The sequence below is a fragment of the Panthera leo genome, chromosome D1 (assembly GCF_018350215.1).
Source record: "Panthera leo isolate Ple1 chromosome D1, P.leo_Ple1_pat1.1, whole genome shotgun sequence".
Taxonomy (NCBI): Eukaryota; Metazoa; Chordata; class Mammalia; order Carnivora; family Felidae; genus Panthera; species Panthera leo.
Genome location: NC_056688.1, coordinates 101,667,539 through 101,728,486, shown reverse-complemented (window position 1 = coordinate 101,728,486; position 60,948 = coordinate 101,667,539). Strand labels below are relative to the sequence as shown.

Below are 60,948 nucleotides of genomic sequence, written 5' to 3'. Positions count from 1 at the left end.
CTAACTTATCTCCCTGCTTCTGTATGTATCCTCCTGCAAGCTATTCCCCACACAGGAGCCAGAGGAGCATGCTAAAACAAGTCAGATCTTGTCTCCCTCTCTCTGCTCAAGACCCTCCAATGGGTCCTAAGCCAAGCTCCTTACCACATGCTCCAGGGCTACAAGGCTGACCCTATCACCTCTTTAACCCCAGCACCAAACACCCCATGTCCCTCACTCCATTCCAGCCATCCTGGCCTCTTGCAACTTTTCCAAAATGCCAAACTTGCCTCTGCCCCTGGATCCTTACCCTGGCTGTATTCTCTCTGCCTACAATTCTCCCAGATATTGGTCGTCCTCACTCCCTCACTTCTTCCAGGTCTTTACTCAAATGTTGGCTTCTCACTGAGGCTTGTCCTGTATACCTCACCTAAAATTCACCCTCATATACACACATTCCCTTACTCCTGTCCTCACCTTTTATTTTCCTCCTTCAGAGGAGGAAAATTACTATAATTTACTATGTATATTTGTTTTGAATTAAACTTTGAGCTTGATGAAGACAGAGATGCTTGCCTGTTTCCCTTATTACCATCTATCTGGAGCCTAGAACAGTATTTAGTGCACAGTAACTTTGAAGGAATGAATGAATGAATGAATATGGAACCTGAGTTTCCAGTAACTTTAGTAATTTCTCCCAATTACAAATGTGACAACTAGTAAGTGTCACAGCTAGAACGCAAGCCTCTTCTCAGGACGCCCATGTTTTCAAGATGGTGACCTTCCCAAACCAGGATAGAAAACTCTCCATCCCTGTTTGGAAGAGGCTGCCCAAGATTCCCATTCTCCCTGAATTCTCGTAAAATATTTATAATCCTATGAAATAAGTTTTCCCGGTGCTCCTGCTAGGACTTATTATTCATTTAATTAATGTCGATCCAAACAGACAGAAGAAGAGTTGCTGCCCTATGAATAAAGAAGCACATAACCAGCTCCCTAAGTTCCAAGTTGCAATTAGCAATTCCAGGGAGCAAAGTGACTTTATATACACCAAGACAGCCATTACCAACTCTGCTATAAGTACTACACCCACAGAGAAGACCAGGCCTTATCTCAATTCACAAGGCCACCACGAAACGAAAATCCATTCGTGGAAATTGAACTTGATATAGCTCTCCCCTTCAGGGCACCATTATCTAGAAATTCAGTGTCCTGACTGGCCTGGGAATTTTATATTAAGCTGATAGAATTTCCACATTTGCTGAGCGCTAAACTGTATGCAAGGCAGTCTATTCTGTTGAGAGACGGGTATAAGATAAAAATAAGAAAATAATACCATTTTGAAATGTATTATGTGTTGAACTAAGAGCTTGATAATCAGTATATCATTTAATCCTTGCAGCAACTCTGCAACATGGTATAATGTCCATGTTATGACTAGGAGCTAAGTCAGCTCATCTTCCTACAGGCCATAGACAAATACCACAGTGGAAATTCCAATCCAAGTCCCTCTGACTCCATGTGTCCTTACCTAGTATGCCAGACCAGCTTTAGCTAAGATGGTTAAGAAGTTAAGAGGGGGTAAAATTCAGACTCACCCCTTGTTCCCAGAAGCTGAGATTTCCAACAGAAAAACATCTACTTCTGATTTTTTGTGTGTGCTGGTCACTGTAATGATACCTGTCAGGGAAAACATGTATCCTCTATGTATAAGACATTTGAATTATGTTTGAATTATAGGAAAGGTTAAAAGACTGATATGAGGTAAAGGCAATCCCAAGGGGAAGAGACCTAACCTGAAAAAAGAGAAAATCTTGAATCGACTAAAGCAACGATCTTCATATGTACAAGATCGAAGGTACATACACATCCCCACTCTGCAAAAGAGATCAATAATTGTACCCTAACAGGAGGACCCTCAAACTAAACTCCCACACATGCCATCTGTTTGGAATTGTTAAAGGAATAAGGAGAGCATCAGCCCCTAAAGTTCTCTCCCTTTGACCTGAAGGCGTCCATCTTTTTATCTTAAGATCTGAACTTCCAGATAGGCAATGGGTTAACAACTTGCATCTAAAAGCTAAAAGCCCCTAGGAAAATTACAATCTATAAATCACACCTCACTCTGTATTGATTTACTCCCTTGGCTTCCTTCTGACCCAGCTGAGAGCTAGCATCTGATGCACAGAGTATTGATGGGGAGGAAGGAGGGGGAAGGAAGAGGAAGAAGTAATTGTAGAACCTGAAATAGACCCCAAAGGGGCAGGTCTGAGTGAAGTCCTGAGGCTGAGATGTCTGTGAGAGCTTAGACACAGGAAAGGATGAGACCAATGCTAGGAAGAAGGAATCATTACAAGGCACCGAAACCCAATTCAAACCGGCCTAAGCAAATTAGGGAATCGACTGGAGCATGTCTCGGGTCTAAACTGTGAAGTAGCTAAATGTGCAGGCTTTGCCACCACTTTGTCTGAGGTAAGATCTCTGCTCAAACCCTTACTCACCATAGGACCTTGAGCGTGTTACCTAACTTCTCTGGGCCTTACTTCGCTCATGTGGGTGAGGCCACGATGATAAATTCATGCCTACTTCATTGATTCGTTGTGGGGATTGGGTAAATCAACACATGTGTTATGGGTTGAATTATGCCGCCCAAAAAAGATACATTGAACGGCTCACCCTCAGTACCTGAGAATGTGACCTTATTTGGAAACAGGATCTTCGCAAATGTAATCGGTTAAGATGAGGTCATACCGGAGTAGAGTGGGTGGGCCCTTTATCCAATGTGACTGCTATCCTTCTAGAAGGGGAGAAGGGACGCGGGGACACAGACACAGGAGGAGAGCACCATGGGTTCTTGGAGGCAGGATGTGCCACAGCTGTCAGACAAGGAACACCTGGAGCTACCAGAACCTGTAAGAGGCAAGGAAGGAATCTCTCCTTCAGTCACAGGTCGCGTATCAGTCTGGTTGGGCTGCCGGAGTCAAATACCGTGGACTGGGCAGCTAGAACAACAGAAATTCGTTTTCTGGCAGATTGCGGGCTGGAAGTTCCAGATCAAGGTCCAGCAGGGTCAGTTTCTGGTGCGAGTTCTCTTCCTGGCTTGCAGGGGGCCAACTTCTCACGTGGCAGAGAGAGAGCTAGAGAGTTCTCTTGTGTCTCTTCTTATAAGGACAGTAATACTATCAAACCAATGGCCAACTCTATGATCTTATTTACCCATAACTACTTCCCTATATGCCCTTTCTCCTGAGGGTTAAAGATTCAACATATAAATTGGGGGGCCTAATTCAGCCTGTAGCCAAGAGCATGGCCCTGCCAACACCTTGAATCTGACTCTTCAGCCTCCAGAACTATGAGACAACACATTTGTGTTGTTTTCAACTGCCCAGTTCATAGCGCTGTGTTATGGCAGCCTGAGAAAATGTTGACAACTCGTGAAATGGTGACACCAGTGCCTGGTACCTAGTATCTAAGACATGTCAGCTGTTACTATTACAACTCAGATGCTATTCAATCCAGGTCCTTAACCAATGTCATCAGGATCTTCTTTCTCTTCATCTCTCAGCTTTGCTTTCCTCTGGACTCAGCCTCAAGAGCCCTCGTGTGGATTCACCCTCCTGGGCTCCCTGAGAACTCCAGTCTTCTGTGCCACCAGCCTAGGGGCTTGGCAAAGAGACACGCCTCTTCTGAGTCATTCTGGCAAAAGTCCTGGGACGGAATCTATTCGCCTGGAGGCGGTCACATGCCCATCCCTGAGCCAATCACGGTAGCCAGAGGGTGCGGTGCTTTGGCCAGACTTACCCACCCTGCAGCCATGGCTGGAGTCATATCCCCTTGAACCGCGTGGACCCAGAATGGAGACAGTGGTTTGGAAATGGAAACTCAGGCTGCTACTGCCAGAAGGGGTACCGGGATGTGGAGGAGGAAGAAACGACGGATAATCATCACGTGGGATTGATTTCAGCAACCTCAAGTTTATCAATATCCCTGAAGTTTTCATTCTGTTCGTGGTGCTATACTAGTAAGAATTACTGGCGATGAACCACGGAAACAAGGGTTCATTAACTTAAACAGAAATGAATTTTCTGGGGTCTCTGCTAGTTCAGAAAGCTGGAGAATCAGCCTTGCACCCGAGTGAGCAATGCTAACCCCGGCCAAGGGCTTCCCTGTGTTCTGCCAGACAGAGGCCAAGGAGCTTGGATGTCTTGTCCCTCTTCTGGCTTCTGTGCAAGAGGTGGGACCCTTCCAGCGACCCCCTTAGGATTCCCTCCACCAACCGAACGAGTACACCGTCTGGATGTTGAGCCGACAAAGAGAAAGGTTCACTAGTTTCCTGCTCAATGGCAGCACGGGAGGGGTCATGACTCAAACAGGGCCCTCGAGTCTTCCAGAACCCGCGATCCAGGTGGGGAGGGACTGCTTCAGAACCAACCCACACCCAAGTCAGAGGGCAGGGCCAAGCCCACCCAGCGAGATACTTTGCGGGAACCAGAGAAAGTTCCACTGGAGAAGTGGCAGCGAGGCAACCAGGGGGATTTCGACGGGAGCCCAAGTGCAGGAGTCGGGGTAGAAAAAGAGGATTCGGGAAGAAGCAACGGCAGGAGTAAAGACCTGGACAAAAGTAAAACCAGGCAAATGGAACAGGGGAGCCTTTCCTGGTTCAGGAAATTTGTTTTGTAGCAGCATCTCAGTGCCTCAAAGATGATCTTTCAAAACAGCTGTTCCCCAACAACTACTTAGGGCTTGAAATAAAGGAAAACATTCCCACGCCAATTCCGCACTCAAAATAGAAGCTGAAGAGACACAGAAATCCGAGGCCACTATGACAGCCTGAGTCGAAGCTTTTTATGGAACAAAGCGCTCCGTGGGCCCCGAAGGCCTCCCTCCTCCTCCTCACAACACTGTGAGGTTGTTCCCCTGAGCGCCCACTGTCACTTGTTCCCCTGAGCGCCCACTGTCACTTGTTCCCCTGAGCGCCTTCCGTCAAGGCGGCCTGGAGGGAGCAAGGGCGAGCAGCCGTCTGGGGCCAGTGCCAGCCTCCAGTTCCTCTGCACCCCTGCCAGCGTGCTCTTCCCAGGAAGGATGCGGTCCCCAAATAATGAAAGTCGTCTCCGGCTTTTACTGAGCGCTTGCCAGGGCTAGAGCTGTGCCGAGAGCCTCGCTCAGGTGACAGCCTCTTTGGTAGGTGCTGCTCTCATCCCCATTTTACAGAGAAGGAAACTGAGGCGGAGAGCTATGGAGTCATGTGCCCACAGTCACTTGGAGAGACCTGTCATCCTGCCTCTCACACCACACGGGAGAATGCTAACTGAAATCTCCGCAGCATGGGACACTTGTCAAAGGCTGAGGGAGGGGAGGGGCCCGGGAGGGGGAGGGGCGAGCTGAAGGTTGAATACTTGCAAGGTGCCAGATTCTGGGCTGAGTACTCTACACAGTGTAGAAAATACAAGCAAAACCTATGTAGTCGATATACTACAATGGGAATGATTTAATGCCACGGAACCGTGCATTTATATATGGTTAAAATGGTACATTCTATGTTATATATATTTTACCACAACAAAAACATCTATCCGGTAATATTATGTGGCAGGCTGTGCTCTGCCCGGGAGCCAGCGGCCCTGGGAGGCAGGCGGCATTTCCCATCCCCAGGGGACAATGAACAAGTGGAAATTCCCAGAGGTTCCCAGAAGAACGGAGGAGGCCCCTTGGTCAGGGTCCCCCAGCTGGGGCCCGCTTGCAGTTCTATTCTAGTCTGCTGTAGATAGTGGTATTAGCAGTGATATTGCGAGTTCTGTTAGTGTTAGTTAGTATCATTCATTACTGATAGCATTATTAGAAGTGATATTAGTCCTAATGCTCTCAGTACTCACTACAGTGCCCCCCCTTAACCGCTGCCTGGCTTCCCATGGTTTCAGTTATCCGTGGTCAGCTGCGATCGTGCAATAGATGATCCCTCTGACACATCATCCAAAGGTCAGTAGTACCTAATGCTGGGTCAGAACGTCTACACCAGTCATCTCCCTTCATCTCATCACGTAGGCATTTTATCATCCAATATCATCGCAAGAAGAAGGATGAGTACTGTAAAAGGAAGATATTTTTAGAGACCCTATTCTCATAGCAATATGCAGATGTTATTTTAATTGTGTTATTTTATTATTTGATTATTGTTCATCTCTTACTGTGCCTTGTTTACAAATCAAACCTTATCATACACGAGTATGTGCAGGAAAAACAGAGTATATATAGGATGAAGTATTATCTGAGGTCTCAGGCATCCAGTGGAGATCCTAGAATGTATCCCCTACTGATAAGGGGGGGACTGCTGCGCTTAGCATAGATTTGGAAGCAGCCAGTGTGGTTTTGAGTCACAACTGTACCATCTATTAGCTGTGTGATCATGGGCAAGTTAGTTGACTTCTCTGTGCCTGCTTGCTCATTCTTAAAAGAGGGGTAATAAGAGTGCCTCTTTCACAGGATCGTCATGTGGACTGAAATGAGATAGCTGGCCAAAAGTGCTTACAGCAGTGCCTGTAAAATAGCAGGTATGAGGCGAGTCCGGAAGATGGCGGCGTAGGAGGACGCGGGGCTCACAGCGCGTCCTGCCGATCACTTAGATTCCACCTACACCTGCCTAAAGAACCCAGAAAACCGCCAGAGGATTAGCAGAAGGGAGTCTCCGGAGTCAAGCGCAGACTAGAGGCCCACGGTAGAGGGTAGGAAGGGCGGTGAGGCGGTGCGTGCTCCACGGACTGGCGGGAGGGAGCCGGGGCGGAGGGGCGGCTCGCCGGCCAAGCAGAGCCCCCGAGTCTGGCTGGCAAAAGCGGAGGGGCCGGACAGACTGTGTTCCGACAGCAAGCGCAACTTAGCGTCTGGGAGGTCATAAGTTAACAGCTCTGCTCAGAAAGCGGGAAGGCTGGAGGACAAAGGGAGGGAGAGCTGCTGAGCCCCCTGACGGCAGAGCTCAGCTTGGCGGGGAACAAAGGCACCAGCGCCATCTCCCCCGCCCATCCCCCAGCCAAAATCCCAAAGGGAACCAGTTCCTGCCAGGGAACTTGCTCGCTCCGCGCAAACACCCAACTCTGTGCTTCTGCGGAGCCAAACCTCCGGCAGCGGATCTGACTCCCTCCCGCTGCCACAGGGCTCCTCCTGAAGTGGATCACCTAAGGAGAAGCGAGCTAAGCCTGCCCCTCCAGCCCCCGTGCACCTTGCCTACCCACCCCAGCTAATACGCCAGATCCCCAGCAACATGAGCCTGGCAGTGTGCAAGTAGCCCAGACGGGACACGCCTCCCCACAGTGAATCCCGCCCCTACGAGAGGGGAAGAGAAGGCACACACCAGTCTGACTGTGGCCCCAGCAGTGGGCTGGGGGCAGACATCGGGTCGGACTGCGGCCCCGCCCACTAACTCCAGTTATACACCACAGCACAGGGGAAGTGCACTGCAGGTCCTCACCACGCCAGGGACTCTCCAAAATGACCAAACGGAAGAATTCCCCTCAGAAGAATCTCCAGGAAATAACAACAGCTAATGAACTGATCAAAAAGGATTTAAATAATATAACAGAAAGTGAATTTAGAATAATAGTCATAAAATTAATCGCTGGGCTTGAAAACAGTATACAGGACAGCAGAGAATCTCTTGCCACAAAGATCGAGGGACTAAGGAACAGTCACGAGGAGTTGAAAAACGCTTTAAACGAATTGCAAAACAAAATGGAATCCACGATGGCTCGGCTTGAAGAGGCAGAGGAGAGAATAGGTGAACTAGAAGATAAAGTTATGGAGAAAGAGGAAGCTGAAAGAAAGAGAGATAAAAAAATCCAGGAGTATGAGGGGAAAATTAGAGAACTAAGTGATACACTAAAAAAAAATAATATACGCATAATTGGTATCCCAGAGGAGGAAGAGAGAGGGAAGGGTGCTGAAGGGGTACTTGAACAAATTATAGCTGAGAACTTCCCTGAACTGGGGAAGGAAAAAGGCATTGAAATCCAAGAGGCACAGAGAACTCCCTTCAGACGTAACTTGAATCGATCTTCTGCACGACATATCATAGTGAAACTGGCAAAATACAAGGATAAAGAGAAAATTCTGAAAGCAGCAAGGGATAAACGTGCCCTCACATATAAAGGGAGACCTATAAGACTCGTGACTGATCTCTCCTTTGAAACTTGGCAGGCCAGAAAGGCTTGGCACGATATCTATAGTGTGCTAAACAGCAAAAATATGCAGCCGAGAATCCTTTATCCAGCAAGTCTGTCATTTAGAATAGAAGGAGAGATAAAGGTCTTCCCAAACAAACAAAAACTGAAGGAATTTGTCACCACAAAACCAGCCCTACAAGAGATCCTAAGGGGGATCCTGTGAGACAAAGTACCAGAGACATCACTACAAGCATAAAACATACAGACATCACAATGACTCTAAACCCATATCTTTCTATAACACTGAATGTAAATGGATTAAATGCGCCAACTAAAAGACATAGGGTATCAGAATGGATAAAAAAACAAGACCCATCTATTTGCTGTCTACAAGAGACTCATTTTAGATCTGAGGACACCTTTAGATTGAGAGTGAGGGGATGGAGAACTATTTATCATGCTCCTGGAAGCCAAAAGAAAGCTGGAGTAGCCATACTTATATCAGACAAACTAGACTTTAAATTAAAGGCTGTAACAAGAGATGAAGAAGGGCATTATATAATAATCACAGGGTCTATCCACCAGGAAGAGCTAACTATTATAAATGTCTATGCGCCAAATACCCGAGCCCCCAGATATATAAAACAATTACTCATAAACATAAGCAACCTTATTGATAAGAATGTGGTCATTGCAGGGGACTTTAACACCCCACTTACAGAAATGGATAGATCATCTAGACACACAGTCAATAAAGAAACAAGGGCCCTGAATGATACATTGGATCAGATGGACTTGACAGATATATTTAGAACTCTGCATCCCAAAGCAACAGAATATACTTTCTTCTCGAGTGCACATGGAACATTCTCCAAGATAGATCATATACTGGGTCACAAAACAGCCCTTCATAAGTTTACAAGAATTGAAATTATACCATGCATACTTTCAGACCACAATGCTATGAAGCTTGAAATCAACCACAGGAAAAAGTCTGGAAAACCTCCAAAAGCATGGAGGTTAAAGAACACCCTACTAACGAATGAGTGGGTCAACCAGGCAATTAGAGAAGAAATTAAAACATATATGGAAACAAACGAAAATGAAAATACAACAATCCAAACGCTTTGGGATGCAGCGAAGGCAGTCCTGAGAGGAAAATACATTGCAATCCAGGCCTATCTCAAGAAACAAGAAAAATCCCAAATACAAAATCTAACAGCACACCTAAAGGAAATAGAAGCAGAACAGCAAAGGCAGCCTAAACCCAGCAGAAGAAGAGAAATAATAAAGATCAGAGCAGAAATAAACAATATAGAATCTAAAAAAACTGTAGAGCAGATCAACGAAACCAAGAGTTGGTTTTTTGAAAAAATAAACAAAATTGACAAACCTCTAGCCAGGCTTCTCAAAAAGAAAAGGGAGATGACCCAAATAGATAAAATCATGAATGAAAATGGAATGATTACAACCAATCCCTCAGAGATACAAACAATTATCAGGGAATACTATGAAAAATTATATGCCAGCAAATTGGACAACCTGGAAGAAATGGACAAATTTCTAAACACCCACACTCTTCCAAAACTCAATCAGGAGGAAATAGAAAGCTTGAACAGACCCATAACCAGCGAAGAAATTGAATCGGTTATCAAAAATCTCCCAACAAATAAGAGTCCAGGACCAGATGGCTTCCCAGGGGAGTTCTACCAGACATTTAAAGCAGAGATAATACCTATCCTTCTCAAGCTATTCCAAGAAATAGAAAGGGAAGGAAAACTTCCAGACTCATTCTATGAAGCCAGTATTACTTTGATTCCTAAACCAGACAGAGACCCAGTAAAAAAAGAGAACTACAGGCCAATATCCCTGATGAATATGGATGCAAAAATTCTTAATAAGATACTAGCAAATCGAATTCAACAGCATATAAAAAGAATTATTCACCATGATCAAGTGGGATTCATTCCTGGGATGCAGGGCTGGTTCAACATTCGCAAATCGATCAACGTGATACATCACATTAACAAAAAAAAAGAGAAGAACCATATGATCCTGTCAATCGATGCAGAAAAGGCCTTTGACAAAATCCAGCACCCTTTCTTAATAAAAACCCTTGAGAAAGTCGGGATAGAAGGAACATACTTAAAGATCATAAAGGCCATTTATGAAAAGCCCACAGCTAACATCATCCTCAACGGGGAAAAACTGAGAGCTTTTTCCCTGAGATCAGGAACACGACAGGGATGTCCACTGTCACCGCTGCTGTTCAATATAGTGCTGGAAGTTCTAGCATCAGCAATCAGACAACAAAAGGAAATCAAAGGCATCAAAATTGGCAAAGATGAAGTCAAGCTTTCGCTTTTTGCAGATGACATGATATTATACATGGAAAATCCGATAGACTCCACCAAAAGTCTGCTAGAACTGATATATGAATTCAGCAAAGTTGCAGGATACAAAATCAATGTGCAGAAATCAGTTGCATTCTTATACACTAACAATGAAGCAACAGAAAGACAAATGAAGAAACTGATCCCATTCACAATTGCACCAAGAAGCATAAAATACCTAGGAATAAATCTAACCAAAGATGTAAAAGATCTGTATGCTGAAAACTATAGAAAGCTTATGCAGGTAATTGAAGAAGATATAAAGAAATGGAAAGACATTCCCTGCTCATGGATTGGAAGAATAAATATTGTCAAAATGTCAATACTACCCAAAGCTATCTACACATTCAATGCAATCCCAAGCAAAATTGCACCAGCATTCTTCTCGAAACTAGAACAAGCAATCCTAAAATTCATATGGAACCACAAAAGGCCCCGAATAGCCAAAGTCATTTTGAAGAAGAAGACCAAAGCAGGAGGCATCACAATCCCAGACTTTAGCCTCTACTACAAAGCTGTCATCATCAAGACAGCATGGTATTGGCATAAAAACAGACACATAGACCAATGGAATAGAATAGAAACCCCAGAACTAGACCCACAAACGTATGGCCAACTCATCTTTGACAAAGCAGGAAAGAACATCCAATGGAAAAAAGACAGTCTCTTTAACAAATGGTGCTGGGGGAACTGGACAGCAACATGCAGAAGGTTGAAACTAGACCACTTTCTCACACCATTCACAAAAATAAACTCAAAATGGATAAAGGACCTGAATGTGAGACAGGAAACCATCAAAACCTTAGAGGAGAAAGCAGGAAAAGACCTCTCTGACCTCAGCCGTAGCAATCTCTTACTCGGCACATCCCCAAAGGCAAGGGAATTAAAAGCAAAAGTGAATTACTGGGACCTTATGAAGATAAAAAGCTTCTGCACAGCAAAGGAAACAACCAACAAAACTAAAAGGCAACCAACGGAATGGGAAAAGATATTTGCAAATGACACATCGGACAAAGGGCTAGTATCCAAAATCTATAAAGAGCTCATCAAACTCCACACCCGAAAAACAAATAACCCAGTGAAGAAATGGGCAGAAAACATGAATAGACACTTCTCTAAAGAAGACATCCGGATGGCCAACAGGCACATGAAAAGATGTTCAACGTCGCTCCTTATCAGGGAAATACAAATCAAAACCACACTCAGATACCACCTCACGCCAGTCAGAGTGGCCAAAATGAAGAAATCAGGAGACTATAGATGCTGGAGAGGATGTGGAGAAACAGGAACCCTCTTGCACTGTTGGTGGGAATGCAAATTGGTGCAGCCGCTCTGGAAAGCAGTGTGGAGGTTCCTCAGAAAATTAAAAATAGACCTACCCTATGACCCAGCAATAGCACTGCTAGGAATTTATCCAAGGGATACAGGAGTACTGATGCATAGGGGCACCTGTACCCCAATGTTTATAGCGGCACTCTCAACAATAGCCAAATTATGGAAAGAGCCTAAATGTCCATCAACTGATGAATGGATAAAGAAATTGTGGTTTATATACACAATGGAATACTACGCGGCAATGAGAAAAAATGAAATATGGCCTTTTGTAGCAACATGGATGGAACTGGAGAGTGTGATGCTAAGTGAAATAAGCCATACAGAGAAAGACAGATACCATATGGTTTCACTCTTATGTGGATCCTGAGAAACATAACAGAAACCCATGGGGGAGGGGAAGGAAAAAAAAAAAAAAGAGGTTAGAGTGGGAGAGAGCCAAAGCATTAGAGACTGTTAAAAACTGAGAACAAACTGAGGGTTGATGGGGGGTGGGAGGGAGGGCAGGGTGGGAGGGAGGGCAGGGTGGGTGATGGGTATTGAGGAGGGCACCTTTTGGGATGAGCACTGGGTGTTGTATGGAAACCAATTTGACAGTAAATTTCATATATTAAAAAAAAAAAAAATAGCAGGTATGAAATAAAATATGATTGCTACTAGTAAGTTCTGCCGGAGGGAAATTATCGCAAGGGGCTGTGCAACTGGCCTGAGGCCACATAACTAATGAAAGAGGAGAGTCTCACGCCTTTTCTGGCCACAGTGGAAGAAGGAGGATGTTCACGGGGACAACATGGTACTTCTTGCAGCCATCAGAGGACCATGACAGAGGGATTTCTGGAAGAGATCTTAGATCAATGAAGGAAGGCTCAGATATCTTGCTGAGTAAGGAGCTCTCTGATAAATCTATAAACTTTAAAGCTATATAGACAGTCTGTCCACAAAATGCATACACGGGAAAGACGAAAACCTACAGCCAAGTTCCCAGGATTCTCAGATCCCTGAAGTTCACCCCCCATCCAGGGGAGCCCTGTGATAAGAACTCCTACCCTGGATGACCCAGCCCAAACCCCACATCCAGTTTGATTTAGAAAGAAATCTACCAGACAGGGTAGGGCAGCAGTTCTCACTTCTGTTTGTGATTCATTAAGTCCCTTGTGCCATACAAGAATGTAACTTTGTAACAGCCTTCCCCAGAGATTGGGATTCAGGGAGACACCCTATTCTGAGAAGCAGGGGTTTATAGGACTCGCCCAAGGTCACTCAGGTAAAATGAGATCAGTGCGGGACTGGCCCTGAGAAATGACCCCACCTAAGGGGTCCTGACCCCATCCCATGGTCTCTCCACCTTCACACAGCCTAAAGATACTTTCAAATGAATTAAACTTTGAAAACTTTTCAAAACAGCTCTGCAAAGAAAAAAATTCTGCAGCGGAAAAGAAAACTAGAAGGGAATCCACCAAGATCTTAGTAGTGGGAGCTCTGAGAAAACGGGATGTAACCTTTTTGTTCCCTTTTACTTACTTTTAAATATTCTTCCAACTTTTGTACAGTAAATATGTATTCCATATGAGATCTTTGAAAGTAAATCTTCATTCAATATGTATATGTTCATATTTTGGTTTCCTGGGCAAATATTTCATTTAGAATATTAAGCCACTTAATTTATATTTATCCTTGCTTTTTACTTTTAAAAAATGAGGGATGGGTTGGGGAACTGAAATGAATTTACTTGAAAGTGAAGCATAACAAAGGTGGGATGGAAAACTCTAGGATTTGATTAGCAACTCCGTGAAGAAGTGCAGACGCAGACCTACAAGTTTTAGACTTCTGTATTGAACTTGAAGAGAAAAAGAAATTAATAGTGCAGCCTTGGATGATTTAATAAAGCATGTGTTTTCAGATCTTTGGTGCTTTTATAAGAGTGCCATTAGGAAGAAGAAGGTCAGGAAGACAGAAAAATGCCTGCATCCTGGGAGTGTGATAACAAAAGAATAATGAGCGAGCCCTACATCTGTCTAGCACTTACCAGTCCTCAAAGACCATTTGTAATAATTAGCAATTGGAAAGAACCCAAATGGCCAACAATAGGGGAATGGCTAAATAAACAGTGGTCGATTAACTCAGATGGAATACTTCATAAAGAGAGACAATGGTGAACTCCCAGACTCCGCTGATTCTGGAAATGTCTGTGTGACCTCATGCTACCTAAGAAAAAAATGAAGCACAAAGTGGTGCCTTGGGACTCCAACAAGGCATTTTCAAAACCAATCACATTAGCTTCTCAGGCAAGATGGAGAAATGAGGGCTTCATTGTTGGAGAAAAGAACAAATGTCCGATTCCAGCTCCATCAGAAACTGGCTGAGTAGCCAGAGAGAGCTTAAAGGCGATCCCCTATTTGTGTAGATAATGCATTTCTGTCTCTAAAATATTTCAAAAGCCTGCGTTGGGAAATTAACTTGCATGTCATGAAGAGGATTGTCTTCTCCAAAATGAAAAAAATATGTAAAATCTCAAATACATCTTGCCTTCTTGAGACAATCTTTCTGGCTTTTTTTTCCAGCAATTCATATCATCTTTAATCCCACTCTTCTTTCCAGCTGAACCTGATAGCTGAAGGCTGAAGGTGAAAGTTCACTATTTTTGGCATCCCCAACCAATTTCATTTTAGTGTCAGTATGCATTGAGTACTAAATACTAAATTTATCGGGACGCCTTGGTGGCTCAGTCGGTTAAGCGTCCGACTTCAGCTCAGGTCACGATTTCACCGTCCGTGAGTTCGAGCCCCACGTGGGGCTCGGTGCTGACAGCTCAGAGCCTGGAGCCTGCTTCGGATTCTGTGTCTTCCTCTCTCTCTGCCCCTCCCCACTCACACTCTGTCTCTATCAAAATATGACTAAAGGTTAAAAAAATTAAATGCTAAGTTTAATATCAACAGCATTAGAACCTAATTTTTTCAGGTTCCACACAAACCAGCAAACCATGTCAGGCATGAGGGTCTTGGCCTTGTTCTATCTGGCATTTTTGTCTCTGAGATTCAGTGAAGAACAAATTCAAATAATGCAAGATCTTTTAGTACAATGCCTGACGCATAATTTGTCCTCAGTAGATGGTTACTAAATTTTATTTTGGATGATAGTTTGAAGATTAATGGCAAATAATGGTGCAGACAGAATACTATCTTAAAAATAGAACAGTGTTAGCCTAGAAGAAGGTCCCTGCTAACACACACCAGGGCTCCTGGCTTTGCTCACCGTAAGATTTTTATCCCTGCATCAAGCGGTGATGTAAAGGTCAGACCATCAAATCTGTGAATGGCGAAAAGCCAAGAAGGGGAGCAAATATCTTGGATGATGGGACAAAAATCTAGACTAATTTTGCCAAGTTCTAAGGTATGGTTTATACATACCAAGGTGAAAGTTGATGATGGCAATGGAAGACCTTTCACTTACATTCAAAAAGACTAATTGCCCAAAAACAGGTTGGAGAAAAGAGAACTTACTCTGGTACGTGCAGAAAGGGTTTAGGGACTCTGACTAGCAGGAAGTCCGTTGTGAGTTACAATCTGACTCCACAGAGAGCTAATATGTACCTAGAGTGAGGGGCAAGGATGCTTTGAGAGTTTTGAGTTTAATTCTCTTAAACTTACTTTAAAAAGGAAATCAACAGAATAGGATTGTGTTTGGAAGAAAGTGACCAAGATAACCAATGACAGAGCTCATGGCTATATCATTTGCAGAATACTTGAAGTTTGTGGTAAAAAGAAAAAAATCTCGTGGGGGATATAATAACCTACTTCAAATACTACCAACTATGGAAGAAGAATTCACATTTACTCTATGGTCCATCGGGGTAGGATCAAAGATGAAGTGAAATGGCTCAATAGATCAGAACTTTCCAGAAATGAATCACATAGGCAGATAGTAAGTTTGCCTGCAATAGTGGTCTTTGAATGTAGACAGGAGAATCGCCAGCTGGAAAAGAAGTAGGAATTCCAGAAGGACACGGTGAGGGGAGGCAGGTGCCTTTAAAAAAATAACTTCTGGGGCACCTGAGTGGCTCATTCGTTTAAGCATCCAGTTTCAGCCCAGGTCACGATCTCATGGTTCATGAGTTCGAGCCCTGCATTGGGCTCTCTGCTGACAGCTCAGAGCCTGGAGCCTGCTTTGGATTCTGTGTCTCCCTCTCTCTCTGCCACACTCCCCACTTGCACTCTATCTCTCTCTCAAAAATAAATAAACATTAAAAAAATAAATCTTGTTCTAATCTTGTGTCTAATGATGATTTGAATTTAAGTATGTGGAAATAAGTGTGTGTGTGTGTGTGTGTGTGTGTGTGTGTAAGGCTAAAACTGGAAGCAAATATAGAAAGATAAGAACAATTGACAGTTTAATGTGCATTAGGTTCCTGTTTCATTTATCCGTGCTCCATTCTTACGCCTTAAAAGAACTGTGTGTGTCTGCGTGTGTGTGATATGTGTGTGTGTCTGCGTGTGTGCAAATAATAACCTAGACCAAAGAAAATATAAATTAGAGAAGGTCAGTTCGAGAGCAAAAAACAAAGAACTACATTAGGATGCAGGTCACTTAGGTTCTTTGCAGTCACTAAGTAAATAATGAATTTGGCACTGAGCTTCCTGGTTGCCAAAGCAAAAAGGGGAAATGGAATCAGTCACGTGATTCTCAATGTTCACGAGAAGAAAACGTATCAGATCTTCAGGGCAAACAAAACTTCTCCCGGCAGTAAGCCCTGAAGGAAAAAGCTCCTGAGGGGGCACTGATTAATGTCAAATGCGGTATCCTTAACAAAATCCCTTCAGCAAACAGACTAATGTGAGCTTTAGTGCTGTTTTTGTCTGTTCCTAGAAGACCAGGAGTATGACTTAAGGGTACAATGCAGTAGAAACAATTCTCTGTGCACTTGGAAAACATAGTTTGAAGTTTTTTTTTACGATCGAGATAACCTAAAAATTAGCAGTATCTAAAATGTATTTAATATACAGGATGGATGGGACGTGTGGGTAGCTCAGGTGGTTAAGCATCAGACTCATGATCTCAGCTCAGGTCTTGATCTCAGGGTCATGAGTTCAAGCCCTGTGCTGGACATGAAGCCTACTAAAAAATGATAGATGACTAGCTTTCAGGCAGTCCTTTATATGCATTACTTCTCTAAACCATTTAGAAGTTTGAACTTATTCTTTGATAAGGGGCTAATCCTCTTTAAGTTTATAAGCAACCCCCCCTTTTTAAAAATTATTTTCCTTTAATGCACAGCATATTACACAGGGCCCCTGTCTTCTGCTGGGGATGTTTACTGTCTCCATACTCTCACCTACAGCAGGAGACATCATGGAACAGGGACGAGAAAAAACAAATGAGGGAAATGGAACCAAATGAAAGTAGTAGGAAAGGGAGGGAAGTTTCTACCACAAATGTATTTATTTTTTAATTTTTTTAAGGTCTATTTTTGAGAGAGAAACAGAGAGTGAGCAGGGGAGGGGCAGAGAGAGAGGAAGACACAGAATCTGAAGCAGGCTCCAGGCTCTGAGCTGTCAGCACAGAGCCCGATGCAGGGCTCGAACCCACAGACCGCAAGATCATGACCTGAGCTGAAGTCGGCAGCTTAACCAACTGAGCGACCCAGACGCCCCTACAACAAACAAATTGATTGAGATTTGCGCTTAGGATGAGAGGGTTTCCTCTGGGAAGTACCTCTAATCTATGAATCCAGTCCTTTGAATCTTGCAACAGACCCCTGACAAGCAGAAATCTTAGGAAAGTCCTCAGTCCTTGCTCATTTCCTGGGACTGGCGCTTAACCCCATGGCCACCTGGTCTGTGCCTCCTGTACCAGTTTCTTATCCACACAGGATGCTCAAGCCAGCTTCTCTTCCCCACCCAGGCCCTTGTCTGTGTCTGTCCACCTGTTCTCTCCACCTGGAACAGCCTTTTCCAAAAGACCTCTCCTCTGTTCCATTCCTGATCTAACTCATATGTCACCAACACCATGAGGACTTTCCTGACCCGTCTCAAGCCAGAAATCACGTCGTTTCTCTCTCTTTCTCTCTCCCTCCCTCCGTCTCTCTCTCCAGTGCTTCCCAGAACACTCTCTGCCCCCCTCTTCCACTTGCCACCATCCGCCTTGCGTGGCAGTCGTTTGTATGTCTGCACAGAAAGCTGTCTTCATGCGTCCATAGCAGGCACTGACTGCATGTGGGCCTCGCTCACGATAGCTACTCAGTGCACGTTTGAAAAAGGAGGTTAAGTTCTGTCTGAGGAATGGCCGGGGACGTTCCTGTTTGCCGTCCAAGAGGTAAACTTAAAAACAAAACAAATCACAAAAGGCAAAGTACAGAATACTATAATGGTGCCACATCATTCACTGAGGAGGGAAAAAATGAAATTTTGTACACATACATACAATCGCACATAAATAGAAAAGTTCCGGAAGAATAGAGGTCCTATACGGCCTATACGTCCATGGGGTCAGGTAGCGAAGCAACGTAACAGGGCAGTTCCTGTTAGGAATTCCAGGAGGAAAGGAGAGAGAAAAAGGGTCCGAAAAAATATTCGTGGAAATAGTGTGCAAACTCCCCAGGGCATGTCAAAAGGAGAAGCACAAAGGTACTCACACCTAAACACATCGTACTCAAATGACCAAACGCCAGAGACAGAGAAAGTCTTGAAATCAACAGAAGTGATTTACCTCATCACTTACAAAGGAAAAACAATTTGATTAATGACGGGTTTCCCATCAGGAACAATGGAGGCCAAAAGGTAGCGGAAAGACATATTCAAGATACTAAAAGAAAAGAACAACAAACCTGTGACCAGTAATTATGTAATCCTGTAAACAGCTTCCATTATTGAAGGAGAAATAAAGACATTTCCAGAAAAATAAAGACTGAGAGAACTCATTGCTAGCAGATCCTTCTTACAAGAAATATTAAAGGTTGTCCTTTGGGTGAAAAGAAAGGACACCATACTGTGAATTAGCATCTGCAAATAATAATAATAATAATAATAATAATAATAATAAAACAAAGAGCATGAAAAACTGTAACTATGTGGACAAATATAAAAAAATAGTCTACATATATTTTTCTCTTTTATTTTAATTTCTTTAAAAGGCATAAAATTATGTAAATAAATAATTACGTTAACAACTAATAATGAATCCAACACTGAGATGTTGGATTGTAACACATCTAAATGTCATATATATGACGATTATAGCACAAAGAAGGAGAAGTATAGGGAGTTACATGGAAGAAAATGTATTACATTTTACCCAAATTAAGTTAGTATTAATCTTGAATTAGCCACTAAGAAAGTAACTTTAAAAACATAGCTAAAAAAAATCAACCAACAACTTCCAGTTAGGAAACAGATTATTGACAGGCCAGTAAAACAGCAAAATACAACTATCTGCTAGCTATAAGATGCCTTTGAAATACAGGCACATATTGTTTTAGAAGAGAAGGATGAAAAAGAGACACAATGAGGACACTAATACAACAAAATCTTCTGAGATGATATTAATATCATAAGACATAAATCAGAGTATTACCAGTTTTCCCACAGGGTGGTAAGAGCCCAGCATTAAAGGCAGTGATATCTGCGTCCAGCCCTGCCAAGCTTCAGACATTGGGCAAACGGGTGATAGTAAGAGCTTCAGCAAAGCAAACACTCTATGTGAATCATCTCTTATCCGTGCCAAGCCCTATAAGAATATTATTATTATTATTATTATCCCCCCTTTTTCTACCGTATAACAGCCTGGTACACAATAGATACAAAATTCACTATAGTGACAGTAATATTCTTATTATTGTAATTATATTCTTAATATTGTAATTAATTATAATAATTAATCAGATAGCGATAAGTAGAATGCAAAGTAGAACATCACAGGGGCGCGTGGGTGGCTCAGTCGGGTGAGCGTCCGACTTCCGCTCAGGTCATGATCTCCTGGTTTGTGAGTTGGAGCCCCGTGTCGGGTTCTGTGCTGGCAGCTCGGATCCTGGTGCCTGCTTGGGATTCTATGTCTCTCCATCTCTCGGCCCCTCCCCTGCTCATGCTCTGTCTCTCTGTCTCTCAACAATAAATAAACGTTAAAAAAAATTAAAAAAAATAACTTTAAAGTAGAACAATATAATAGAATGGTTGGGTGAGTATCATTCAGATTGAGGAAATCATACTTAAGCTAAACTTGAAATTATAATTAAAGATATGAAGATCAGAAGAATACTATTGTGGGTAGAGGTTGCAGTGCAAAGACCCTGGGGCAGGAACAAGTTTAGTATATTAAGAGAAGGTCACTGTGGCTGAAGATGTGGTATGAGCACCAGGGGGACTAGCATGATATGTGATTGGAGAGGTTAAGTGTGCAAAGCTCTGTAAACCAGAATAAGAGGTTATGTATTATTCTACGTGATAGGAGATGTTTGAAGGGTTTCATGTCAGTTAGTGATATAAAGTGATGTACATTTAAAAAAATTTTTTTAATGTTTATTTATTTTTGAGAGAGATAGAGAGAGTGCAGGCAGGGGAGGGGAAGAGAGAGAGAAGGAGACACAGAATCTGAAGCAGGCTGCAGGGTCTGAGCTGTCAGCACAGAGCCCGATACAGGGCTCAAACTCTCGAACGATGAGATCATGACCTGAGCTGAAGTCTGGCGCTTACCTGACTGAGCCACCCAGGCACCCCATGATGCACATTTTTAAATAACATTGTCGTCTCAGAGAGGAGAACAGAGTGCAGGGAAGCATGAACAGATGCAAGGAGATCATTTGGGACTCATTGCAGCAGTCCAGGAAAGAGGAGGGCAGGGTTGGTGAAGGGAAGTGGACAAATTTGAATGGATTTGGAGGTAGAGCTCATTTGGTGATGGGCTGGATTAGGATGGGGGAAGGGAGGGAGAGGAATCAAGGATGAGACTCAAGTTTGCAGCTTGAACAACTGGGTGGATGGCAGTGTTGTCTACCAAGAAGAGGAAGACGGGAATAACAGAACCGCTCAGGGTAATGACAGAGAGGCGGGGTGGAGGGGTGGAATCAGGGGTCCTACTTTAGCTATGGTGCATTTGAGAGACCTAGCAGGCTTCTTTAACTATTTACATCCAGGCAACAATATAAGCATGAGCAAGACAGCGTTCCCATCTTCCAGGAATTCACAAACCTACTGGGGAGAAGAATGGATACATTAGAATTAAGAGAACTGCAGGTGCTTTTTGGAAAAGATAACATGAAAGCCTGGGGGAAAGAGGGATAGGACCTACCAGGGCCACAGGGCACGGACATGTGGGGAGGTCCTACAGAGTAACAAGTTCTGAGTTCAAATTGTAAGCATGGATGAACTTGAACAAGCAGACTGGAGTGTGGATAGACTGCAGCAGAGGGAGGGAACTTACATTTGAGTTTTTCTAGAAGTGAACCGCGCTCTGGGAAGGCTGAGCAAACAGGTGCTATTAGGGTTTAGTGTGTGTTAGGGGAGGATGATGGAAGACCCTGGAAGAGTAGGTTGGAACTGAATCAGGAAAGATTTGGAAGGAAGACTGGAGCCATGGCTTTCTCCTGGGGCCTTGACTGGATGGGGAGATAGAGAGACTTTTAAGCAGAAAAGTGACCTGCTTAGAGATATGCATTAAGGCCACACTGGTGATGGTGTTTGAAAAGTGAGGGTGATGATGGATGGCAGAGATGGGGACGGGCAGGAAGAAACAGAGCAGGAGCCCAGTTCCAAGACTATCTTATAGTTCAGGCGATGGTACTACATAGGAGGCCATCAAGGTCAGGCCACTGAGGATTCCTACAGATCCAGCCACAAAGAAAAACGTAAACTGTATTAAGAAGGTGTCTGTGCATGCAAGAGAAAGCCGAGGGGGAATATCACAGAGAAAATGATTGATGATACTTGGACCACAGAAGGGCAAGCAAAAAGTCAATGTCATATGGGTCATGCTGCTTAGAAGAGCCATGACATAAGGCCCTGTAACCAGCGGCACACAGACCTGTTGGGACATAATGAGTGCCTACAACACGGGCTTACCGATGGCCAAATACCGGTCATATGCCATGGGAGCCAGGAGGAAACATTCAGCTACTACAAAAAGACCAAAGAGCCACAGCTGTGCAGCAGAAGCTGTGAAAAAGACGCCTTTTTTTCCTCTGCGAAGGTATCACAGAGCATCTTGGGGGCAATGGGGGAAGAGGAACAAATATCCACAAAGGACAAGCAGCTGAGAAAAAAGTAAGTAGGGGTGTAGTCTAGGATCAATGCGTATGAGAGTGAGTATCCCCAAGTTACCCCTCAGTGTGATGAAATAGGCAGAAGGATGACAAAGAAGACAAATCGGCTGATGAAGAGGGTTTGTGAGACCCAATAGAAGAAATTCAGCCTCTTCACAAGAATATATATATATATATATATATATATATATATTCATAAAATTATGTTGTATGCCTTGGACATACAATGTGATATGTCAGTTGTATACCAACAAAATGATAAAAAAGTGAATTATTCAGGAAGTATGTAGCCGTAGCACTCTTTAATACTACCTTCGTATTTGGAGTAGATGATTTACAAAGGCCTTTCACATCCACGATCCTCTCTGCTCATATAGTAGCTTACTGAGATTTTGTCACTATAATTCTATGATTGCGCATGTGAAATGCAGAATGCATTGCAATTCTTTATTAAAGAGCATCAGTTATGCTATTGTGATTTATTGGTTTTTGTGTCATAGGCAGGGTGTGAATTCTATTCGTATGGTTGTTCAGCCTGGCGCACATGAGGCATCAGTGCCCATGAGCTCGTAACTTGGGTCACACTTTTATTTTCTTCGGGTACAATATTCTTTCAACTATACTTCTGTGTTTCATTTTCTGGACTGTAGCAACAAATCTAAGAAATGACGGGATAAACCATGTTTTGGTGCAACTCTGAGACTCACTGAGAACCACACTCTGTCTTTCTTTGAAGGGTTTCTTTGAAATGCATTTATTTTAGTCCCCTGACTTTGAAAGATGTCAGTCGTTTCTAAGGCCCTAAAATATTTTGGCTTGTCTTGCTTGCTTTTCACTATGCTTTAGCCCAGTTTTTGTGTCTGTGTTGGGTAATGACGTGGTCAAAATGCTATTTAATAAAGAGGAAATGGGAGTCAAAGAACACTACAGTCAATAATTAAGCAATTTTTTACATATGTCTCTTATGCATCTGCATTTTACTGGGTACTATTCACCTTGACAGAGGCAAAGTCCACCTGGAGATTACAGGCTAGTATAGTGGCAAGAAAAGCAAAAAGATTAAAAAACATTTCCAGGGCGCCTGGGTGGCTCAGTCGGTTGAGCGTCCGACTTCGGCTCAGGTCATGATCTCGCGGTTCGTGGGTTCGAGCCCCACATTGGGCTCTGTGATGACAGCTCGGAGCCTGGAACCTGCTTTGGATTCTGTGTACCCACCTCTCTCTGCCCCTCCCCCACTCATGCTCTGTCTCGCTCTGTCTCTCAAAAATAAATAAATGTTTAAAAAAAATTAAAAACAAAAATAAATAAAAGACGTTTCCATATCCATCCATGATGATTTCTGTGGCAAAGGTAAGGAAAGAATTAAGAGAGGGTATAAAGGAGCATATTTTAGCAAGGGTAGTAAAAGAAAGCCTCTTTAAATAGAATAGAGGTTGGGAAAGATGAAAAAATTTGTTTTTATACATGGCTTTCCATGGAGTCTAGAGGTCACTCTTTGGATCATAAAAGGAGAAAGGGCCCCACACAGTAGTAACAGAGGCTTCTGGGTATTCTAGCACACAAGGAGAGTTTGCAAGCTCATTGATCCTGACCCTCAGGATACCTTTTTCATTCCTTTATATGATGTAGGATTTGGGAATGTAATGCTTTTTCGTGGAGAAGTGATCTATTTATTTTTTAAAGTTTCCTTATTTTGAGAGATAGACAGTGTTTGAGTGCGAACAGGGGAGGCACAGAGAGAGAGGGAGAGACAGAATCCCAAGCAGACTCCCTGCTGTCACTGTGGAGACCATCGCAGGGCTCAGTCTCAGAAATGCTGAGGTCATGATCTGAGTGGAAATCAAGAGTCAGATGCTTAACCGACTGAGCCACGCAGGCGCCTTGGGAAAAGTGATTTATTATAGGCTTTGAGTGCCGACAAAAGTGATCACTTTGGAGAATAGATTAAAATAGGTATCTTTCACCAGGGGACTCTTTGCTGCATAGATTTGTAAGATCTTCCGGGCACTTTATGCTGGATTGATGATGGTCTATTTCCTAGTCACCCCAGACCTTCCTGTGCCATGAAAGCAGGACCATACAAAAATCTGAGCAGATTGTCATGGTACCTCATGGTAGTACAATCTGATTGCTTTTGGGGGGGGGGGAGGGGAGAGCACACCGCTCAGGCCACAGTCCCCTTCAGTGGTGTGTGCACCGTCCAGAAACTTCCTCCATGGAACTTCTTCAGTCATTCTTGGGGTCTTATGTGGCTGTTCCATTTTCCATTTCCTCATCCTAGGGCAGTGTTGCAGGTCAGTCTTTACTTCCTTTGAGTCTCTGCTCAAATGTCGTGTCATCAAACAGGCCATCAGGACCTCTTTACCTAAAATAATTCTCTGCTCCTCCCATATCTCAACCGCTTACCTTTTCTGCATTATTATTTTTCAAGGTACTTAAAAGCACCTGAATATTATTTACCTACTTGTTTGCTTATTGTGTGTTTCTCCCTGTAGACGATGATATTCATGAGAGAAGGATGCTCATGGCCATCACTTTATGCCTGACGCCCCAGCCTGGCACATAGTAGGTGCTCAGTGTATGGTTGTTGATCGAATGACAAATATATGGTCAATACTATATTCTTTTATTCAGTGAATATTATATGTTGACAGACATAGGTTCAGCGATCAACTCTGGTTGTGTTTCTTTCCACGGATTATGGCTTATATGCAAATGACAAAATGCATCAGAATTGAATAGCACACACATGCACATAAATAAATGTATGACTTTACATGGAGCATGCATGCAATAGTAATAAGAATAAGAATAAGAACTTATTCTATTTATATTTACAGTAGTACCTGATATCATTTTAGAGGTATAATATCTCAATTACAGATAGAAGTCTTGGAAGCATTATAACTGACTTCCCACAGCAAGTTATAGGTGTACAACGTCAACTTAAACTATTTCTCTTGGCTATTGAGTTGTAAGGAGAATGACACAATGCCAGATAAACGGCTGGAGGACATTCACGTCAACCATGGTCCCCTGAGTAGACCTACGGTCTCTGCTACCAGGACACCCAAGAGCTGTCCAGGTTTTTGTCCAGGTGATGTTCGGATCTACCTCATATACTTCTGGTGAATTTTCCAAGTCTCTTGCTTGCAGCTGAAACTCTGATATATTATTTAATTTTTCTTCGACAACAAAGTATGCAATAGTTATTATTCTTTTCTGTAATAATTTCTTCAATCAAATCTAAGCTTAGCATGAGTGATTTAGCATACCTCAGGAGAAGGGGAATAGATTAAATTGGTGTTTTATTTCTATTTAAATATTAGTTGAGGCACTCAGTCATGCTTAAATGATTCTGTTTTGAGAACCAGCATAATTCCACTTGTGGAATAGTCCTGATAACAAATATCATTGATTGAACTTCCACAGTGTAAGAGGATGCATACTATGTGCTTTCCAGAATTGTCACCTCTGATGTCTCTGTTATTATAGATATGCACTCAAGTAAAATACGGCTGTTTCCATTATTTTAAAGATGAACTTGCTCTGGTAGTCAGTTTCTACTGCTGCATAACAAATGGCCACAAAGCTGGTAAGTCCTAACCACACAAATGTACTGCCTCTCATTTTCCCTGGGCCTCGTTTCCGGGTCCATAGTGGTCTGATTCTCGGATCAGCGTCTCACAAAGCTGAAATAAACATGTTGGCAGGGCCTGGCTCCTTTCTGGAGGCTGTGGGGAGGACTTGTTTCCAAGCTTACTGATGTGTTTGAGAAAATTCAGTCCTTGTGGTTGTAGGACTGTGGTGCCTGGTTCCCCAGGGGCTGTCGGCCAGGAGCCTCTCTCATCTCCTTAGGACTGCCTGCCTTCCTTCTGCGGTCCCTCCAGCTTCAGACCAGCAGTGACTCATCTAGCCCTTCCCACATTTCCAGCCTCTCTGACTCTTCTGCTCTCAGCTGGAGAAAGCTTGGGACCCACCGGCTCATCTAGGGTCATGTCTCTTTGAAGGCTAACTGTGTCTCATAGTGTAACATAATCATATGAGTGGTATTTCATCATATGCAGAGACTCCAGGGATCAGGGCAAAGATTATGGATCTTTAGAGGATCATTTTGGAAATTCTGCCACCCACAACGATATTCTCACAATAAAAGCCTATCCCGAAGAACGGTATTCTGCAAGGGGAAGAACTGACATTGAAGCTTGTCCTTGTTGATTTGTGGTGTGTGTGTGTGTGTATGTATTTTTTCCCCTGGGCCCTCCGTTGTGTTTTTTTTTTGTTTTGTTTTTACGCTAATATAATTTGAAAGCACACATTAGTACAGAATATTCTTTAATAATAAGACTCTTTGATACATTTGCTGAGGATCCATGCTATGTGTTTTGCAAATATTTCATTGAATACAGTTTCCATTTGTGGTATGAGTTACTTGCTTCATCTTATAGCTGGAGAATTGGAGGCTTCAGGGAGCCTGAACCACACGCTTCAGATCAAGGCATCTTCTAAATGATGCAGGTACTGCTGGACCGCATTCTGAGTCCCCCAAGCTCCGGTCTTGTCACACAGTCAGAGGAAGGCCATTATTGGCACAAGGCTTACCATTCTTTATCCCCCTCAGTATTTCTCTGGGTTCGCGTTTGCTTATTCCAGACAAAAATAACAACAGCATGATGTAGAGAGTTATTATTTAGGAAGACAATCCTGGTAAGTTCTGTAAAATGATATAACTAAAAATAATTTGATGTAAAACCGCCAAAGGCAATCGCTTGTGCTTCTCCATGCAGTGCACTTTGGGAAAACAGTGTTTGCATTGATTCCGAGGAACACCTGGCATTAATTTTCATGTGTTTTCATTTTGAAATCAGTATTTCAAATTACTCTTTGAGTAAATTAGCTTGACTACAAGGTTCTTCCGGTGGAAAGAGCATCCTCCTTTTCTCAACAACTCAGAAAATAGAGGTATATGCTTAGTAGGACTTTTGATGATGTCAGTTCAAGCCATTAAGATATGACCCTTGACCCATTAGAGTGTTTATTAGTGAAGGGGAATCACGCATGAACAAAGAACGATATATGGTGGCATTTCTTTCTTTTTTCTTTAAATTCAAGTTAGATAGCATATAGTTTTGTCTTGGCTTCAGGAGTAGAACCCAGTGATTCATCTCTTACATATGACACGAAGTGACAGAAGAGAGGCAAAAGATACTGTTAACATTCAAAAAGAGTGAGTGTTTTTGTCTGAAACGGATCAAGGAAGGCTTCCTGGATGAGGTTATAATTAAGCAATACCTTGCAGAACAGATGGGATTTTGACTTCCAGTATTTCGGTATGTGAGAAGGGAAAGTCAGGAGGGTTGTAAGGAAGTGGGTGCCTGTGGGTCTGTGTGGGAACCGTAAATCAGTGAGTCTGTTGGAATCTTATAACGCTCCTATAATGAGAAAGGAAGCTGTCAATGTAGGTCCTGCAACACTGAAGAAGCTATGTTAAAGTGAATCCAGACTTAAATCATGCTGAGATATTGCTGTGACTCTGAAGTTTATATGGAAATGCAAAGGGCCCAGAATATCTCATTTAATCTTGAAAAAAACAAGCCACGGGCGCCTGGGTGGCTCAGTCGGTTAAGCGTCCGACTTCAACTCAGGTCAAGATCTCGCCGTCCGTGAGTTCAAGCCCCGCGTCGGGCTCTGGGCTGATGGCTCAGAGACTGAAGCCTGCTTCTGATTCTGTGTCTCCCTCTCTCTCTGCTCTTCCCCCGTTCATGCTCTGTCTCTCTCTGTCTCAAAATTAAATAAACATTAAAAAAAAAAAAGAAAAAAACAAGCCAGGTGGAAGGTCTCCCTCTACTTAACAAAACTATAGTAATTAAGGCAGGATCAAGAATAGACTAATGGCCCAGTGGAACAGAGTGGAGTGTCCAAGTATATTAATGAATGCATGCTAATACCTTTATTGTTAAAGAATATACAGACCCAATATATGGATGCTTCGTTTATGACAAGGGTGACACAGTAAAGTATTGGGGAAAGAAAAGATTGAGAAAAAATGGCGTTTAATCCATTGGCTGTCCAGATGGGAAGAAAAGTGGAATTTTACCCCCATCTCACAACACACATTAAGATTAATTACAGAATATTTGGAGATTGAAATGTGAAAGGCAAAGAATTAGGGGATCTAGAAGATATTGGAGAATATCTTCATGATGTGTAGTAGAAAATTAAAAAAAAAGTAGACTGCAAAAATGCTAAACATGAAGAAAAATATTGATTTCCTGAACTATATTAAAATGAGGACTTAGGTTTTACTCTTAAGAGCATAAACCTGGAAGCCACAGCAAGGGCAATTGTTATTTATAAGACATATAGGTGACATATCTGAAGAACATGAATAACTATATAACTTGTTTTTAAGTTTATTTAATTTTGAGAGATAGAGACAGAGCATGAGGAGGGGAGGGGCAGAGAGAGAGGGAGACACAGAACCCGAAGCAGGCTCCAGGCTCCGAGCTGTCAGCACAGAGCCGGAAGCCGTGCTCGAACCCACAGACCGTGAGATCATGACCTGAGCTGAAGTTGGACGCTTAACCGACTGAGCCACCCAGCGCCCCTCTTTATTCATTTTCAACTTTATTTATTTTGAGAGAGAGAGCAAGTGAGGGAGGGGCAGAGAGAGAAAGGAAGAGAGAGAGAGAGAGCATGAGCAGAGGAGGGGAAGAGAGGGAGCCACAGGATCCGAAGCAGGCTCCAGGCTCTGAGCTGTCAGCACAGAGCCCCACGCGGGGCTCAGACTCATGAACTGTGACATCGTGACCTGAGCTGAAGGTGGATGCTTAACCGACTGAGCCACCCAGGTGCCCCAATAACTATTGTAATTTTTAAAGAAAGACAATCCAGTGATGAAATGCAGGCAAGACATTTCAAAAGCCAGTTCATAAAAGTGGTTATGGAAATGGCTTGGAAAGCTTGCAGAATTGTTGCATCTCTCTAGAAATGACAGCTAAAGGCACAATGAGATACCATTATACACACACCATCATAAAATGGCTAATAGCCACTTTCATACACTGCTAATGGAAGTGTAAGCAGTGGGTTTTGGAAGACTTCTTCGATGATCGGTCCTCAGGAACATATACGCGCCCAATAACAAAGAAATTTCCCTCCCAGGTATATCCCCAAGAGAAATGCATGCTCATGAACACCAAAACACATGGCATTCATTGGATGCCCATTGGAGAAAAAAAAAATCACAAAGCTAAAAACTGGGAAAAATTCAAATGTCCAACAACAAAGCAATTGATAAATCATTTGTGGAATACTAACAGAATGGAATGCGGGCATCCATAAATACATGAACTAGAGATTTATTCAACAAAAGATGAATTTCACAAATATCAAATGGATGGGGAGGTTCTATTTCCTGACTTGGGTGGTGGCTTGCATGCCTGAGCTCACATTGCAATAATTCAGTGAGCAGTACGCATAAGGTTTTTGCACTTTTCTGTGTGTTATTCATCAATATAAGTTGAAAAAATGTAGTATCAGGCTTGCATTTTTCGGTGAAATCGATCTCAATTTCTCATTGCATATGGTGGAGGTACTGCACACATTATGATTCTCAGTGAGTTCCCTATGAGTATCAGGAAAGGAAGATGGAATATCACAGTGCCAAGTAAGCTATCCTGGGGGCTGATCTTCAACGGTAAAAATCTCTAGCTGAACAGTTGCAGAAATTCCGTGGTGCTTCTTATGGGGGAAAACTCAGCAGTTGTGACAACACCGTACTGAAGTTTACTCATTAAATGTTCGTTGTTGTTGTTGTTGTTGTTGTTGAAGAAGGAGGTAAGAAATTAAGACTTGACTCAAGTCAAGCACAGAGAGCAAATAAGGGGATCCCAGTGGATTTTTTAGAGCTTAAGGATAGTAATAACATTTTAATTTAATTCCCTCTTAACAAAATTCCCAAGGTATGGTATGTATTGGGACATAAGTTTTTCCAGAACAACAACAACAACAAAATGAGGTAACTAATTCTGGAAACTTCCAACCAAGTGAAAAGACAATGTGCTTTGGAGTGGAATCTTACCAGTTCCTTGGGAAGGAAACTTAAGAATAAAGCCAAGTGATTCCAAGAAAGTCTGCCCTCTTCTCTGTGTGGAGGCGCAGATGAAGGTGGGAAGAAAGAACACAGGCTGAAAAAGAGTACAATTTATGCTCCGTTTTAATTTCAATCCTCGGAAGAAGAAAGGAGCTCCTTGGAATGTAAGTTTAAAGCATTCTTAAAAATCCATCTCTGTCCCTCCGTTTACTCTTCAAGAAGCTCAAAATAAAAAGACTGATGGGAAAACGAAAAGGACTGACATCTAAGATGTGTTTCTTCGGTACATAGAAAAATCCCACTTTCAGACCATAACTGGTTAGAATGTTGCAGCAAACCTAACATGCAATAATGTGAAATTTGCTAAGATGCATGAAGAGATTATAGTCAAGTGAAATCCCTCTTCAGATTCACTGGCTGCCCAGAACAGGGAGAGAGAGGCAGGGCCACCCTCTCTAGGTGTGGTGCCATCTGTGTGGAATGCTGCCGTGCGTTATAAGCATCACGCTCCAAGCAGGGGGTACAAATGGGAGCACAGGTGCAGATGTTTGAGAGCGCTTGTACTTGAGCAAACCTGGACTCTTTACAGGATTTCCTGGGACCTCCTTACTCTCCTTGTAATCAACAGCTCTTTCACTGATAAATTTGCATACGCGTTTTGTCCGATTCTGTAGCCCTCAAACAACACGTAGGACTGGGTTGAGACTTTGAGACATCCGAGTTTCCCTCTTGGAAGAGTGACATCTTTGAAAGGGTGGATACTCTGTATTCAGATAGGGCAGTGTCTTAATCACAGATAACTCTTTGGAGATACCAGGTCCTGCCCTTCAGGTATCACCTTCTACATTTGGCAGCCTTGATTGTTTGCTCTTTACATTTTTTTTTTAATTTTTATTTATTTTTGAGAAGGAGAGACACAGAGTTTGAGGAGGGGAGGGAATTCCAAGCAGGCTTCAGGCTCTGAGCTGTCAGCACAGAGCCCGAGGAGGGGCTTGAACTCACGAACTGTGAGATCATAACCTGAGCTGCAGTTGGATGCCTAACTGCCTAACTGAATGACCAACTGAGCCACCCAGGCGCCCCTGATTGTTTGCTCTTTAAAATGGAGATAGCAAAATGTTTCTTACCCAAGCTTGGGTGGAAGTCAAATTGGCTGTCATTTGCAGAGCACCTGGGGCCGAATCTGATAAGTCTTGCATACTCTGAAAATGCTTGTCCCTTGTCCCCTCTCCATTGTCACCTTAAAGGTGTCGTCCCACTCAGCCAATCACGGATTTAGAACCGCAGGGTGGAAATTGATTGTATCTTTGCCACCATCTTTGTGGTCCTGGGTCAGACATCTTGGAGCCTCAGTTTTCTTATTTATAAAGGGTGAGGTTGGGGCTAGAGTTCTCTCCGCTTCTCAGAATTTCAGAAATCTCGAACTTCAAATGCATGGCCTGTATTTTTGTTACTCACTTTCTCCCACCTAGGCTTTGTATATTTCTTGCCTGTTTTTCTCCCAATCGGTTGTAGCTATTTTTTTTTTTTCTTCTCTCTTTTTCTTTTTAAATGTTGAAATACTTTAAGGAATTGCTTTAGATTACTTTTTTTTGGGGGGGGGTTTGCTTTAGATTATTATTTATTTATTTATATCGAGGGGGGAGAGGCAGAGAGAGAAGAAGAAAGAGAATCCAAAGAAAGGTCCACTCTGAGCCCCAAAGCAGGGTTCAATCCCATGAACCATGAGATCATGACCTGAGCCAATCAGGAGTTGCATAGTTAACCGGATGAGCCACAGAGGCGCCCCTAGATTGTTTTTAATTACAAAAGTAATGCAAGTGTATTGCCTCCTTGTAATAAAATATTAAACTTGCAGATAAATCTAGGGACCCCTTTGATTTCCTACCTACATACCAGTTCACTGTTCCTCTCTTTTCAGAGGTAATGAGTACTCCTTTGCTGCATTGTCTTTCCAGACTCTTTTGCTTTTTCAATCTTTTCAAGTTTATTTATTTTTCTTGAGAGAGAGAGAGAGAGAGTAGGAGGCTCAGAGAGAGAAGGAGTTTTGCACTGGCAGTGGGGCTCAATCCCACAACCATGAGATCATGACCTGAGCCAAAATCAAGAGCTGGACCCTCCACCAACTAACCCACCCAGGCACCCCTTATATATTTATTTAATTTTAATTTTGATTTATTTTTTTTTTTTAGAGAGGGAGAGAGCATATGCCCTTGAGAAAGGGAGGGGCAGAGGAGAAGGAGGAGGAGAGAGAGAGAGAGAGAGAGAGAGAGAGAGAGAGAAAATCCCAAGCAGGCTCTATGCCCACCTCCCCTCTGGTAATCTATTATTTAATTTTTAAATGTCTGTACAATATTCCCCAGAATGAAATACCAAAGTTTATTTACTGTTATGCTTTTTGGAGAATATTTATGTGGATTCCGTTTTTTTATCATTTGAAGCAATAGTAAAGTGGACATCATTGTTTTTCCATTCTGTGTGTCTTCAGGGTAGATAAAAGTAATGGAATTTCTGAATCATCAGGTAATCACTTTTCAAAAAAAAAAAAATTCAAGAGATAGTAAAAAATTGCCTTCTGGAGGCCCCACCCCTGCAACAGCCAGTGATCTCCAGTGATCACCAGTTTCTCTCCCTGCTTTCTCAGTATATTTTCTCACTTCTTAATATCTTGTCAACTTGAAGGGTGAAATAGTATATGTTTATTGTTTCAATTTGGTTTCTGTGATTACTGGGGATATTAAAGGGATATTAAACATCTTTTCATGTTTATTGGGACTGGGAGTGTCCTCTCTGTATCTTTTGCCAATGACTACAATGAATACTTGCTATCTTAGTGGATACTTTGTGGTAGTTCTTTGTATGATCTGACTTTAGTCTTCTGTAACATATGTTTCAGTAGTTCTCCAGTCTGTATGTCTTAATTTTACCTAGAGTGTATGTTGGCATTTGTTTACTTAAAATTATTATGCTATAAAGCTTTCAACCTTTTCTTCAGGTGATTTTCATGTTCTGTTTAAGAAGTCCATCCCTACAACAAATCATAATGCTATTCTTTAGTGTTTTACTGCTGTGTTTTTTTTTTTATTTTTTTTAACGTTTATTTATTTTTGAGACAGAGAGAGACAGAGCATGAACAGGGGAGGGGCAGAGAGAGAGGGAGACACAGAATGTGAAGCAGGCTCCAGGCTCCGAGCTGTCAGCACAGAGCCCGACGCGGGGCTCGAACCCATGGACCGTGAGATCATGACCTGAGCCGAAGTCGGACGCTTAACCGATTGAGCCACCCAGGCGCCCCGACTGTTGTATGTTTATAATAGAATTTTTCTTTTTAGTTTAATGATGTGGGTGGAATTTGAATATGATCTATTTTTTGAAATGGCCATCCAAATATTGTAATTAATCTTTACTTTCCTGATTGAAAGAAAGTGTTTATTCATACTAAATTGGCATATACGTCTTGGTCTGCCTACGGTTTTTCTGTCTCCTGCCTATTTTAGTAATCATACCTTACTGGTTAAGCATGATGGCTTTATTTATGTGTTGATATCTGGAATAGCACATCCCGTTTCTTTGATTTTCTTTTTTGAAATGTCCTTTGCTCCTTTGAACATTTTTCTCCTCCATGAATTTAAACATCTGATTTTTTTCATTACAAAATTATATTTTAATTTAACTTTTCCAATTGGTTGGAACTGCATGAAATTTACCAAATAACCTGGCAGGTGTCCTAGCCTCATCAGCCTTAAACAGCCAGGATCAGGTTAGTAGTCTGATCCAACCAGCTTTTGACCCACTGCAATGAGGGAGACCAGAACCATGGATGTCTCATTAAACACACAAACAAAAAAAAAACTAGAGCTATTATAGGATTTTGAGAAGTGGGGAGTTTTGGTGAAATTTCAATCAAGGAAAATTGCGATGAGCTCAAAGCAAAGCAAGGCTGTGTGGAAAGGGGCCAACATCACAGCATCAGAACAGTCTGACCCACAAAGGTAGCACAGGGTCCTGTTTCCATGGAAACTACAAAGGTAAACTAGGTGTAGAGTGTTGTATCCAGACATCCCTCATGTGGAGTTTTGTACTCGTGTTGGGGACTGGGACTGCTTTGCTCTGTCAGACTGACTTAGATATTCCAGACCAGAGTGGGGTGTTTCGTCTTGCTGATGTGATTTCAGACAAAAATTGTAGACAGTCTGTTTTTTCAGAAAGTAAAGTTTATCATTGAGCAGTAAAGTATTTGTCACTACCTCCCCACCCCCCCACCCACCCAAATGTTGTTAGGACACTTTCCAGCTGCAGCATATCTGTGGGAGAAATATCATTTTCTGTTCCCTTCATAGTTGATGTATTTGTGTGTGCTATTCTAACCTGAAGAATGGCCACTCAGAGTCTTACCGTCCCTGTTAAAGCTAATTTTTACTATCTCAGGAGGAAATGAATCTTAATAAACACATAAAAATACAGTAAATGTGTTTTTTTGACTGATCTAGGCAGTTCTTCCCTTGTACAGTAAAGTTAAATAATTTATATTTTTCTTCATATGGATCTTGAATGGTTTTTGTTAGGCTTATTTACAGTTATTTTATCAATTTGTATTGATGAATATAAGTTTTTCCATTATAATTCATAGGTAATTATTATTGACATTTTTTACACCAATCTTCTGCTACTTTGAATTCTTTCATTTTTTTTCTAAAAAAATTATCTTATTGGTTGACTATTTTACACTTTCTATGTGGATGACTATTTTGCTTGCAAATAGTGACAGTATTTTCTTATCTCTGTTTTCTAGAATTCTTACACCTTCTTTCTTTTTTTATAGTTTAGTATTTTGGATGTACCCTTCACTACACTGTTAAATAGCACACATTGTGAAAATACAGAGTTTCTGGTTATAGTATTAATATTCCCAGTGCTTACCTTACACACATATATTCTCTGGAAGCTAGAGGAAGATCCTTTTTACCAAGTCAAGTAATTCCTTTTTTTTCCAGTTTGGAAAGTTTTTCTTTGTTTTCTTTTTTTTTTCTTTTCTTTCATTTTCTTTCCTTTTTTTCCTTTCCTTTCCTTTCTTTTCCTTTCCTTTCCTTTCCTTTTCTTTTCTTTCCTTTTCTTTCATTTGCTTTCTTTTCTTTTCCTTTCCTTTCTCTTCTTTTCTTTCTCCTTACTTCCTCCCTCCCATCCTTCCATCCTTCCTCCTTCCTCTTTCTTTCTTTCTTTCTTTCTTTCTTTCTTTCTTTCTTCTCTTTCTTTCTTCTCTCTCTTTCTTTCTTGCCACATTTTATCAGCTTCTTTAAAGAATTCTTTTGAAATAATTATAATGCATTGTCTTTTAATATGTAAGTGTGGTGAGTAATTTTACAGATTTTCTAATGGTGACCCAATTCTTAGTTCTAATTTTTTCTTTAAAACGTTTAAACCATATTGCTGTTAAGAGTAAGAACCTTACTATATTTGCTTGGTAGCTTTTAGTTTAGTCTCTTTTTTATACCAATGCTCCCAAATTGGACCTGTAGTTTCTCTTCTTGTGTATAATGTTATGCTTTTAAATAATTTAAAGGTGTATGCATTATTAACGTTCTGTTTTTCTCACTCTAGAGAACAACACAACCAATGGCTGATGGGAACGATACAAGAATCACAGAATTTATTTTCATAGGTTTGAAGTATCATCCTCGGATGCAAGTCTTCCTTTTCTTGCTATTTCTACTTTTTTACCTTGTTACCATCACAGGAAACTTGGGTATGATTATTCTCATCCAGATAGATCCCCGCCTTCACACGCCCATGTACTTTTTTCTCAGTCACCTGTCTTTTGTGGACATCTGCTTTTCATCAGTAGTGGGTCCCAAGATGCTCACTGACTTCTTCACTGAGAGGAAGGCCATCTCCTTCCTGGGCTGTGCCTTGCAGCAATGGTTCTTTGGGTTCTTTGTGGCCATTGAGTGCCTTCTCCTGGCGTCCATGGCTTATGACCGCTATGTGGCCATCTGTAACCCATTATTGTATTCTGTCGCCATGTCACAGAGATTCTGCGTACAGTTGGTAGTTGGACCCTATACTATTGGCTTCCTGAGCACCATGACTCACACAACAGCTGCTTTCCGACTTCCCTTTTGTCGCTCCAACATTATCAATCATTTCTTTTGTGACATGTCCCCCCTTCTTTCTCTGGTATGTGCTGACACCCGGATCAATAAACTGTTGGTTTTCATTGTGGCTGGAGCTGTACTGGTTGTCAGTAGCTTGACCATTATAATCTCCTATTTTTACATCCTTACTGCCATCCTGAGGATCCGCTCTGGCGATGGGAGGCGCAAAGCCTTTTCCACCTGCTCCTCCCATCTCACCACAGTGTCCATCTTATACGGGACCCTCTTCTTTATCTATGTGCGGCCAGGTGCAATCTTTTCTCTGGACATCAATAAAGTGGTGTCGGTCTTCTACACAGCAGTGATCCCCATGTTGAATCCTCTCATCTACAGCTTGAGAAATAAAGAAGTGAAAGCTGCCATGTGCAGAACGATCGTCAGGGGGAAGTTTTGCATAAGAAGTTAAATTCCTGTCTGGAATACAAAATAGATAAAGGGCAAAGCTTCTAGACATGGTTAGTCTACCTGGTCATCATCCAAAGATGCTAAACAAACATGCAGACTTTGGAGTATGGCATCCTTGAAACGTTCAATATGACTTTTATTTTAAAAACTGTTTTTAAAGCTCCATTTCAATCGTGTGCCTGTGGATGATAAGAATCTCCAGTCACTCAGAGTCAGAGTAATTCTGCTTCCTCAAACATTTTCATCATTAAGAATAGGATAAAAATCTAGTAAGTGTTGGAATCATCTAGCTATTAATAGTGTGGCACTAGTTAAACCAATATACATGTCCAGGCCAGGTGAGATTCATTGGAATGATATGCATGCTCCCTATCTCTAAATACAGAATTGAAAATAGCAAACAGGGCAGGTTACCTAGGTACAAATGATTTCTTTAACTAAAGGGACTCCTCCTATCATATTCCTTTAAATATCTTTTATGCCTATTTTTGTATTCTTGTCTTCTAAGAATACAACGTCATGATCACTGCAGAAAAGAAACCCAAATATGGACAAGTGAAAGGTGAACAACATTGACAGCACAATTCTTGCACACTTATTCATCCACCAAATGACAAATGATAAGAGAGATGCCTCTTTACATATTTGATTTTGATGTTCCAACTACTACTTTAATACTTGATATTTAGTTATTTCTATTTCTTTCAGACAAAAATAAATAGGCACTGTTTATTCTAGAAATTATAAATAAAATGCAAACATGTGAATGAGAGAACAAGAAAATTCTAAAAAAGTCAGAGGCAATAGGTGTTGAGAAGTCAGAGCTAAACTGAAATTCAGAAAATATATATCCTATTTTCATGTTAGTCTTTTTTGGTTGTTCCAATTAAAAAAAATATGACAGAATGAAGTTTAAAAAGATTTTAACACCTTTCTGTGCCTCAGAAAACATTTGAGCAATTCAAGAAGTATTATAATTATTTCAGGGAAGAGGTATTATTAATTATTATGATTTTTAAAAAGTGCCCTTTTGGTGCAAGCTAGAGTTTGCAGGTATTTGAGCCCTGATGGCTGAGCATGAACTAAAAAAATAAAATTTATCTCTAGACCGTAGAAGACAGAGGGGGAAAAAGCAAAATGAATCATGACTCAGTAAGGATACAGAGAGAACTAGAGTGTAAATTTAATCCCAAGTCTGTGCCCTAATAAATTTCATGATGGAGTATGCTGGATAAACTAATCCTTTCTTTGGCAGTATTGATGGAATGTTTGTGTCACAACCATCCCTTCCCGGGATTAGGAACCTGCGTTGAATATTGCAATTATTCTTGTTTTAAATTTATTTTTATGTTTATATATCTTTTTAATTCTCCAGTTAGCACACAGTGTAGCCTTGGCTTCAGGAGTAGAACCCAGTGATGACACCCACTGTTCATCCCAAAGAGTGCCCTTCTTAATGCCCATCACCCCTTTAACCCATCCTCCACCCTCCTACCCTCATCAACCCGCAGTTTATTCTCTGTTTTTAAGAGTCTCTTATGGTTTGCCTCCCTCTCGGTTTTTATCTTATTTTTCCTTCCCTTCCTCTATGTTCGTCTATTTTGTTTCTTAAATCCCACATATGAGTGAAGTCATACCTTTATCTTTCTCTGACTGACTGACTTCACTTAGCATAGTACACTCTAGTTCCATCCATGTAGTTGCAAATGGCGAGATTTCATTATTTTTGATCACCGAGTAGTATTCCATTGTGTGTGTGTGTGTGTGTGTGTGTGTGTGTATGTGTATATATATATATATATATATATATATATATATATACCACCTCTTTTTTATCTATTCATCTGTTGATGGACATTTGGGCTCTTTCCATACTTTGGCTATTGTTGATAGCCCTGTTATAAACATTGGGGTGCATGTGCCCCTTCAAGTCAGCATTTTTGTATCATTTAGATAGATTCCTAGCAGTGCAATTGAATTGCTGGGTCATAGGATAGTTCCATTTTTAATTTTTTGAGGAACCACCACACTATAGTTCTATGCACTAAGTGCATAGCCCTTAGCAATGAGGTCATAGAGTGGTTTGTGTTCAGAGGGAGTGAGCAGGTTATGGAGGGAACTGAAGGCCAAGACAATGAAATGATATATAGGCTAGGGACAATCATGGTTTTGGTGAGGCAGCTGTCTCAGACAGCAGGAATGAGTCACGGGCAAGTAACCTAGAGAAGCAGAATTAGTGCCAATGTGATGCTCTGAAAAGGATTCAGATTTTAGCACAGAAATTTCTTCCATGTAACTCACATTATTTATTGATTTTTGAAACAGTTAATTACATGAAGGCTGGGATCAACAGTCTCAGATGTGTATGTTTGTGCCGCTGCTGATATAAGTGAGTTCCCTTTCTCTTGCTGAAAGGAAAATTATCAGTGTTTTAGTCTGTGCCTTTACAGCACAGATCTTGTAACAAAGGAAGGTTCTTGAGCATTCCCTTGTTTTTTTCCCACTCCCACTGAGGTGCTTTTGGTTTTGTTTTTCAGTAGAATCTCCAATTTCTAAGTTTAATGCTACGGGGTACAAATACAAATCTGATCTGTTTTCTCTATGATATTGGACTAGGAAAAGTAAGCAACATTAAAAACAAACAAAACAAAACTACAACAAAATCCCCTCAAACCTTTTTCACCCGAGTTATTGGGATCAAGGTAGCTTTGCTTCAGCCTGGGGTCCATGGGGACTTTTGTGAGTCCCGTGTTCCCTCTAGCATGAATGATGGGACAATTAACACCTCTGAAGCAATCTTGGAGAAGGATAGTGGACATAAGGGTCAGGCCAGGGAATTCATTCATGGTCATTCAGTGGCCACTCTGCATCTCAACATTAATCGATTCAAATCACAACCCAGCACCCCCCTCCCATAACACAGCTCTTGCAGCCTTGGGGAGCTGTAGTGATAAGAAATAGTGTGGGTATGGGGCACCTGGGTGGCTCAGTCGGTTAAGCCTCCAACTTTGGCTCAGGTCATGATCTCCTGGTACATGAGTTTGAGCCACACATTAAGCTCTGTGTTGACAGCTCAGAGCCTGAAGCCTGCTTTGGATTTTGTGTCTCCCTCGCCCCCACTCACCTTCTGTCTCTCTCTCTTCCTCAAAAAAAAATAAACGTAAAAAAATTAAAAAAGAAAAAAGAAAAAGTGTGGGTCACAGAGTCCTAGATTTTGTTCACGTCGTAATGTCGGGAGACACCATCAGACAAATTCCACCACGTTTTGTGTATAACTCAAACAACGAAAGTTTTAGAAATAATTTAAGCAAAAGTTTTCGGTCAGGAAAGGGGATGCAGAATTGCTTATAAGTCCCTGTACAATCGAAAATATCTCTTGGTGAAGAACCTAACCTTCTGAACAGAATGGGTGCGATCAGATCTTCTTTAGGTGCTTACAAATTCCCTGAAATCCATCGGGATCATCTGTGTAGACATTTTACTTTTGCCAAGGCTCTTGATATCTAAGAAACGGACCAATAGAACACACTTAGATGGAAGTGAGCCATCATCTGAACTCAGGATGGTGGGTCAGTAACCGCAATCTCCTTAAATCTCACTTGAGCAATTTCAGTGCCAAATATAACGGGGCTGAAGGCAAACCTCGGGATGCTGTGGGAAGAACACACCCATTGGTAACCTAGCAGAGTTCCCACTGAGTGTGTTGAGAGGTTATGCGCCCTCCGAGAGATTCCAGAAACCCCTTTCTCCATGGTTGTACCACTGTTTTTCAATGATGAAGCAAAAATAATTTTTTTAATTGAGAAGATGTTTCAATTTACTTAAGTTAATATGTAATTTAATGTATAAATTCTATCAAAGAGTCTTAGAACTAATAAGAATATAAAAATGTGCCTAAATGATAAAAAACATTGTTTATTGTTGTTGCCTAGTAAAGGCAATAAAAACAGATTTGGGGGGGAGGAGCTTTAACTATTAGAATATTTGGAAAGCAGAACACAAAGATAAAAATCATATAATTCCACTAGTCACATATGAAAACTGTGTCTTTTATTTTTTTATTTTTTTTTTAACCTTTATTTATTTTTGAGACAGAGAGAGACAGAGCATGAACAGGGGAGGAGCAGAGAGAGAGGGAGACACAGAATCCGAAACAGGCTCCAGGCTCTGAGCTGTCAGCCCAGAGCCCGACGCGGGGCTCGAACTCACAGACCGTGAGATCATGACCTGAGCCGAAGTCGGAGGCTCAACTGACTGAGCCACCCAGGCGCCCCAAACTGTGTCTCTTTTGATACATTTATTTCAGGCATTTTCCTACTTATGTATATTTGTATAGTGTATATAGAATTGAGACACATATAAATGGGTATAGTATATTTTAAAGAAACAGTGAAATCTTGAAAAACACGTGTTTTTGTAATATGATTTTGCCTATAGAGATAATCTATGTTAAACCTTTGGCTTACATTCTTCCAGTAATTTTCTGTGTGTGTGTGTGTGTGTGTGTGTGTGTGTGTGTGTAATTTTATAAAAATTACATATTAAATGTTATCTTAGCCTGTTTTAAATGAAATGATAAATCATAAATATTTTTAAATCAACTATTTTCTATTCCATATACTTCTCAAGAGGATTTTTTACTGCCAAAATGGTTTATAAACATTAACAACCTCTTCCACACGTTCCTGCCGCTTACCAATGTGAGAGACAATCTAGGTAAAGAAAACCCCATTTTTTAACATGCTTAGGATTGTGTATGGGTATGAGAGGGAAGAGGGAGGAGAAGAGGGAGGAAAAGAGGGAGGAGAGAGAGAGAATTTAGATGGGAATGGCCCAGTTATAGTCACACTTCACAAGTAACATTGCATAGTGCAAAATGCAAAATAAGAAGTAATGTCTAATAATGCAGACAATGTAAACAAGTATTTCTTAATATACTCATTTAGGAAATGGAGGTAACATTATGTAGGGTACTTTGTTATTATAAAATTAAGAAATATGACACAGATAAGGGCTCCGAAGTTTGTGACTGATATTTCTAATATTTTTGCTTAGTCTAGCAAATTTTTTTTTAATTTTTAACGTTTTTATTTATTTTTGAGACAGAGAGAGACAGAGCATGAACAGGGGAGGGTCAGAGAGAGGGAGACACAGAATCTGAAACAGGCTCCAGGCTCTGAGCCGTCAGCACAGAGCCCGAAGCGGGGCTTGAACTCACGGACCGAGAGATCGTGACCTGAGCCTAAGTCGGCTGCTTAACCGACTGAGCCACCCAGGCGCCCCTAAATTTTTATATGATCATCTGTATAGATGTTAGAAAGGCATAGAGAACCATTGCTCCTAATCAAATTTTATGAAAATAGTAGCTTAAAAAAAGACAAACGCTTCCTTCTTGGATATCCTGAGGAAATACTACTTTTTCACCAGAGTTTAGCACAATATCTGACACGAGTGATTCAGTAGAAGTTTCTTAAATCCATCTGAGGTCATTTTGAAAGGAATGTGCTGAAATGTCATTACTTTTAAGGCTGATATTAGCATTTATCCAATTTCCTGTTAATAAAGATTCCCTCAAACTGACCTTATATCTTGATTTCTTAAAAACCTAGTTTTCAATATTTAGGATTATTTTAGAACAAGAGGGTGAAGATTTGTTTCGCGTCATGTGCTTTAGGAACACGGCATGAACAATTTCACGTTAGTTACGAAATATATTTCATTTTCTTTCTCAGTTTTCAGTCGCCTATTGGCATGGTCTCTGCGGCTATAGGATGTGTTCAAATACAAGGCAGACAGCTTTCCTTAATGAGATAATATTTTAAGAATTCCTCCTCAAGGTGGAGCTAACCTTGGCCACTAGATGGCAGCATGAGCTCATCAACCACAATTACTTTGTCCACTAAAATTTCCTTTAGTAATTGAAAGCGTTATTAAGAGGCTTGGAAAAAGCTTTCAAAAGCCTGAAAAATAATTTTGAAGGGCTGTGAAATTATATACACATTTTGTGTGTTTGGGCCATAACACACAGCTCAGAGAGCTTACTCTGTCACCAAACGTTCTTACAACTCCTACATCTTCATAGCAATAATAAATAGTCTTTGTAACATTAGCTGCAAATACTTTTCCTAGTCCTTTGCAACTTTGAAAATAAATAAAATTGCATGTTTTCATTTTTATTACGACTTCCATCTTTGAATATTGAGCACAGATTAGAATATTTGGAAAACATTTAATAAATATTTTAAAAAATAAAATATAATAAATAAAATAATAAAAATAAATAATAATAATAAATAATAATAAATAATAAAATAATAAAAATAATAAAATAAAATAAAAAAATAAATATTTTTGAGGTTTTGTGGGTTTTCATATTTGTATTTTAATCTAATTATTCAGGAATTTAAAAATATCTGAACAAGAATCCCCTTCTTGTTAATAATAGTGGTGATTATAAAATGCTATTGTTAATAATATGTTAATAATAGTGGTGATTATAAAATGCTATTGTTAGTTGGGCTACTGAAACCCTCTTTAAGAACAGGTGATGTTGTAGGCTTTGTAAAGATAATTTTATTTTAAGACAACTCTGTAAGGTAGAAGTTGTTCTCATTCAAGAGATAACGAAAAGTGAGGGTCATAGATGTGGAGTGGCTTGCCTGAGGCTACATGGAGGAAATAGAGTCAAATTAGGTCCGCTTGGTTCTCAAGCTCTCCTTTTACTGAACTGCCTCTTTTACTTTATTAGAAAATCTAGAGCTTAGGGGCGCCTGGGTGGCTCAGTCGCTTGAGTGTCCGACTTCGACTCAGGTCATGATCTGGTGGCTCCTGAGTTCCAGCCCCGCGTCGGGCTCTGTGCTGATGGCTTGGAGCCTGGAGCCTGCTTCGGATTCCGTGTCTCCCTCCCTCTCTGCCCCTCCCCCGCTCATGCTTTGTCTCCGTCTCTCTCTCTCCAAAATAAATCAAGATTCAAAAAAAAATTAAAAAGAAAAAGAAAAAAGAAAATCTAGAGCTTAATGATGGCACTTGTGTTCAGTTGTCGGTTCTGGTGCCAGTGTCACCTGGTCCACCACTTACTTCCGTAGAAAGTCTGTTATTTAGTACGTCTGGTATTTTACGCCCTACTTATCATTTTCGGAATTTTTCTTGATACGTTTACTAGTGAAATGCTTTAGATGAATGCAGAATTGTTTTTGGAAATGAAAATGTAAATAAAAATCCTTTTGCAAATCCAATAAGTTCTCAACGGGAAATGTCTATATGAATTGCCAACTGGAGTAGCAGTTGATGTCTGTTCCCTGACATACCTTAACCAATAAACAAACAAGAAAAAATCAAGATTGTGCTTTCATTTATAAGGACATAAGAGAGTAAGTTGAATTACTTGACAACCAAGTTTTGGTCCCCTCTGCACTCCTCACCCCATGTTATAGAATCTTGCAAACAACTGCCCGGCTAGCTCAGTCGGTAGAGCATGAGACTCTTAGAATCTTGCAAACAGTAAACATGGATCAGGAAGGGTATCCAAAATATAACTGCTGGGACAAGGGTACTGATATGTGGAAGACAATACTGGTTGAAACAAGGTTCTGCCATGGGCTGTCCTCGCATTATCTTTCTAGTGGCTGGATGGCAGCGAAGTCTGGATCTGGAGTATAGGGGTTTCGTGCTCAGGGTGGTGGGCACTCGAAAGGCTGAGAGAAGCTGCTGGAAGCCGAGCTATCCCAGCCTGAGTGGCGGGGCCCGGGCTGTGGACGGACTGGTGACAGCAGGGCGGTCCGCCGACAGTGAAGCTTCTTGTCCTCCCGCTTTTAGGTAATTTGGCCTTAAAAGTACCTGGGGTGTTGTCTGTTGGGGAATTGCCCTCGGCAGGCCCCCTGGGAAAAGAACCATTAGGGAAGAATCTAAGGTTCCGCAAGGAATTGTGCGGCCTTACGTTTAGCCCTTGCCGTCCCCTATGGAGACTCCTCCACTTGCAGGAAGGATGGCCTCATGCATTTGCCAGCAAAGAGGGCCTGTAAAGGAGAGACATATGGATTTGAGACATATGGATATGGATTTGCCCCACTCGGGCAACTAAGGAGTGTATCTCTGGGCACAGGTGACTTCAACCCCTAGGCCCACCTGGCCCCCCGGAGGCATTCCAGATGGTGATTGAACCTAGTCGGTTCAGGTACAGAATGGTTCCTCATTTCCTAGGTGCCTTGTCTCTCTGAGAATGTGTGAGGCATGGGTTTCTAAGGCCCTATCGGCCCCTTCCTGGCACCTCGGACTGAGGGAAACACATTGTTCTTCTGGCCTCTTGTGGTTAGGAGGTCATGTCCCTGTAACTGTTCCACTTGAGGTATTGAGAAAGGGAGGGCCTTTCATGAGAACAGCAAAGCAAATGCTTTATAGACTATAGATAATTATAGATAAACGCAGATGCATAATGGAATAAGGTAAGAAATTAATCTATAATCAAAGGGTATGCGGGAACATTACGAGAAAATCGCCATGCTATTTCTTAAAGGTTGACTACACATAGGAACATTTTAGAATTAGGTAATGTTAGAAACACATAGATGACGAATGCTACAAGGAAATCACAAGCAAATATCGTGCCGCGTTTGCTACAATAAATCGGCCAGATCAACACACTGCTGTTGTCTATGTCCATTTTTATTTCAGTTTTTTATTTTTAGCTTTTTATTTTAGTTTTGTTTTATTCTCACCGACGCCGTTCATCCTTCGGGAATCCCTGGACCTGCTGGAGCTGGACCCCGGCAAGAAGCAGCTATTTTCCAAAGACTATGGATGTATTTTGATATTTAACAGCTGGCACAGCCAAGCAGTGCTACCCTGGACACTGCAAATGTCTGTTGCATTGACTGGGTTATCGTCCCTGTCTTCCACGATCATGGGCTTGTAAGAGATAGCGTCACACAAAACCACCATAATAAAAGTAGCACCCATAAATCCCGTAGGTGGGGTCATTGTGGGTTTTGAAATTTAGTGGCCGAGATCGCTTTAGACTGCAGATGTCAGAAGGAAGGCTCGCTATGGTGGAGGTTATGTTTCAGCTAAAAATTGCATGAATTTGAAATAGTGTTCAATACCAATCTGATATTAAAACAAAAAAGCACAAAATAATATTTTTATTAATTTATCCTTATTGTCAGATAAAAATAGGCAATTCTTTTGCAGCATAGGGCGAATGCTCTGTGGTAAAGCTTAACATAGTGTATTTGTACCTTTCCTTTCTTTGTTCATTTTTCCTTGCCTAATATTAATCATTTAGGTTAAGAAGGAAACAGCTTTTAAGAGCACACAAATATACATTAGAAATCAACCTAACTTTTGGCCTTTTCTTTGGTAAATGGGTTGGCCTTATGAATTTGAAATTCCAACTTTAGTCAATAGTGGTTATATCCATCTAGCTAAAAATGAATTATCTTAGGTCTTTTTGACTTCAGAAACTAATTTTAATAGGAATTTAATTGACATACAATATTATACTAGTTTTAGGTGTCCAGCATAATAATTTGCTCTCTGTGTGCATTGCAGGATGGTTACCACAAGCTTTTTACATCCATCAGCACAGAGTTACAATTTATTTTTTTACAAGGAGAACATTTAAGGGCTACACTCTTAGCAACTTTCAAATATACATACAGTATTTTTGATGGTAGTCTTCCTGCTGTCACTACATCCCCAGGATTTATTTATCTTATAACTCATTTTGTTCACCTTTCCAACTCCTGCCTCCGGCAATCATCAAACCACCGATCGATCACTTCTCTGTATCTTTGAGTTTTTGTTTTTGTTTTTGTTTCGTTTTGCTTTGTTTTAGATTCCGCGTGTAAGTGAAGTCATACAGTATGTGTCTTTCTTTGCCAGACTTATTTCAGGAAGTAAGTTTTAATTTATTTTAATTTATTTTAATTTAATTTAATTATTTTATTTTATTTTATTTTATTTTATTTTATTTTATTTTAGAGAGAAAGAACACAGGCAGGGAGGTAAAGCGAGAGTGAGAGAAAAATCTAAAGCAGGCCCCACACCCAGCACAGAGTCCAACTCAGGGCTTAATCTCGTGACTGTGAAATCACATGAGCTGAAATCAAGAGCTGGGTGCTCAACTGACTGAGCCACCCAGGCTCCCCAGGAAGAAAAGTTTAAAAGGAATCTTAGGAATATACACCCTCAGGATTCAAAACAGTCTTATATAAAGGACTTAAAAATAATTATGTGATAAACAACATGGGAAGAATTAAAATACTAATTTCCATTTAGCTTAATAAGTACAATTTCAAAAAAAATTAGAAAATAGAAACATGATTACAAAACCCGCATTAACCAGTTCTTCAAAGAAAAAGATTTAACCAACCATCAGGAAGACAGTAAGCAGGGCCAAAGTCACTCCCCAAATTCTAACTAATGACCAATGCTTGTTGTAGACACTCTACCTAAGAAAACACGCATATAAAAAACCTTAGCAATATTCAACCTATGAACTCACACTGCCATACAATAAAAATGGATTATTATCCAGACAACTCAAAGGAACCACATAATTTTGAAGCGAAGTAGCAAAGGAATCAGAAAAATATTCGAAAAATATTTGGAATTTCTGAAGGATCTCAGATGTGTTTGTTTCTGTGAAGAACACACAGAAAACCATGAAAGAGGTCCACTCCTAGGTATTTACACAAAGGGTACAAAAATACTGATTCATAAGGGATACATGTTTATAGCGGCATTTTATATATAATGGAATATTACTCAGCCATCAAAAAGAATGAAATCTCACCATTTGCATGATGTGGATGGATCTAGAGTGTATCATGCTAAGTGAAATAAGTCAGTCAGAGAAAGACAAATACCACATGATTTCACTCATGTGGAATTAAAAAAAAAACAAAAACAGATGAACACAGAGGGAAAAAAAGAGGCAAACCAAGAAACAGACTCTTAACTACAGAAAAAAAATTGAGAGTTGTTGGAGGGGAGGTTGGGGGAATGGATTAAATGAGAGATGGGTATTAAGGAGGGCACTTGTGGTGAGCACTGTTTGTTATATGCAAGTGATGAATCTCTAAATTCTACTCCTGAAACTAATGTTACACTCTATGTTAACTAACTGGAATTTAAATAAAGTCTTGAAACTAAAAAAAAAAAAAAGAAATTGAAGGACAAATCTAAATGGTTTTCAGGGGAGAAATGGAATGGTCTTTCATATGTAGAGTCGACCAGAAGTTATTATCAAAGATTCAGGTCTCATGGAAAAATTTACATTAAAGGATTCAGGAGCATGCTAAGAAATTCAAAACAAATCAAACAAAACCTCTTCGAGTAAGGAGGCTGTGTCACATACTGAAGTGCTTACGCTTTCCCTCACTCGGGCTGCAACCTGTATTGACTCTGTTTGGTCAGGCTGATGCTGTTTGTATTGCAAACACAATGCTGAAGAATTTTGTTTTATTGCTTTTTATTCATTTCTGGGCAGTAAGAAATGTATTTCCCTTGCCATATGCTAACAGTTCAGATATAACATCTTTCCATAAAGTTTACTGATCCATTGATACATTCTCAGAAATTCTCTTCCAGCTCTTCCTTCCGATGGTTCCACTCTTCATTTGTTTTGAACGAAGTCCCAGGAAAACGAATTTACTTAGCAACCTATGGTCAATGCTTTGTCTGAGAAAAGTTCATTTTCTACATGCTTTGCCCTTGACCCCAAGATACCAACGCGAAAGAGAGATAGGAAGGGAGAGCTAGGGTCCTCCCGTGTCCCACCCTCTCTGTGCTACTCCAGTTTCCCAAGAGTTCCATAGACTTTCCTTGCTTAGCCTGGATATAGAGAGAGTGAAGAGACTATATCCAGTTAAAAACAAATATAATGACATGATCAGAAAACAGATCTCATCGGATTTACTTAGGATATGAAGCGAAACTTTGATTGTACCTTCCCTTAGTGGTCCATTCCCAAGATATGACAGACTTTGGGGACACAGCAGCTTCCATAGCAGGGATGATGCAACTGGTTCAGGGAACTTTTCTCGACTTGAAGACCCTGAACACATTTTACAGTGAGTGAGGATTCCACAGTTTCTTCTTGGAAGAAAAGAAACAGTAAACCCAAATGACTGTTGAAAATTCTGACCTGTTGTGCTCGTGAAGGTGGCCAGATTAAGGGGAAGGGTGGAACCCGACCAACTTGGCTTAGTTTTGCTGTAGCTCTTTGTACCATCTTTAAAGAAGAAAGAGCCCATTAGAATGTAAGTTGACAGCCCCTCAATCGACCCGACTTTTAACAAGGCAAAGAGAACACAAATTATTTTAAATGGACTTACAATAAATTCTATATTGGACTCATGGCCAGGATGAACACGATCCTCATCTTTGTTGGATGATGGAGAAGACCTAAGAAGAGATCATTCATGTAGAGATAGACTTAGGTTTTGCAACTGGATCAAAATATACTCACGTAAGTAGAACATGGGACAGAGATGCTTTAGCAGTGGAAGAAAGGGGAAAAAAAGTAGCACAGAATTCAACTCACATCCCTGTCCACACCCTTGCTAAGGGAAGGTTATCATAGGTTGTGTTGACATTATGATATTATCCCGGTGCTCTGAACATGAGGGCTGGTTGTGTTCCCCGCTCTGTGTGGTTTGATCTTTAAGGAGCACTGCATTCTATTCTAAACACCACATACAGCAGGGACACAGAAATTAAAATGTGCATGGAAGTCTTGGGTGAGTTTAGAAACTATAGCTAACAAGGGATTGTCCTAGAGTTTTGGGCAACTGTCAAATGGAAGAGTGAGATGTAGTGTATGAAGGACCCTGAAGAAGTTCCTAGACTCTTGAAGAGTCCTCAGCAAGGGGTGAGTGTGGGGTGGGCAGTCTGCCTGGCAATCCTCCCTTTCTCTTTAATTCCCTGAAGCAAAGGATATAACGTAAGCTGCATTATTGGCCTCAGGGAGGCCTCACCAAAGTTGAATGATACATTTCAGATTGGAAAACCGGGGAAAAGCGTCTAACGTAAGTTTGGTGTTGGGCTCCTATCATTCTGGGCTAAGAAAACTTTTCAAAAGAAAGTATAAGTAGTTTTCTGTCCCTGACGTACACCTTCCCCCTGTTCTAAGTGGATGCGAATTCTGAGAGAGAAAGACACAGCTTTAGTCGCATTGAACACACAAAGGCAACTCAGGTTCGAAGAGATCAGCTGACTTAATCCAGTGCACCCTTATGGGGGATGACAAAGGAAATGTGGAGGGTATATGGGTGGGATGATTTAGGCTCTTTTCCAGATTTCTTCCCTGTGCATTTCCATGCAGGTGATACTCAAGCTCAATAGTCTACTATCCTACGGGCTTCCCATTAATGGCCTTTGGCTGTAACCTCAACATCAGGAGTAGGCAGCCAAACAGGCATCATCCTGTACTCATAGTGGAATGAGTTTTGCATCTCTTTGAAAAGAGTAGAATTGTGGACACGCAATTTCTGCAGTGTGACGAAGGAAAGAGCACAGTCTGTTTGGGCACGCACGCGTGCAAAGCCCACCCCTGCCGGTCACTAGCATCGTGAATGTGGGTTGAGCTTCAATTTTCCTCTTATGTGAATTGACATAATCATAGTCAGCTTGCAGGCTTATTAAATGATGTATGTAAGGCAAAAATACGAACACTTATTATACCCTTGTCAAGGTGCCCAATGAGAATCTCATAAGTAGTTTGCAAGCTCAATACTTTGCAAGCTTTCTCTCATGTTATCCTCACAGCAATTTACAAGGTAGGTGTTACCATTATTATTCCTGTTTCACAGATGAGGAAAAGTAACTTTCCCAGGGTCAGAGGGACCCTGCCTTTAGGCTTGGGTTCTAATTCCAAAGTGCATATATCCCAAAAATGAGTGGCTGCTCACTTTCTCCACCGTGCCTCACTTCCACTCTCCTGCATCATTACCCCAGGTGTGCGCTCACCTGGGTAACTCAAGCAAAGTTCGCTGAAGTGAGAGTTCTTGGACATGTCTTCTGGAAGCTCTCTGCCATCAGTCATGGGATCTTGAGAAAGCTGCTTCTATTTTCCAGGTTTCTGGTTTCTCATCTCTGTATTGATGGATTTCTGCAGACTCTTAGAAGATGAAGGCTTCAGATCCGATCTTTTGCACTGGTCTATACTTCACTTTTGTTTCCTTGGCCACAACATGCAACTAAGTCATATCACCCGTGATGCTCTCCCAGCCACTGGTATATTTTTTCTGTGTCCCATTTTTGAAGATATGTTCAGCAAATCTGTTGTGACTCCTCTGCTCTTCTTCTAGGGGAAACAGGAACCAGTCAATGGCTGGTGACAACTACACAAGGGTCACAGAGTTCATTTTGGCAGGTTTGAGTGACAACCCCCAATTGCAGGCCTCCCTCTTCCTGCTCTTCCTGAGTTTCTACGTCATCAATCTAACCGGAAACTTGGGTATGATTATTCTGATTCGGATTGATTCCCGCCTTCACACACCCATGTACTTTCTCCTCAGCCACTTGTCCTTTGTGGACATGTGCTTCTCCTCTGTTGTGAGCCCCAAGATGCTCACGGACGTCTTTGCGAAGAGGAAGGCCATCTCCTTCTTGGGCTGTGCTTTGCAGCAGTGGTTTTTTGGGTTCTTTGTGGCAGCAGAGTGTTTTCTCTTGGCGTCCATGGCCTATGACCACTATGTGGCCATCTGCAACCCGTTATTGTATTCTGTTGCCATGTCCCAGAGACTCTGTATCCAGCTGGTGGTTGGTCCCTATGTCATCGGCTTCATGAACACCATGACCCATACAACAAATGCATTTCGTCTTCCTTTTTGTGGCCCCAATGTCATTAATCATTTCTTCTGTGATATGTCCCCCCTCCTTTCCCTTGTATGTGCTGACACAAGGCTTACTAAGTTGGTAGTTTTTGTCGTGGCTGGAGCTGTCGGAGTCTTCAGCGGCCTGACTATCCTCATCTCCTACATTTACATCCTTGTCGCCATCATGAAGATCCACTCTGTGGATGGGAGGCGCAAAGCCTTTTCTACCTGCTCTTCTCACCTGACGGCCGTCTCCATCCTGTATGGTACTCTTTTCTTTATTTATGTACGACCTAGAGCAAGTCTGTCTCTGGATCTCAATAAAGTGGTGTCAGTGTTTTACACTGCAGTGATCCCCATGTTGAACCCATTTATCTACAGCTTGAGGAACAAGGAAGTCAAAGATGCCATCCACAGGACTGCTGCTAAGAGGAAGTTTTGTATGGCCTAAATTCTTATGTCGTCAGGAAATTGGGAGACAGTTCTAAAAAGACAGACTAGTTGTGTGGATTCCTAAGATTCCAGGCCATTTGTAAGTGTTGGGGGCTGGTTGGCATTCATTTACCCACTCATCTATCCACTTATTCATTTACTCAGTCAATATGGATTGATTAAGCCCTGTATGTGATTTTTTTTCTCTGTAATATACCAATATTATAGTTCACATCTACAGCCCATTTAATTTTGCTTCTCTCAGACACCTCACAATCCAATTATTTTCAAAACCCCTTTATTATTTAATTTCAATTATTGTGTTTTGTTTTGTTTTTTATTCTGCTGATATATTTTCTCTCCCTACTGACTCCTTGATATGTGCAGTCCTTTGGGTTTTGCACTCCTACGTAGCTCCCATCAAAGGAATCTATTTAAAAAGGATGTAGAATTTTATGCTTAACCTCCTCATACACTAGTTTTTTTTGGAGTGACCTTGACACGAAGAACTACATATATCTCAGGGCCTAGAGATGGAATTGTGTTCAACTCTGACAGGTGGGTGGTTCACAGGGGCCATTTATAGTAACAGAGACTTCTGCTTCACTCTAATGCACTGAACACCAAAATAAGCTTCTGACAGAAGGTGCTAAGACTACATTTTTTTAGAACTCAATTTTCTGGAAGGTGTTGAGAGTATTATTACCTAAACTTCTGCAGGTTGGGATTTGATCATGCATATGATGCTGCCAAGAATGTACAGAGAAATGCCATAGGTGAAGTTGGGCTCTCAGTCTAGATCTATCTGTTTCTCTTAAGGTCAGTAGGTTTGTAGCATCACAAGGGGGTTCATAGAGGCAGCTCAATTTGATGGTTATGGATTAAGGGCAAGATAAGTGCTGGGAATACGTCAGGTCTGAGCACTGTGATATACCATCGCTGCATATGGAGAATAGGTACCCATGCCAGGGCCTTTATGTCCTCTCACAGACCCAACAAGGTGATTCAATTCTGTCTTATCTTTTCTTGACATAGCTTTATTTCTGGACTTTGAAATGAAGACACAAAACGCAGAGAGCTTCACCGAGGAAATGGATCAGCATTCCTAGATGGCCTTATAACCTCAGGGCTAAATCCTTGTAGAAATGTCCTCAGAATTTTAAGGAACTCCTACATCCAACTATTTGCCTAAAATGAATTTAGCGAAATCGATTAAGAAGCTTTTAATGAGAGCCATGGTCTGTCTCCTGGTTATATAGATAGATAACTGTTCTAAACTTTTGTGTACTTTTCCACATACAAAGTGTGATGGGTTATTTTCTGGCGATTATTGTTTAATGTGCAATCTCTGAAAATAGACAATTGATCAGTGAGCTCCCACACAATCATATCACGCTTTATAGCCATGGGGCTTTAGAGATCATTTACCCTAGCCAGATTACTGGCTCAGAGAAAAATGTCTTTTATTATCTTATGTGATACAAAAGCCCAAAATATGACTTGCTATCAAATTTATTTATGGTAGATTTATTTAAAATTCAAGAACTTTGTTTTACAGCGAGTTTCCCAGATGGGATCAAATTTCTCCAAGAGTCTTCACTGGAGATAGTAGAGAAGCAACATGATATAATAACAACAACAACGATAAAAAAAAAAGAGTTAGAATTGGAAAATGTCAGGCATTCACTTATCCAACAAATAATTATTGAATTTCTTCTGTGTGCTAGGCACTGAGCCTAGTGTTGCATACAATGGTGAAAAAAACAAACATCATTCCTGCATCTACACAGTGGGTAGGATAGCAGATCTAAGATGGTCTTCTGTTTATTACCTTTTGTGACATCTCAGTCAAGTCCATAATGAGGTACACAGAGGTAATGATAATATCCACCTTATTGTAAATGATCAGGAGGATTAAATAATGCAGGTGGAATCACTTCATAAACTATGAGCATATTTTGTTGTCCCCCCCCCAATAAAGCTATTCGGTGAAAACAGCAGAACTCTGGAACCAGCATGTTACTGGAAGTGTGCCAGACCCCCCAGTATTGGTTCCTTTGCAGGATCTTAGGATGTAGTACTGGGAGGGGACACAGAGGCAGATGGGACAGTTACCTCAATTCTAATCCTAGAGCCATCACTTGAGTTTTGTGATTTTTCTGGGATGTCTTTTAATTTCACCAAAGATCTAGGGATAATACTGCCTAACTTACTGAGGATTTGTAACAAGTGTCTTGAAGGAAGCTAAAGCTTACGGGGTGTACGTAGGAGGCAACTTTCCTATTTTTTGTCATTGCCCCTTCACACTCTTGCTGTGTCATCTCAGACCTTCCTCCCGCTCATTAACATTGCAGGCAGCTCTAGTAGGTTTTCCTTGGAAGTAAGAAAGACGAGATTTCCTTTATTCCCCAAGTATTAGAAAATGAAGTACACTGTCATGTCAGACGACATGCCCTTTCCCAGATTACAACATCCTCTCTCCCCCGTCTCAGGTGCTAAAGTCTTGCTGTGGTCAAAGGGGACCAACCCAAGTCACTACTGGTGGCCTTTTCTCCCCACACTGCAGCTGCTGTGCGGCCAGTCCAGGACCAAAGCCAGGATGTAGAGAGGAAGAGAAAGAGGGCAGAAGGAGTTGGCTGGAACAGCTGGAATCTGGTGACAGATGCATGATTGCTGGCTCTGTCTTTCGGGGGATTCCTTTGTGGGTGCTTCAGAGTGAGAGCGCCCCTCAACCCCACCAACCCGGACCCCTGAATTCCATCTGTTAGTCCTTTGGGAAGCCACCTCCCCCTCTGGCTGGACGTTTATGGTTCCTCCAGCAGCTCCCTGGTTTCTGGTCTTGAGTCCAGGGTGATCTCACCCTGCCAGGAGGATGACTTTCCTTTTTAAGAGCCTTCCCTCTTCCTTGTGGCCCACGTCTGGCTCCAGGAAACACAGGCACTCCCGGGCCCTCCAAACTCTGGAAGAGAAGGCTCTGTCACTTGGCCTGGAAAAGGCATAAGGGTGCACATTGACGATTCTCTTTGAAGGAATCCTCTCCAAACTGTCCTTACCTCTTCCCCCGACTGCCTGCCTCTCCTCCAAGCTTAGGGACAGTAGAGGAAAGTGACCCAAACTGGTAATGCTGGAGGACCCAGGATCCAGGGTGAATGTTCCCACCCCTTGAGCAAGAAGATGTCCACACACTCTGCTTTAAATTTTTTTTTAAATTTGTTAAATGTTTGTTTATTGTTTTGAGAGAGACAGAGTATGAGTGGGGGAGGGACAGAGAGAGAGAGAGAGAGAGAGAGAGAGAAAGAGAAAGAGAGGGAAACACAGAATCTAAAGCAGGTTCCAGGCTCTGAGCTGTCAGCACAGAGCCTGATGTGGAGCTCAAACTCCTGAATCGCGAGATCATGACCTGAGCCAAAGTCAGCCACGTAGCCAACTGAGGCACCCAGGAGCCCCAACTCTGGTTTAAAACTCAGCAAGTTCAGGAGTTCCTGAGTGGCTCAGCCTGTTAAGCATCCAAATCTTGATTTTGGTTCAAGTCATGATCTCATGGTTCCTGAGTTTAGGCCCTGCATCAGGCTCTGCACTGATGGCTTGGAACCTGCTTGGGATTCTCTCTCTTCCTCTCTCTCTGCCCCTCGCTGCTCATGTGCTCTCTCTCTTTCTCAAAATAAATAAATATGTAAATAAACATAAAAAACAAAAAAACAAAAAACTCAGCAAGTTCAGCTACCTTAGCTTGTCCTTCATTCCAGGGCCTCTGCTAAAACTCTGAGACAACATTTAGCATCCTGGCATAATTTAAATCAGATAATAAAAATTAGGTGCATAGTTTTGTGTCTTGCTATAACAAATGCTCAATAAACACAGGGTATATTACTATTGTGACATTGACTGAGGTAGTTTTTCACCTGTGACAATCCCTAAGTATTACTGCGTGTAAAAAAACTTCTCTTCTATTACTAGGCATCCCATCAACACTACTTAAAAAAAAACGTATCTTACATTTTTTTTTTCTTTAGTTTACTGTGTGATTTCGCATTAACTGAGAAAATGTGCACAATCACAATTATGGTTTATATTTGCACAGTACTGAGTTAAAAAATAAAGCCTTTATTTTTACTTTGTTTAATTAATGAAACTCTTAGAAGCCTCATGCTGCGCTCATACATGGCCATCCTAGAAACTTACATCCCCATGTATAATTTTCCTTCCCCCCTCCCCCCCCCCAATTATGGATGGCTTCTTGGGACACATTCACATACTCCCACTAGGCCTTAAACAGGATGCAGTCAGCCAAGTGAGATAGTCACTGCTTAACCATCATAGGGATTATGTCTACTGATATCAGAAAACCAGTGAATTGTGGGAGTGCAGTGACTTATAGACAGGACTCCACCGTAGCTGGTGCCTTAGTTTACAATTATATCCTCCTTATGATAGCTCACCCTTCTTTATGCTTTGGCCCCATGTGTGCTTGGGATAGAGAGAGCAGAAGACACCATTGGCACCTATGGGCTTTCCCAAGGTAGCATGCCCCAGACATCCCAAATTGTGGGAGTAATTAATCGATATAGAAAAAGTCATAGTAAAATAAATTGGGAAGACTGTAACGTTATATGCTTCACATCCCCTCCCCGTGGTGATTTTAAAGATGTTCGTAGAAATCTGACATTAAATGAGCCTGTTTATATTCGATTAAGTCAGCGTTTCCCAAAGGCATTTGACAATGTGGCCCTTTGTGAAGAATTCTTGGTTAACATTCAGGAGAAATACTATCCCAGGATGTACTGTCTTGTAGGGAAAGAAAGGACAGGATCGGGATGCCGATATTTCCTTTCACCTGAGATAGAATTAATTGAGCTTGGAGAAGAGACAGAGCTTTGCCAATACCCTCTAGCTATGCCTTCCAAATATTTCTTAGTTTTTTGGGGAAAGGAATGAGAAGTACATGAAGAAGGGATATTTTGGGGGTTCAATCTTTGCTTTGAAAAATGACTCAGAGCACGACTGGGAAACAAGCATAACACCAGTAAAACATGTTAAAACATAGGGGGATAATGGTGCATTTTATAACCTTAAAGTGGGTGTAAAAAATGATGGATTTGCCTACCTATCATGAAACTTCCATAGGTCAAAGAGTCAAAAGTCCATTTTAAAAGGAGGGAAATATTTGTAGGAAATAAATACCTGGTACTTTTCTTATTATTTTTGTAAAGACCTCATAGATGTATGGGAAAGGGTTCTGAATGGAATATCAGAAGAAGGGGAAATCTTAATGAGAGTTTGGAAAGCATCTCAGCATGAAGACTATAAAATGGACACTGCAGGAGTACCTGGGTGGCTCAGTTGGTTAAGTGTCTGACTTCGGCTCAGATCATGCTCTCATGGTTTGTGGGTTCGAGCCCTGCATTGGGCTCTGTACTGACAGCTCAGAGCCTGGAGCTTGCTTTGGATTCTGTGTCTCCCTCTCTCTCTCTGCCCCTCCCCCACTCGTTCTCTGTCTCTCACTCTCAAATATAAATAAAATTTTAAAAAATTTAAGAAAATAAAAAAACAGACATCAGAAAGATTTTAACTATTGAATTAAAGGTTTTGTTTTTAGAAATGTTTTAGAAATGGCAAGAGGAATTTAGAAATGTTAGAATGTTAAATGTTAGAAAAAACATTTAGAAATGTTTTTTAGAAATGGCAAGAGGAATTTCAAAATATTGATCAAGTTAACTCTAAAATATAATATAATATAATATATATAATTATATATATATATTTTATATATATATATTTATATATATATATTTTTATATATATAATTATATATATTTTTTATATATATATATTTTTTTATATATATATTTATATAATATAATATTATTTATCTATCTATCTATCTATCTATATAATATAATTTGAAACGACAGATACAGAATTGCTGGCTCTTTCTCTTGAGGGATTCTTTTGTGGGTTCCCCAGAGTAACCCAGTAATTCCAGTTCAGATAATTCTTCCTAAGGAAATAATCCCAAGTTCAGGGTTGTGGTGGCACCTTTTACTCAGAGATGTGTTTGTTATGTATGTATACAACCTAAGTATCCCCTGGTTTCTTTGGCTAGTAGCTAAAAAGGGCATATGCCCTTTCAGGCCGGATTGTGATGGACTGAAACTCCCATCCTTATCGGTCACAAGAAAGGTAGAGTGATTCCAGCGTGTCTTCTCCACGTGGCTCAGAGAGTCCCCAGGGGAAAGGAACATGGCCACTGCTGCTTTCCTGCCTTCACAGCTGCCTCGGGCTGCTTTGGCTCCTCCCACACCTCCCGATTCCCATTGCTCGAAGGCTCTTCTGCTTCCTGCTAGTGGCCACCCTTCCAAGACAGCACTGTTTCCTCCCAAACTTGCACACAGACCCACTTTATTCTAGGTTACCCTCAGCACAGTTGAGGCCAGGCTGCAACTACGAATGAGACTTTATTAAAAAGTGGAAGTAGCCTGGTGTGATTCTAAGAATGACTTGGGCTACAACATGAGTTCCCTGAGTCTTCACGTGGCTTGCTTTGTGGACTCCGGGCAAGGCAGTCCCATGAGACAAAGGAGTCCTTCCACAGACCGTTTGTCTAAAACCTCTATGGGCCACCTGGGTGACTCAGTTGGTTGAGTGTCTTGACTTTGGCTCAGGTCATGATCTTGTGGTTCGTGAGTTCTAGCCCCTTGTCGGGCTCTGTGCAGACAGCTCAGAGGCTGAAGCCTGCTTCAGATTCAGGGTCTCCCACTCTCTCTGCCCCCTTTCCCTGCTCCCGTTCTCTCTCACAAATAAATAAACCTTAACAAAACAAAACAAAACAGCTTCAGAGTGTCTTCAGAATGTCCACTTAATTCTTTACTGTCCTTTTCAAGGACAGTAGCTCTCCTCTTGTTTTATTTTTAATTAAGGCTGGGATTTGAGAAGAAACCTGTTTAACCTATTTATTATTCATTTTTGGCCAGTAACACTGTTTTAAGCATTGTCTGGCCAATGTCTAGACTTCAAGGATTTAATTTACTATTTGCTGATGTAAAAGATCCATCACCATTCCTGCCCCATATCTTGATTTGCCAAATTTTATACCTGAGGGCCCTGTGCCATGAATTTTTCCACCTGAAGAGTTGCTTCTAAAGGTTTTTAGGAGGCTGTGGTCCTCTGGACCCTTTGGTCTGAAAGAATGTGCAGGAGGCAGAGGGAAGGAGGAGAAAAGGGGAATCAGGCTGGGGAAGTTACATGCTAACAGTTTTTATATAAGTTTGTTTTGTAAAATTGAGATCCAGCTAATACTATGGCAAATATGTAAGTAGCTATGTGGGAAGTTTGAGAGCATAAGGATCATTGACAACATTGATAACGGACTATTAATCTTGTCCCTATAAGATGAAGAAAATATTGAGCTGAGAAGATCACTGGATATGAAGTCAAAGAGTGGAGTTTTCGACTCTACCACTAACTTTCACTGTGATCCCCAGAAGCTAACTTGCTTCTAGGAGGGCTTCATTTTCTTCATTTATAAAGTAGAATTATAGCCATTTATTAACATTGAAATAAAGGTTATTTATTGAAGTCAAATAGTAGAGAGATTTGTTGGCATTTATTATAACTATTAATCAAAATAACCAGAAAGATAGAGTCTGTATCCTTTGGGAATTTCCAACCAAATAAAACATGGCTAATATATAAATGACTACAATTTATAACAACATAAGAAGTGAATGGCTTAATGGAGGCTCAAAGGAAAGAAGGAAGGAAGAAAGGAAGGAGGAGATAAAGGAGGAAGAGAAAGAAGGAAGCTTCATACTGGATTAAGGGTGTGAATGGTTTCATGGAGAGGGAGATCCTTGAGATTGGCAGTGAAAGTAGGAGTTGGATGTCTAGTCATGGTGAGGATACCAGGTGGTGAGCATGGTACAAGGAAGGGCACAACGATGTGACAGAAAGGATCTGATTTAGCTGAAATTATAGGAACTGTGAAGGAAAGTGTTGGGGAAATGGATAGAACAGATAGAGTCAAATTATGGCCTCATCAGTTTGGGGAGTTGGGGCATTATTCTTTCTGTTGCAAGAGGGCAACACTTATAATGGGTAGGGCTACCCAACTGGAGAGGGGGCTTAGTGGAGGATGGTCAAGAATGAGGAGTGACTGCGGGTTAGGGATCTAGTAGAATCTAGTGGAATGGCCTGGGTAAGAGGAGAGTGATGGCCACATAATGAGAACCACTATCTCTGTTAAGCTCTTACTACCTTCCAGGAACATTATGTGCCTTATTTCATTTCATTCTCCACTGCAGGCACTGCTGTTTAACCTACTATTACATTGGAAGGAACTGAAACAAGAGTTGTCATTTTTTTTTTAATGGTATGTAGTGTATTTATTTTTAAAAGATCCACCTGTAAATGGATCCCCAGAGTTCAAACCTGTGTTATTAAAGGGTCACCTGTATTTTAGGTTCTGTTATAATACAGAAATGTATTATATATAAATATATAAAATATAATGCATTAATATTACAGTATATAACATATTATACAACATATGTAATCTTTGATTTTCTTACTGTACACAGTATTTTACAGTCCATCGAATTTTCTTTTTTAAAATATTTATTTATTTATTTATTTACTTCTGAGACAGAGAGAGAGACAGAGAGGGGAGGGGAGGGGCAGAGAGAGAGAGAGAGAGGGAGAGAGAATCTCAAGCAGGTTCCATGCTGTCAGTGCAGAGCCTGGTGCAGGGCTTGAACTCAAGAGTCATTAGATCATGACTTGGGCTAAAACCAAGAATTAGATGCTTAACCAACCGAGTTATCCATGTGTCCCTATCAAATGTTAGCTTGCAGAGTTTATTACATAACTTAGAAATGTCTATATGTTTCCTCACCCTAACCTATGAAAGTTGACTATTGTGATTCTTAGCTTCTTTTATCTACATTCAC

At 41.3% G+C, this 60,948-nt stretch overlaps 2 protein-coding genes and 1 pseudogene across 4 annotated transcripts; 2 read left to right on the top strand and 1 right to left on the bottom strand.

Moving 5' to 3' along the window:
* The first annotated feature begins 4,683 nt into the window (after window positions 1-4,683).
* LOC122200008 (olfactory receptor 1009) lies at window positions 4,684-36,753 on the top strand. Of its 3 annotated transcripts, none has more exons than XR_006193694.1 (2): window positions 4,684-5,160; window positions 6,460-6,527. XR_006193694.1 is itself a non-coding variant. In XM_042905416.1 (2 exons), the coding sequence occupies exon 2, from the start codon at window positions 35,809-35,811 to the stop codon at window positions 36,751-36,753; it is 945 nt and encodes a 314-aa protein (XP_042761350.1). In that variant the 5' UTR covers window positions 4,684-5,160; window positions 35,794-35,808. The 3 variants fall into 3 exon arrangements, 2 of the variants coding, with proteins under 2 accessions (XP_042761350.1, XP_042761351.1); XM_042905416.1 differs by lacking the exon at window positions 6,460-6,527 and adding an exon at window positions 35,794-36,753; XM_042905417.1 differs by lacking the exons at window positions 4,684-5,160; window positions 6,460-6,527 and adding exons at window positions 5,942-5,955; window positions 35,794-36,753.
* Window positions 21,602-24,334, bottom strand: LOC122201331 (annotated as a pseudogene).
* A 14,327-nt stretch (window positions 36,754-51,080) lies between the features above and the next one.
* On the top strand, window positions 51,081-52,022 carry LOC122200803 (olfactory receptor 1009-like). The gene has a single exon (XM_042906561.1). It carries the CDS (start codon window positions 51,081-51,083, stop codon window positions 52,020-52,022), a length of 942 nt encoding a protein of 313 aa, XP_042762495.1.
* Window positions 52,023-60,948: the final 8,926 nt, after the last annotated feature.

Coding starts and splice junctions, on each gene's coding strand:
- LOC122200008 (XM_042905416.1), top strand. CDS start 35,809: ATGGCTGATGGGAACGATACAAGAATCACAGAATTTATTTTCATAGGT.
- LOC122200803 (XM_042906561.1), top strand. CDS start 51,081: ATGGCTGGTGACAACTACACAAGGGTCACAGAGTTCATTTTGGCAGGT.